This window comes from Carcharodon carcharias, chromosome 15, assembly GCF_017639515.1.
Source record: "Carcharodon carcharias isolate sCarCar2 chromosome 15, sCarCar2.pri, whole genome shotgun sequence".
Lineage (NCBI taxonomy): Eukaryota > Metazoa > Chordata > Chondrichthyes > Lamniformes > Lamnidae > Carcharodon > Carcharodon carcharias.
The window spans coordinates 101,066,998-101,139,086 of NC_054481.1; the positions used below are offsets into that span (position 1 = coordinate 101,066,998).

At 44.7% G+C, this 72,089-nt stretch overlaps 1 protein-coding gene across 1 annotated transcript; it reads left to right on the forward strand.

Moving 5' to 3' along the window:
• The first annotated feature begins 14,953 nt into the window (after positions 1–14,953).
• On the forward strand, positions 14,954–45,080 carry LOC121288564 (zinc finger protein 362-like). Its single transcript, XM_041207160.1, has 7 exons — positions 14,954–15,016; positions 17,229–17,481; positions 34,732–35,026; positions 36,866–37,090; positions 39,128–39,206; positions 42,116–42,274; positions 44,339–45,080. The coding sequence occupies exons 1-7, from the start codon at positions 14,954–14,956 to the stop codon at positions 44,453–44,455; spliced, it is 1,191 nt and encodes a 396-aa protein (XP_041063094.1). The 3' UTR covers positions 44,456–45,080.
• The last annotated feature ends 27,009 nt before the right edge of the window (positions 45,081–72,089 follow it).

Below are 72,089 nucleotides of genomic sequence, written 5' to 3' on the forward strand. Positions count from 1 at the left end.
AGTCAGGAGGTGAGTTACTCGCTGCAGAATTCCCAGCCCCTGATCTGCTCTTGTAGTCACAGTATTTAAATGGCTGATCCAATTAAATTTCTGGCCAATTGTAACTCCCAGGATGTTATAGTGGGGGATTCAACAAAGGCATGACGTTGAATATCAAGGGGAGTTGGTTTGATTCTTTCTTGTTGGAGATAGTCATTGCCTGGCAAGTAAATGAGGCACCTTATACCTCACATGCTGATGTGTTTTTGATGAGTGTCCTGATGAACAAAATGCAGTAGATCAAGGTCTGGATAGTGATAATGTGAGTGATCATGACTCACGTGAGAGAATTATCACATCCACAGGCCAATTGTCCAGAATAGGTACTCAGCTGACATATATTTCAGAGCGATCTAGTAAATGGAGAGGTGTGACAATTATGGAACATGCAGGAAAAGCTACTTGCAAGTTTAAATATTGGCTGAATGTTCAGGATGGTAACCAAGAAGCAAGGTCCATAGACTGGCAGAATGGGGTGAAAGAGTTGAAAATAAGAAAGTGCAGTACAAGCACTGATGTTGAGTACCAGAAGTGACTCTTGTGTCAAGAAAAATACTCTGATAATGCAAGATGGAGATCTTGTAATGTTAGTCCCGACAGACATAAAAGTGGAAGTAGAGTCCATGACTTGAATAGATTAGACAATGAAATAAAGGCCACAGAACAATCTCATAACAAGGCTAGTTTTGATGGCTGCCAATAAACCTGAGGATAAACTATTAAGAGCGGCAAAACAAAGGGAGTTTGATAGTTGGATAGACTTTGGAATTTATTCTAAGGTACCAGATAAGGATCTGCTAGCTTTGTTGCATAGGCGGAGTTGTATGGAAAATGTCCTTGCAGGTGAGACTTTTGAGGCTAATTGCCAGGGATTTGAATAGCAACTGGGTGATAAAAATGTTAGAGTGGACACTCCACCTCAACAGAAAAAGTAATCTTAATATTTTTCTTTTAGCTCTTGGCATACATTCATGGAAGTGCAGTCAATCTGCATAAAAGCCATATTTCTGCAGGATAATGCGATTCAGAGAGAGGTGTTTTTGAGACTGCCCAAAGAGGCACCAGATGCAGAAGGAAAACTATGGGAACTAAACAAATGCATCAGTAGTCTAAATGATGTGTCCATGGTGTTGCATTTTTTTGGTGAGATCTGTTTTGCTGAAAATAGATTGTGTTCAATTAAAAGCAGATCCCACAATGTTTTATTGGCATCATGAAGGAACACTTTAATGATGCATGTTGATGATTTCTTATAGGTTTGTATCGTGGAATTTGAGAAATGTGTTATTAATAAGATTAATGTAGAATTTAAAATTGGGAATCAGGCTTATGGAGCTTTTAAATATATTGGTTTGAATATCAAGCAAAGTAGGTCTGGAATAACTTTAAATCAACAATCCTATTTTGAGAGTGTTACTCTCATCCTGGTGAATCGTAGACAATAAGGGAATTAATTCTGGAGATATGCATACTTAATTTCCTATCCTTGGGCATTCAAAGAACATGAATCTTGTCATTTTAGTTGATGTTCACATGCTAATCTTCCTTTTAGGTATTCAGCTGCAGTTGGTTTCATAATATTTCTGATGAGTGAGAATGGGAAAAGTTGTCCTTTAGCTTGTGAAAGTAAGAAAATGAAAAGCGCTGTTAAAAGTACTCTGGCTGCCGAAACACTGGTTCTTATGGAAGCAGTAGATATGGGATTCTGTTTGTCAAATATTTTAATTGAAATTCTATACAATAGACGTACTGAAGTTAATATGCCCAATAAATGTTGTGTAGATAATTGTTCATTGTGGGATAATGTACATTAAAAAAAAGTCTGTGAGAAAAGATTTTGGATTGACCTTGCTGTGTTGAAACAAATGCTGGAGAGAAAGGAAATCTCTAAAATTAAATGGGTGGATGCAAATCTTAACTGTTGGATTATTTTAAAAAAGAAATGAGTGGAGAAATTATTAGGGTTACTAGAGGTCATAGAGTCATAGAGGTCTACAGCTCAGAAAAAGGCCCTACAGTCCATCGAGTCCGCGCCGGTCAAACAAGTACCTAACTATTCTAATCCCATTTTCCAGCACTGGGCCCATAGCCTTGTATGCCATGGCATCGCAAGTGCACATCCAAATACTTCTTAAATGTTATGAGGGTTTCTGCCTCTACCTCTCTTTCAGGAGTGAGTTCCAGTTTCCCACATCCTCTGGGTCAAAAAATTCTTCCTCACATTCCCTCTAAACCTCCTGCCCCTTACCTTAAATCTTTGTACCCTAGTTATTGATCCCTCCACCAAGGGGAAAAGTTCCTTCCTGTCTACCCTATCTATGCCCCTCATAATTTTATGCACTTCAATCATGTCCCCCCTCAATCTCCTCTGCTCCAGGCAAAATAACCCCAGTCTATCCAATCTCTTCTCATAACTAAAACTCTCCAGCCCAGGCAACATCCTGGTAAATCTCCTGTGCACTCTCTCTAGTGCAATCACATCCTTCCTATAATGCGGATTTCAGAACTGCACGCACTACTCTAGCTGTGGCCTAACCAGCGTTTTATACAGTTCGAGCATAACCTCCTTGCTCTTATGTTCTGTGCCTTGGCTATTAAAGGCAAGTATTCCATATGCCTTCTTAACCACCTTATCTACATGTCCCGCTACCTTAAGGGACCGGTGGACATGCACACCAAGGTGCCTCTGATCCTTGGTACTTCCCAGAGTCATACCGTTCATTGTGTATTCACAAGCCTTGTTTGTCCTGCCCAAGTGCATTACCTCACACTTATCCGGATTAAATTCTATTTGCCACTGATCAACCCATCTGACCAACCCATCTATATCCTGCTGTAATCTAAGGCTATCCTCCTCACTATTTACCACCTCCCCAATTTTCATGTCATTTGCGAACTTACTGATCAACCCTCTTACATTCAAGTCTAAATCATTTATATATACCACAAACAGCAAGGGACCCAACATCCCTGTGGAACCCCACTGGACACAGGCATCCAGTCACAAAAACACCCCTTGACCATCACCCTCTGCTTCCTGCCACTCAGCTAATTCTGGATCCAATTTGCCAAATTGCCTTGGATCCCATGGGCTCTTACGTTTGTTATCATTCTCCCATTGCAGGACCTTATCAAAAGCCTTGCTGAAGGCCGAGTAGACTATGTCAAATGCATTGCCCTCATCTGTACACCTGGTCACCTCTTCGAAAAATTCAATCAAATTGGTCAGACATGACCTCCCCTTAACAAAACCATGCTGACTGTCCTTGATTAATTCCTGCCCCTCCAAATGTTGATTAATTCTATCCCTCAGAACCACTTCCAATAGTTTCTCCACCACTGAGGTTAGACTGACTGGCCTGTAGTTCCCTGGTTTATCCCTTCCTCCCTCCTTGAATAACAGTACCACTTTGGCTGTCCTCCAGTCCTCTGGCATCTCTCCTGTGGCCATAGAGGTATTGAAAATTATTGCCAGCGCCCCTACTATCTCCTCCCTTGCCTCACTCAACAGTTTGGGATTCATTTCATCCGGGCCTGGAGATTTATCTATTTTTAAGCCTGTCAGACCACTTAGAACCTCCTCCCTTTCTTGGTGGGGTATCTCACAACGTAATACTTTGTACAGAATTTGGAGGCCTTTTGATTTAATTTGTTTTGAAATTTTGATTGTATGTGCAGACTTTAATTTTTTTAAAGAGAGAGTGAAATCGGTTAATTGTATAATAATTGTGTTTAATTGTATGCAGACGGTAGGCATTAACTAGGGAGCCGCTTCTGCTGCTATAAAGAGGAAGAGATTGAAACCGTGGTGGTAGGGTTAGGAGGGGCATGTGTGTGGTGTGCATTTCTAAATAAAAGCTTGTAAAGGTTCTATCATGCACTGCCTGACTATCTGTACCAAAACATAGGGTGTTAGGCAGGTCACTGCCATCCTGTGACACCTTTATGATCATTCCTGGCACTTGAAATGCTTGTTTTCCAGCATATGAGAATTCATCAATAGTTTATTGATGTCTGTTGTACTGCCACGTCACATTATAGGATAATGGAATGTGTTGCTGCTGTAAGAATTCCCTGCACTCTCTTTCATTGTCTCATATAGATCTGTTCTCTTAGATATCACTGCAATTGCAGATGGTTCAGACTGAGGCAAGCCTCACCCAGACTGAGCAAGAAGTTCTGATTCCTGGTCTATGTTCTCAGACAGAGCATCGTTGAAGACTACAGTTGTCCTTAGTACTTATGGAGAAGTGGGAGTGGGGTGCTTAGGGCTGTGGGGTGGCGGGTGAAATCATCTCTGGTTACTGTTCTTGATCTCTGTGCAGTGACTCTTTTGGAAAGTGTTTGCATGTCTGGGGTTGGATCAGTATTTACTGTAATGCAGCCTTCCTCCCAGACACACCTGTCCACCATCAACGCACAGTGGCAGCAGTGTGTACCATCTACACGGTGCACTGCAGGAACTTACCAGGGTTCCTTAGGCAGCACCTTCCAAACCCACAACTGCTGCCATCTAGAAGGACAAGGGCAGCAGATACATGGGAACACCACCACCCGCAAGTTCCCTTCCAAGCCACTCACCATCTTGACTTGGAAATATATCACCATTCCTTCACTGTTGCTGGGGAAAAATCCTGGAACTCCCTCCCTAACAGCACTGTTCGTGTACCTATACCACGTGGACTGCAGCGGTTCAAGGAGGCAGCTCACCACCACAGGGCAATTAGGTAAGGGCAATAAATGCTGATCTAACCAGTGATGCCTACATCCCATAAATGGATAGAAAAAAACACAGTCAAATACCTTGCCCACTTTATCACGTACATGATCGATGGCTGCTGGTAACAATAGCATAGTGCACAGCAACAGGAGGCGGCAAAATGGGGTGGACGCCAAAAACCTAATAACTTCTCAGCGTCTTTGGCTGTGGCTTCAGTTGGATTAAATCTGGAGGAAAACTAATTTTAACCAAGGAGTACTAGACTAAGAAATATAATGGAGATGCAAGCTAAATGTAAGATTCTCATTTGGCTCTGACATTGAAAAGAGGTTTTCCAAGTGCATGTTTTTCCCTGTTTTTTCCTCTTTGCTCTGCCCTTCCTCTGGACTTCTTCAGAAAAAATGACTAGGCAAGTCATCCACTCTCAGGCCTCTGATAATGTCACTTCTGAGCGAAGTATCAAAAGGCACCAGGAAACAATTCCTCCTGAGCCTCCCTTCTGATATTTCCTCCATGGTTCTGTTCTCCTTTCAGTGGCTTCCAAGAGCTGCACAGCTGAGATTGGGAACTCAGAAGAGTTGTGGGGAGGCACTGAGTAACTGAGCTGTACAAACAAGGAAGGTCACTGCTATGATCCCAAATCTTGGACCGAGTTAGCTAATCTCAGCTGGGTAGTAAGAGCGCCAAAATTGGGCTCAGTGCCTCAAGTTGGATTGAGGAAAATTGGTTCCCATTCCTGAATTACGCCCGGCGACAATCTGGTGGAGGTGCAGCTGCAGGAGAGGTAGATTTGTGCACCGGGTAAGGGTGGTCTGTTCTTTGTCCTCGTGGTCAAACATTGTGCCCAGCCTCACCCATTAAGAATGGTTTCTTGGCCAAGATGGTGGAGAGCACCAGTGGAATTGTTCAGGACAAATTACATCTTCATGAAAAGAGGGGAGAAAAAGCAATGACAATCGGAGGGAGGAAGCACTTGACCTACATTCCACCAAGAACATAAGGAATAGGAGCAGGAGTAGACCATGTGGCCCATCGAGCTGTGCTGCCATTCAATACGATCATGGCTGATCTTGGGCTTCAACTCCATTTCCTGTCTATTTCCTATACCCCTTGATTCCCTGAGAGACCAAAAACCTCTCTGTCCCAACCTTAAATGCATTCAATGATAGAGCATCCATAACTCTCTGGGGTAGAGAACTCCCATTCACAACCTATTGAGTGATGCAATTTCTCCTCATTTCAGACCTAAATGATCAGCCCCTTATTCTGAGACTGTGCCCCTGCATTTTAGATTCCCCGACCAGCGGACACAATCTCTCAGCTTGTCAAGCCCCTTCAGAATCTTGTACCTTTCAATGAGAATGACCCTCATTCTTCTAAACTCCAGAGAATATAGACCCAATTTGCTCAGCCTCTCATCATAGGACAACTCCCTCATCCCAGGGACCAATTTAGTCGAATCTTCACTGTACCGTCTCCAGACCAAGTATATCTTTTCTTAAATGTGGAGACCAAAGCTGTACACAGTACACTAGATGTGGTCTCACCAAAACCCTGTACAACTCTAATAAGATTTGTATATTCAATCCCCTTGTAATAAAGGCCAACATGTCTTTTATCTTCCTAATTGCTTGCGGTACCTGTTTGTTAACTTATTGTATTCCTTGTACAAGCACACCCAAGTCTCTTTGAACATCACTCAACGGATAAGATGCATCACCGACTGAGTCATAGTGGCCTGTCATTGGACTTCGAAGACTTTGTGTTTAAGCCACACTCACCATTATGAGGGAGTTGAGGTTTGAACTGAATGCCAACAGGAAGGCATAACAATAGCTTGCATAATATAATACCTTTTAACATACTAAAATATCCCAGGGCACCTCATAGGAGCATTATCAGATAAGATTTGACACCGAACCACTAAAGGCGATATTAGGAAAGGTAATCAAAATCTTGGCCAAAGAGGCAAGTTTTAAGGAGGATCTGATAGGAGGAGAGAGAGGCATAGAGGTTTGTGAAGGGAATTCCAGAAGTTAGGGCCTAGGAAGCTAAAAGCATAGAAGAGAGTGGTGAAATAGAGGAAATTGGGATTGACATGAGGCTAGAATTGAAGCAAAGCAGAGCTTTCAGAAGGTTGCCGGGCTGGAGGTACTGTACTGGAAGGCACTAAATTGGGATGCGATATGAAAAATCACATAAGAGCTGAAAGCACAATACTCCTCCTCTCTGATTTTCCCTCCTCCGTTCACTGTTTCCCATTCAGTGCCTCCACAAAGCAGTACAGCTGAGCTTGAGAATTTGGGAGAGTTCTCAGGAAGTTCATCTCATAGTTCAGCGGGTTATAAGCCAATGAGTGGTAGAAGTGATGTGGCTAAAGGCAGGTCTCTTTGCTCCACGCCTCGCGGTCTTACACTTTCCTCTTCAGTTGCTCATGGGAGCCTCGCATTTTCAATTTCAAGTTGCCTAACATTATCACCCTCTTTTTCCCTCTTGGCCTACAGCTCTCGAATCTTCCTTCAATCACCTCATCTCATGCCTTAGAATATGGCCAGTCAAAACTTGCTGTCTTTTCTGGATGATATTCATTCACGATCTTCCCTCCTTTGCCATCCTGAGAACTTATTCCTTGCTGTTGTGTTCCCTCCAACTCCACCCTTCTCCAGAAGCACATCTCACAGCTTTCTAGTCTTTGGAAGTCTGCTTTTCTCAATGTCTATGTTTCAGTCTGATACAACAAGACGCTCCAAATTGCAGCCTTGATAATTCTTAAGATCTCATCTCATTCCTATGCTGCAGAATTCTTTATGTTTGGAGAATGCATTCTTTGTCAATCTGTAGCTGTTACATTGGTTGCTCGCTCTATTGTTGTCATAAAGGCCTGAGGCATACCGTACTCTCTGTATGTTCCTTTGTGGGCCTTCCAATGTGGGCCAAAGGGATCATTTTTTAAAAATTTGTTCATGGGATGTAGGTGTCATTGGTCAGGCCAGCATTTATTGCCCATCTCTAATTGCCCTAGTTCAGAGGGCATTTAAGAGTCAACCACATTGCTGTGGATCTGGAGTCACATGTGGGCCAGACCAGGTAAGGACGGCAGATTTCTTCTCCTAAAGGACATTAGTGAACCGGATGGGTTTTTACAACAATCGACAATAATTTCATGGTCATCATTAGACCTTTTTAATTCCAGATTTTTATTCAATTCAAATTCCACCATCGGCTGTGGTGGGATTCGAACCCAGGTCCCTAAAGCATTACCCTGAGTCTCTGGATTACTAGTCCAGTGACAATGTTACTACGCCATCAGCACTTAGAGCCTATGTGCAAACTATGACCCTCAAATTTATGTAAACATGGGTTCCTCTACATAGAACCCCTAAATAGCAGTGCCATTAGGAACAGGGAAAACTGCCTCAGACACTGCTTATTGATCCACCATCTCCCTGCCCTTCCTATAGGGCAACTTCTTATAAGCTCCTTTTTTGTCATTCTGTACTAAATATCTGCAAGAGTTTTGGAGTCAGTTGCTATAATTAACATGCCAACCCTTAACCCCTCTACCCTCCCAGTACATCATGTGACATGCATCATCCTGCTACATGGTGTAACCATTTGGGTGCAAGTCACCCCATCAGTGACAATCCTCATTGACCCCAAGGATTAAGAGCAATCCTCTCTTTCTGACTGTCAAGAGTCAGTCTGCTCAAAAGGAACAGTGAAGTTGTTATCTCCTCCCTTTATTTCTCTAAGCCATGTTTATTAATTAACACCTAAAGGGGTTAAGCTCCATCTAGTGGCTGTTCATGTCATAGGATTGTTAGAGGACTTGGAAAGGAGAAACAGAGTGACAGAAAGAAAGAGGCCTGCATTTAAGTAGTGTCTGTCTTTCACAACATCACCTCCAAATGTGATTTACAGTCAATTGAGTACTTTTTTAAAAAAAAAATCATAGCACTGTTGTAATGTATGAAACACAACAGCCAATTTGTGCACAGCCATATCCCACAAACAGCAATGTGCTAATGACTGGGTAACCTGTTTTAGTGATGTTGATTGATTTATAAATATTGGCCAGAACACCGGGCAGCACTCCCCTGGTCTGCCAGCAGTCAAGGTGCTCTCCCTCTGAGTCAGAAGGTTGTGGGGTTAAGTCTGTCTCCAGAGCACAAAATGTAGTCTGACACTCCAGTGCAGTAATTGAGAGAGTGCTGCATTGTCGGAGGCCTACAGACGAGACGAAGGCTGGCAGATAAACAGAGGAGCTACCCTTCCCGCACCCTGGCACCCTGGGCAGTATTTATTCCTGAACCACCACCACCATTTGGCTGTTATTACATTGCTGTTTGCAGGAGCTTGCTGCACACAGATTGGCTGCTGCATTTCTTCATTTACAACGGTACTTTAACAAGTACTTTATTGGCTTTCAAGCACTTTGGGACATCCTGAGGTTGTGGAAGATGCGATTATAAATGCCAAACTTCTTTTTCTCTTCAAAATAGAGCCATGCAATCTTCTACCCTCCAGCTGAGAGAACAGACAGGGTCTTGGTTTAATGCTTCATTCGAAAGATGCCAACTGCAACAGCGCAGTGCTCCCTCAGTATTGCATTGGCTGTCCGGACATGATTCAAGAAAGGATTTAAATAGTTTATAACTAGAAAAGAGATACCTGGTAGTGGGTTAAAGGCTAGAAGCTAATTGAGGAGCTCAGACCTTAGGTGATTAGTTCCAGTTAATGTGAGTTGAGATAGTGTCAGCAGACTGTTAAGGGTATCACAGTTGAGCCAGATCTTGGTGTTTGTACATCGGCAGCAGGACGCCCTGAATAGTGATCAGGAGAAGAAACCAATGTTTGGTTCTCTTCTCCACAGTCCTAAGGATTGTCAGGCTGATTGGAGCAGCTTAATTGCAGCCCTCGCAGGGGCCAGGCAGCTCACAAACAACCTTGGCGTTAATTAGTCTATGATTTGCGTGTAGAGGATTAAAGCTACAAGTACAGAATCCCAAGGAGAGGAGCGGAGTATCAAGGGGACAGTTTGTCTAATTTGGCCTTCTGCCGAACAACAGGCCATTGTGGCAACCCCAAGGATTCTTATGCAATCATCATCCTTTCCATATGCCTATATGGGCCTTGGAAGCTCCTGAAGAATTGTTTGGGCGATGCCCACAACTAGAACCGTTCTAGACAGGAGCACATCAAGAGCCTGGAGCTAGAGCTAATTTTTAATCTTTCCTTTTCAGTCATTGTCAGGATGTGGGTGCCACCCATTGAGAGGCTGGGTGGACCCTTTCCTGGACTGCTGCAGTCTAAGTGGTGAAGGTGCCCCCTCAGAGCTGTTAGGCAGGGGGTTTGTACCCTGATTCAGTGCCAAGATTGCAGCAAGGTGATCCAGCTATTTTGTTCTGGTCTTTTCGAGGTACAGCTGGGTGGCTTGCTGGGTCACTTCAGACAACATTGCTGTGGGACTGGAGTCACAGAAAGGCCAAATAAGTAAGGGTTATGTTTCCTTCCCTATAAGATATTAGCGGAGCAGTTGAGTTCTTGAGACAATCGTATTAATCTATAGGATAAGAAGTTAACCAATGATCTATACACAAGAGGGTGGGTGGTTGGTCTCAGTGTTATTTGGAAGATGGTTGGTTAGTTTACTGCATCTTGTGTAGGTGCAGTGATTGTTCGGAGGGCATAAGGTCACTTCAGGGCATTGGTGCTTATGGAGATGCCCTGGTTACAGCTGGTGCTCACTCATGAAATGCAAAAAAAACATTGCTTGCTGCTCTGATCTCTACAAACTAATAACACATTGCCCCTGGGCTATAACCAGGACAAACTCAGAAAGGGCTTCCATTTCTCATTGTTGTCCAATGATGCTCCCCACAGCCCTGCTGAGTAATGGTAATGTGATCAAGGTGTTACCAGAGAATCAACGAGTCAACACCTGCAGGAGAGGAGGGAAGTAATGAAAAATTGGCATGGGATATGTAACCCTGTCTGTTTATACATTTATTTATCTGTGTGTCTTGTTACAAAAGAGGAACACTCACCTTCCACTTGGGACACCTTCCAGCAGGGCAGGACTTCTGCCTGCAATGGTAATGCACGTAACCTGCAAGGACTTGTTGGCCCTCAGTGTTGTTTATATGAGCTCCCCATTCTGTGCCGGGGAGTTGTGCCAGATGTTGGGTGGAGTCTGGTTGTGGCACGTGCCAGGGTTCGGCCACCATGGGAGGATAAAACAGTGTCTGGGACCTAATTTGTTTTTATAAATCTCCGGTGTCTGGCTGTGCTGTGAGAACACTTGCACAAGCTCAATCCAGCGACTATACCTCAGAGGCTTCTCCTTCCAACATTGATACAAGACACTGGAAACTTGCAGGGGGACCCTGCATCTACTGTTTAAACTGGGCAAATGCCAGTCAGCAATCACAAAGAAAAATGCCAATTGAGAGCCACAAATTAGCCATCATTAGTCTACCAGTGAAATGGTACGGATGCACAATCAATCAAATTGCTCAACCTCTCGTTTTGGAAAAGAAGCCTGCCTTCCATTGCTGGGTCCCATTCTCTGCCCTACATTAACAGTGAGCAATGCCACTGGGAGATCAGCCGGCACATATTTAAAATGCCTCACATTTAGCACAGATCTGTCACTTTCCAGACATCAGATTTCAAATTGCTGATGTCACAGAATCACAGTATCTTTACAGTGCAGGAGGAGGCCATTTGGCCCATCGAGTCTGCACTGGCTCTCTGAAAGAGCATTCCACCTGGTCCCACTCTCCTGCCTTATCCCCGTAACCTTGCACATTCTCTCTTTTCAGGTAGCATTCCAATTCCTCTTTGAATACGTCGATTGAACCTGTCTCCATGACCCTCTCAGAAAGTTTGTTCCAGACTCCAACCACCCTTTGGGTGAAAAGATTTTCCTCACATCACTTTTACTTCTTTTGCCAATTACTATGAATCTGTGCCCTCTAATTCTTGATGCCCTTGAATGGGAACAGTTTCTCACTATTTACCCTGTCCATACCCCTCAAGATCTTGAATACCTCTATCAAGTCTCCCCTCAGCTGCCTTTTCTCCAAGGAAAACAGTCCCAACTTCTCCGATCTATCCTCATTGCTACAGTTCTTCATCCCTGGAATTATTCTTGTGAACCTCCTCTGTACTCTCTCCAATGCCTTCACATCCTTCCTCAAGTATGGTGCCCAGAACTGGACATAGTGCTCCAGATGAGGCCTGACCAGCATCTTATACAAGATCAACATGACCTCTTTACTCTTGTACTCAATTTCCCTATTAATAAGGCCTAAGATACTGTATGCCTTATTAACTGCTCTCTTTGCTGAGCAATTTTGGAAAACAGGGAAAAGAACTCTGTCATTTCATGATAGGTTTTCTCGACCAGGAGTCAGAAATTTACAAGGTCCCCAGTGATTTGACACTCACGGTTTAAAATCGGTTCTCTAAATTTGACTATGATGCACTTCTCCAGACTAAACATTTGGAACAGGGACCTTAAAGGGACAGGCCAGATTAATAACTAATAGCACCATGCAAACCTGAGAGCAATACAATACCATGGGGGAATTCACCAATGCAAAACAATATTCTGATCCCAGAAATGTAGACTTCCTGCTCTTTCTCCACAGAAACTGCCAAGCTGGCTGATTGTTGCCAGTGGTTTCTGTCTTTGTTTCCAGGTGGATTTATAATTTAGATTTAGCATTTGTAATGAAGCTTTGATCAGTGGGCTGAATGGCCTCCTCTGTACTGTAACCATCCTATGATCCTATGACACTGCTGCATGTCACCACTGTTTTCGACAACTTTTCTGCTCTCAACAGCGACACTGAGAGGCTGTTTCGGGTACTGCGGGACACAGGCACCAACCCTTCAACATACTGTTAGAGAATGTTAACATAGTCCTCCTATGCACAGTCCAACGCCTGTTTTCAGTCTTATGTGAAGCTAGTGTGAAATTTTTCACTTATTGTAAGTGATATGTAATTGGGGTAACAGGAGCTGGGCACAGGCCCTGATCTATAGTACAAATCTGGGAACTTGCTTTCCCCCCGTGACTCAGTTGCTAAGTACACAGTGCTATATAGGCTGGTAGACCAGGATGGAATGAGGTTTCATCATGCTCAGTGCTGTTTTCACTGATTTCAGTCAACTCTGTGAGAGGGGGCTATTGCCAAGTCCAGTTGGCTTCACGCTCTCCTGAGCTGAGAAAGAGAACCAAGGTCCAGGTTTCCTTGTCCTGACTCTTGCCCAGTAATTGCTGCCTGAAGGTGTGGACATGGAGTTGGGATAGGATTAGGGTTAGTCAAATAGTTTCCTAATGCTCACTGTGTGGATTCACACGTGAAGAATAGTTGTGTGGGAGAGGCAGTGGAGGGCCACTGATGACTGCGAAATTGCAGCTTGAGTTAGAAGAAGGGAAAGAGCCATTGGTGAGGTGGAGGATACAGTTTGCTGTGTATGGTTTCAATGTGAACATCACACTGTTATCTTAACACACTAAAGGCATGTGATGCAGTCAATCTGTAATGCTGTTAGCCTGCTGAAAGCTTTACATCCATTTGACTTCACAGTGGAAGTCATCAGTCATAGGGACATTAGCTCTTCGAGCCTGTTTTACCATTCAGTTTCATTATGGCTGAACTGTGCCTCAACTCCATTTTGCAGCATTTGCTCCATATCCCTTGATACCCTTGCCCAATAAAAATCTTTCCATCTTAATATTCAAATGCCCCACATCCTGAGCCTTTCGGAGGAAAAAGTTCCACATTTCTGCTACCCTTTGCATGACACAGTGCTATCTGATTTTGCTGCTAAATGACCCAGATCTGATTTAAAGATTGTGCCCCTTTGCTCTTGATTCTCCCGCCAGAGGAAATAGTTTCGTCGTACCTACCCAATCAAATCCTTCCAACATTTTAAACACCCCCATCCAATTATCCATTAAACTCCTTGGACTCGAGGGAATACAAGTCAAGTCACAGGCTATGATCTGCACAGTGGACTTGCTTAGTCAGCTTGTCAGTAATTTCAAAGTTCTTTTCGAGCTGAGAAAACTAGGTGGGAGGGCCATGGCCCAAGTGCAGGACAACAGCTTACATTTTTTAAAAGCATATTGTTAACAAATGTGCCAGATCCCTTTAAAAGCGGAAAGAGCTGGTCACTAAATCAGAAATGAAGGCTGTCAAAGAGGCAGGTTATCAGGAAGTTTATTTAATATAGTGGGACAGATAGCAAAGCAAAGTGTCTGTAAGAGAACTCCGAATATCTGGGGCACGTAGTGCCATACAGCACTCTAACAAGCAAAAGGTGAGGTAAATGTAGCAATCGAGTATTTTGTTGATGCTAAGCTTGGGTTTTATAGGGTAAAGGGAGGTCTTGAGGGTTACATTCCAGAAAGCCAGGTGGCAAAGGATAGAACTGGAGCCAATCTTTACACACTTCTATAAGTGTTTATGGAGATGCACATTACAACATGCACCTTCTATCCCAACAACCACAGTTTCAGTCTGTTTATAGGGGCTCACGTGAATCCCCGGTTAATACAATTAAACATAATTAATATACAATTAAAATTCAGGAGTTTTGAGGTCTCAGGGCAGAATGAACTAGCAGATGGGATGTTGGATTGATTTTAATACAGTGAAAGGGGATGGAATGAGTAGGACAGGGTCTCTGACTTGGGAAAAGTCCAGAGAAAAAATTACCATAGAAGTATTGATGAAAGATGAGAAATGATTTCAGCATTAAGGTAAGGAACAGTTAGACAATAGAGCGGAGAGAGAGAGGTGGGGGGTGTGGGTTTCTTATCAGGCAACAAACACTGTGGTGCAAGGTAAAAGCAAAATACTGCGGATGCTGAAAATCCAAAACAAAAACAGAAAATTGCTGGAAAAACTCAGCAGGTCTGACAGCATTTGTAGAGAGAGAAACAGTTAACGTTTCAAGTCCGTATGACTCTTCTTCAGGTGTCTTGTGCAGGAACAGGCTAAAGGGGCTGAGTGGTCTTTTCCTGCTCCTATGAATGGTGTTAGAAGATCCTTCCTAGATCAAGGAGCAGCATTCCAGCCTTGGAAAGGGTTGGCGTTTTGGAGAGTTGAGGGGAAAAGGATCGCTTGCTGCAGAACTACTGTAACTTGAGGTTTTTGTTGCTTTTCCACAGTTGCCATGGCTGAGCCTCGATTCAACAATCCGTATTTCTGGCCTCCACCACCCACGATGTCAAGTCAGGTATGAGTGAATAGGCACTACGTTAAGAGACATTGACATACAGGGTGACACTTTGTGTTTACAGAAGTTTTATATCTGAGGGAGAAGCATGGCAAAGGAATGTACACCAACACCTACCCAGTAAATGCTGCTGCAGTTTGTTATTGATGGTTTCTTTATAGTGTTTGAGCCCATTCCTTGTTTCCAAAAGAAATTGGGGGACCTGTGTGCCCTACAGACTTAGACACTGGCCTTCCACCCATGGAAACTGGGTGCAAATCTAGCTGAGGCTGATGGAATCAGAGTCTCCTCGGTGTGGGTGGTAAGGTCCTATAACAGGTGGGAAGTCTGCAACCTAGAAACTTGCAATCTCAGCACCACTGTTCTACCTCAGCAGAAATTGGCACTAAATTTCCAATTGCTCTCAGGGATGTCTCAGGTCAGCTGGCCACAGGTAGTCACAATGGCACCTTGGCATGGTGGGAGCTCCTCTCCCAACATCGGGCTTGACGTACCCTTGTTTGTTTGGAGTATAGGGAACTCTACTGTGCTTCTACTGGGCCCTGATGCCTGAAATGGAAAGCGATACTTTCCCCAGTACTGACCTGTTCATGGTGCCTCATGTTGATGAGCACAAAATTCATACAAATAAAAGGTACAATTTTGCTCCCCATTCTTTTAGGTTCCAGCCTACCATTTGTTGAACAAGAAGACGCTCTACCAATGGCCCCCTGGAACAGCACATTAAGAGATTCAGCTCTTGGGCATTTCCGTCCATGTGTGTCAGGCCATGGAGAGCACAGCATGTGCCACCCAACTAATGTGCACCACCCAACAAATGCCAGCGAATCCTGCCACAGCATGGTTGGTCACAGAAGTGACAGAAAAAGTGAGGTGGAAGGCTCATTTCTGGTTGCACTAGTTCCCCCTAGTGGTCAACTTTATTGGTAGAAGCCATAAGGTGGTCACCTCCCCATTGGGGGCTGCAGAGGGTGCACGAAGCAGGGACACACCCCAGAGGGGAAACCAAATCACAAACGTAACCTGTTTCAAAGACAGGAGGCTCTTGCATCCCATGGAACATTCCCTCCCAACTCTGACAAACCCAGATCTGAAAGACCTTTGCTGCCAGATGATAACTGTTGTTATGATCGAAGGAAGCAAAGAAACAACTATCTTGCATTTGTTTAGTGTCTTTCATGACCTCAAGACAGCACACTTCACCACCAATGAAATAGAATTAATGGTGCAGCTTTCCCCTGTGGCTCATTTTGTAAATGCACCTGTGCAGAGTCACGATGACTCCCTGGTTCTGTCTGTATTGAGTTTGGTGATTCCGGTTGGGACAATTACTCTGGTGCTACAAGAAGCTGCAGTGCCTCTGGGCTGGGAGGGTGGGGGTGCGTGAATCATCTTGAGTACTTGCTCGTTGTGTGTCACCTCCACTACAGAGTGCATGTTGGGCCTAGGATTGAGGTTAGGGTTAGGATGGGCATCAGGTGTGATAACCCCCACTGACAACCATCTTGCCAACATTCCCTGTCTGTTTGGGGGGGGGGTGGAGGGTGGTGTTGTCACATGACCGCTTGAGCAAGGACCCATAGGCTGCTGCCCACCTGAGGACCTGTATCTCAAGATGACCCAAAGCCTTGCGGACAGGCAGGGAGAAGAAACCGGAGTCTGAACTTTGACCTTAGGACAATGTGCTTAGCTGCAGGGGGACAGTGGCATGGTGGCAATGTTGCTGGGCTAGTGACCCACATACCCAGACCAATGCGACAGAGACATGAGTTCAAATCCCACCACGGCAGCTGATAAAATTTAAATTTAATTAAATAAATCGGGAACAATATACTAGTCTCATTAATAATGATCATGAGTGTCGTTAAAAACCCACAAGGATCACTAATGTCCTTCATGGAAGGAAATCAACCATCCTAACCCAGTCTGGCCTACATGTAACAGCCATCTGGTTAACTGACCTAGCAACCCAAATAGAGGACAAATTAAGGATGGGCAGTAAATGCTGGCCTTGCCAACAATAGTCAGATCCTGTGAACAAATATAAAAGAATAACTGGTATCAATCCCATAGCATTTTCACAGGCCATTCTACTGGGGTGTTCTGTGCTTGCAAATGCCATGTGTGTAGGTTTATGATCCCAGTAAACTTGTTTAGTTATTAATGTTACGTTGTCCTATTTCTTTGGTATCTTGTTCCCCCCTTCTCCCAGCTTGATAACCTGATGCTGATAAACAAGATCAAGGAGCAACTAATGGCGGAGAAGATCCGCCCACCGCACATGCCCCCTTCATCTGTGCAATCCCAGCAGCCTTTGCTGCTGCCATCGACCTCGCAGAGTGGCCAGTCACCCTTGTCCATCCTGAAGCCACAGCAGCTGTCGGAGGTCCACGCGCAGGCCCCTCAGCCGGACGTGGCCCTCCACGCCAGACCTGCTACCAGTTCTGTAACAGGTATTTTGAACTGTAAGGACATTTTTTTTCTCGCACGCTCATTGACACTTATTAAATGTTAATTTATGTCTGACCTGTTTCCTCAGGAGGCGGAGTGGTGCTTTGAATTCGTGCGATACCCCTGGTTTCAGTCGTGTCACTGTAGGCATTTGGTAAACGGTGGCCAGGCACTTTCTTAGAGAAAGAGGGATGGGTGACGCCAATTCTTCCATTATAATAGGGCCTTTTTCCCTCTCAGTGTAGTATTACCCAGTCTCTTGACAGCATGCTCTTGCTATAGCGGGGAGGTGCAAAGAGGAAGGAACGTGATGGATCCAGCTCGAGTTAACATCGCCTGGCCTCTCAATCCAAGAAAGAGGCTGCAAAGCAAGTGAAGGATGCCAGCTGGTGACGGGGAAGAGGTGCAATGGGCCCTCAGGCCTCATTCCAAGTACCACTGAGATAAGGAGCAAAAAGAGAAATAGCTGAAAGCACTCAGCAGGTCAGTCAGCCTTTGTGGAGAGAGAGAAACATATATGTTAATGTTTCAGGCGAAGGCTCTACAAGTGGAATGTTATTTTCCCCTTCTCCATAGATGCTGACAGCCGCGCTGTCATAGTTTGATTGTTTTTTTGTACCTCTGAGACAAGTTTTGTTTGCTATGGAAGTGTTCCACTTGCAGTTGACGGCCAAAATGATGATTCTTTATATGTGAAAGCTGAGTGTGAGTGTCAACAAGCTGTTTGAACCCTGTGCCTGGCCCTCATGTGATATCCAGATTATAGGTCCCCTGCAGGGGTCATTGCAAAGAGATCAGGAATGTGAACTCGAACAGATTTTCCCTCTCACTATTGCTAGGGGATGTTGCTGCTGCTGCTGACACTGCTGCTGCTTGTGTCTACTCCTATCAGGAGATCTGCTGTCATGGTACATCACACTCGTCTGTCTTGCGCCATCCTCACACATCCACTGAATTTTGTCTGCAGCTACGCTGTGACATTCGTCATCCAACTACACCTAGGCCGACCTTACTTTCTGCTGGCCCATGACTAACTATGAGGCTTATACTGTGAGGTCCCAAACCCTTCACATGGCCTTACTGAGTGTCGTGGCTGTCTCCGTGGATGTGTCATACACCTTGCTGACCTCCACCTTCTGAGCCACTGTCCTACTAATCTTCTGCCTGTCCTTCCCAGTTTACACACACAGTAGAAGGGCTGATGTCCCTCCAGCTGAAGCTGATGGGCCCCTCACTTAGTTTTGCACAACTGTCAAGTCGACTTCCTGGGGTGTGGCGGCTGGTGTGCACAACCAGCTACTTAGAGTCATAAGTGAGAGTTGGGACACTGGCTTCCTCTACCCACAACCTTTTAACGTGGGTATGCAGTGTGGCAGGGGATCAAGGGTACTAGCCCTCACAAACATCTCCCATATACCTCTTAGGGATGTGAAGAAAGCCAAATCTTTGCAGTCAGTGAAGCATTTTTGAAGTGTAAGTCACTTGTCATGTAGAAAACTCAACAACCAATGTGCACACAGCAAGCTCCCACAAACAGCAATGTGGATAATGGCCAGATAATCTGTTTTAGTGAATGTTGGGTGAGTGATAAATATTGACCAGGATGAACTCATCTCTCCTTTGAAATAAAACCGTAGGAAGCTTTAAGTCCATCTGTGAAGCCTTGGTTTAGCATCTCATTTAAAATGACAGTGCCCCTGACAATGCAGCCCTCCCTCGGTATTGCACCGGAAGCCAACCTAGGTTAGGTGCTGATGTCGTGAGAGTGAGACTTGAACTTATCACCTTCTGGCTCAAGAGCAAGAGTGCTACACACTGAGCCACAGCTGACATCTAGACTAACTCTGACAGCTTATGCCTATCACTATGCCAGCTGTGATCAACGCAGAGGGAAAATGAAACCTGGTTCTTTATTGGGTGACTGCACCCTGCACTGGGCAGCAAACCCAACTGGGGGGACACTGCTCACGTTCTGTCTACAAGATCTACCAATTTTACCATATTTGACAGGAGACCCATGGGCGAAACCTTCCCCCTGAGAGACTTTGATACTCAATGGAGACAATTCTAGCTCCACATTCAGTAATGAAAGCCTCTGTTAAAACTCCTGTAATACTGTCTGCAGTTTGGTTTCCATATTTGAGGAAGGATGCTTGTAATGGAGGCAGTACAGTGAAGGTTCACTACATTGGTCCTATGATGAGAGGCTGAGTAAATTGGGCCTATGTTCTCAGGAGTTTAGAAGATTGAGAAATGATCTCATTGAAGCATACAAGGTTCTGAAGGGGCTTGATAGGGTGGATACTGAGAGATTGTTAACCCTGGCTGGTGAATCTAGAACACAGGAGCACAGTCTCAGGATAAGAGACTGATCATTTGGGACTGAGATGGGGACGATTCTCTTCACTCAAAGTGTTGTGAATCTTTGGAATTCTCTACCCCAGATGGTTGTGGATGCTGCATTGTTGAATAATTTTAAGGCTGAGACAGGCAGATTTTTGGTCTCTCAGGGAATAAAGGGATATGGTGAGTGGGCAGGAAAGCAGAGTTGAAGCCAAAGATTAGACATGATCATATTGAATGGTGGAACAGGCTCAATTGACTCTATAGTCTCTCCTCATCCAATTTCTTATGTTCTTTTGTTGGCCTTATAGTTTAATACAGGACTTTTCTTCTTGCTGTGGATGCTGGGACAGTTCTACCTCCATAGCTGCTACTTGCCTTCCTGACATTTCAGTCTGAGAAATCAAGGGAGAAGCGTACAGAAAGCTCACAGCCCGATGGGCTGTAAGGAGGGAAGGTGAATGTCTCTGTTTGTGACTGAAAATAGAGTTGCTGAGATCTGTTTGATGACTCATAGACATTTACAGCACAGAAGGAGGCCATTTGGCCCATCGTGTCCATGTTGGTCAACAAAGATCTGACAACACTAATCCCATTTTCCACCGCTTGGCCCATAGCCCTGGAGGTTATGGCAACACAGGTGAATATCTAAATACTTCTTAAATGTTATGAGAGTTTCTGACTCAACCACCCTTTCAGGCTGTGAGTTCCAGACTCCCACTGCCCTCTGGGTGAAAAAATTTCTCCTCAACTTCTCGTAGCCTTCTACCTCTTACCTTAAATCTATGCCCCATGGTTATTGGCCCCTCTACTAATGGTAAAAGTGCCTTCCTATCCACCCTTTCTATGCCCCTCATAGTCTTATACACCTCTATCAGGTCTCCTCTCAACCTTTGTTGCTCCAAGGCAAACAACCCCAGCCAATCCAATCTTTCCTCTTAGCTCAGGCCCTCCAGCCCAGGTAGCATCTTGGTAAATCTTCTCTGCACCCTCTCCAGTGCAATCACATCCTTCCTGTAATGTGGTGACCAGAACTGCACACAGTACTCCGGAACAGAAACAGTATTACCTGGAAAAACTCAGCAGGTCTGGCAGCATCGGCGGAGAAGAAAAGAGTTGACGATTCGAGTCCTCATGACCGTTCAACAGAACTGAGTGAATATTAGGAGAGGGGTGAAATATAAGCTGGTTTAAGGTTGGGGGGGGTGGTGGTTGTAGGGACAAGCAAGCAGTGATAGGAGCAGATAATCAAAAGATGTCACAGACAAAAGAACAAAAGAACACAGAGGTGTTGAAGGTGGTGATATTATCTAAACGAATATGCTACTTAAGAATGGATGGCAGGACACACAAGGTACAGCTCTAGTGGGGGTGGGGTGGAAAGACTAGCAGGGCATACCAGTTTTAAAAATAATGGAAATAGGTGGGAAAAGAAAAATATATAAATTATTGGAAAAAACAAAAGGAAGGGGGAAGAAATGGAAAGGGGGTGGGGATGGAGGAGAGAGTTCAAGATCTAAAGTTGTTGAATTCAATATTCAGTCCAGAAGGCTGTAAAGTGCCTAGTCATAAGATGAGGTGTTGTTCCTCCAGTTTGCGTAGGGCTTCACTAGAACAATGCAGCAAGCCAAGGACAGACATGTGGGCAAGAGAGCAGGGTGGAGTGTTAAAATGGCAAGCGACAGGGAGGTTTGGGTCTTTCTTGCGGACAGACCGCAGGAGTTCTGCAAAGCGATCGCCCAGTTTACGTTTGGTCTCTCCAATGTAGAGGCATTGGGAGCAACAAGTGCAGTAGACTAAGTTGCTGCTTCACTTGAAAGGAGATTTTGGGACCTTGGACAGTGAGGAGAGAGGAAGTGAAGGGGCAGGTGTTGCATCTTTTGCGTGGGCCTGGGGAGGTGCCATAGATAGGGGTTGAGGAGTAAGGCGTGATGGAGGAGTGGACCAGGGTGTCCCGGAGGGAACGATCCCTACGGAATGCCGACAGGGGGGTGAAGGGAAGATGTGTTTGGTGGTGGCATCATGCTGGAGTTGGCGGAAATGGCTGAGGATGATCCTTTGAATGCAGAGGCTGGTGGGGTGATAAGTGAGGTCAAGGGGGACCCTATCATGTTTCTGGGAGGGAGGAGAAGGCGTGAGGGCAGATGCGCGGGAGATGGGCCGGACACGGTTGAGGGCCCTGTCAATGACCGTGGGTGGAAAACCTTGGTTAAGGAAGAAGGAGGACATGTCAGAGGAACTGTTTTTGAAGGTAGCATCATCAGAACAGATACGACAGAGGCAAAGGAACTGAGAGAATGGGATGGAGTCCTTACAGGAGGGGGTGTATGGGGAGCTGTAGTCGAGGTAGCTGTGGTAGTCGGTAGGCTTGTAATGGATATTGGTGGACAGTCTATCACCAGAAATTGAGACAGAGAGGTCAAGGAAGGGAAGGGAAGTGTCATTGATGGATGATGTGAAAATGATGGAGGGGTGGAGATTGGAAGCAAAATTAATAAATTTTTCCCAAGTCCCGACGAGAGCATGAAGCAGCACCGAAGTAATCATCGATGTACTGGAGAAAGAGTTGTGGGAGGGGGCCGGAGTAGGACTGGAACAAGGAATGTTCCACATACCCATAAAAAGACAGGCATAGCTGGGGCCCATGCAGGTACCCATAGCCGCACCTTTTATTTGGTGGAAGTGAGAGGAGTTGAAGGAGAAATTGTTCAGTGTGAGAACAAGTTCAGCCAGACGGAGGAGAGTAGTGGTGGAAGGGGATTGTTCGGGCCTCTGTTTGAGGAAGGAGCTAAGGGCCCTCAGACCATCCTGGTGGGGGATGGAGGTGTAGAGTGATTGGACGTCCATGGTAAAGTGGAAGCGATTGGGGCCAGGGAACTGGAAATTGTTGATGTGACGTAAGGTGTCAGAGGAATCACGGATGTAGGTGGGAAGCGACTGGACAAGGGGAGAGAGAAGGGAGTCAAGATAAAGAGAAATGAGTTCTGTGGGGCAGGAGCAAGCGGACACGATCGGTCTACCGGGACAGTTCTGTTTGTGGATTTTGGGTAGGAGGTAGAAGCGGGCCGTCCGAGGTTGGGCGACTATCAGGTTGGAAGCTGTGGGAGGAAGATCTCCAGAGGAGATGAGGTCAGTGACAGTCCTGAAAACAATGGCTTGATGTTCAGTGGTGGGGTCATGGTCAGGGAGAGGTAGGAGGAAGTGTCTGCGAGTTGACACTCAGCCTCCGTGAGGTAGAGGTCAATGCACCAGACAACAACAGCACCACCCTTGTCAGCGGGTTTGATGACAATGTTGAGGTTGGACCTTAGAGAACGGAGTGCAGTAAGTTCAGAGAGAGACAGATTAGAATGGGTGAGAGGAGCAGAGAAATTGAGACGACTAATGTCACGCCAACAGTTCTCAATGAAAAGATCAAGAGAAGGTAAGAATCCAGAGGGAGGGGTCCAGGTGGAGGGAGAATATTGGAGGTGGGTAAAAGGATCCGTTGAACGGGGAGAGGACTCCTGCCCAAGAAGTGAGCATGGAGACAAAGACGGCGGAAGAAGAGTTCAGCATTGTGCCGAACCCGTAATTCATTGAGATGAGGGCGTAAGGGTATGAAACTAAGTCCTTTGCTGAGCACTGAAAGTTCAGGAGAGGGGAAGGTAAGGGGGTATAGTGAATACACGGCCGGGGCTGGGATTGGAAGATGGGATGGGAACAGAGGGACAGATAGGGCTGGAGGGTCCTAGATGGGTGTTGGTGTCGATGAGTTGTTGGAGCTTGCGTTCCTTAGCACTTCAGAGAAAGAGACAAAGTTTCTTGTTGAGGCGTCGGATGAGACGAAGAATAAAATGAAACTGGGGGCACGCCCAGCTTTGAAAAAGGGTGCGGCGGTGCTGCTGCAGGGAGAGGTCGAGTGTGTTCATATGGCGGCGCATGGCACTGAGTGTGGATTTCAGAATGTGACGGGAACAGCTGTTCGAGAAACGTTTTATGTCCCGGAGATACCTGTAATCCTGGGTGGGTTTGAAACATGAGGGATGGAATTTCAGTTGAAATCCACGTGGGGTAAGTCGGAGACGGAGACAATCACTGAGAAAGGAGATATGGCTGTGAAAGCGGGCATTTCTCTCCTGGTGCTTGACAAGGTGTTTACTAAAACCCGCTTTCACAGCCATATCTCCTTTCTCAGTGACTGTCTCCGTCTCCGACTTACCCCACGTGGATTTCAACTGAAATTCCTTACCTCTTGTTTCGAACCCACCCAGGATTACAGGTATCTCCTGGACATAAAACGTTTCTCGGACTGCTGTTCCCGTCACATTCTGAAATCCACGCTCAGTGCCATGCGCCGCCATATGAACACACTTGACCTCTCCCTCCAGCAGCACCGCCGTACCCTTTTTCAAAGCTGCGCATGCCCCCAGTTTCATTTTATTCTTAGTCTCATCCGATGCCTCAACAAGAAACTTTGTCTCTTTCTCTCAAGTGCTAAGGAACGCAAGCTCCAACAACTCATCGACACCAACACCCACCCAGGACCCTCCACCCCTGCCTGTCCCTCCGTCCCCACCCCATCTTCCAATCCCAGCCCCAGCCGTGTATTCACTATACCCCCTGACCTTCCCCTCTCCGATCTGAACGTTCAGTGCTCAGCAAAGGACTTAGTTTCATACCCTTACGCCCTCATCTCAATGAATTTCGGGCTCGGCATGATGCTGAACTCTTCTTCCGCCGTCTTCGTCTCCGGGCTCACTTCTTTGGGCAGGAGTCCCCTCCCCGTTCAATGGATCCTTTTACCCACCTCCAATATTCTCCCTCCACCTGAACCTCTCCCTCTGGATTCTTACATTCTCTTGCTCTTTTCATTGAGAACTGTTGGCATGACATTAGTCCTCTCAATTTCTCTGCTCCTCTCACCCATTCTAATCTGTCTCTCTCTGAACTTACTGCACTCCGTTCTCTAAGGTCCAACCTCAACATTGTCATCAAACCCGCTGACAAGGGTGGTGCTGTAGTTGTCTGGTGCACTGACCTCTACCTTGCGGAGGCTGAGTGTCAACTCACAGACACTTCCTCCTACCTCTCCCTGGACCATGAATCCACCACTGAACATCAAGCCATTGTTTTCAGGACTGTCACTGACCTCATCTCCTCTGGAGATCTTCCTCCCACAGCTTCCAACCTGATAGTCGCCCAACCTCGGACGGCCCGCTTCTACCTCCTACCCAAAATCCACAAACAGAACTGTCCCGGTAGACCGATCATGTCAGCCTGTTCCTGCCCCACGGAACTCATTTCTCGTTATCTTGACTCCCTTCTCTCTCCCCTTGTCCAATCGCTTCCCACCTACATCCATGATTCCTCTGACACCTTACGTCACATCAACAATTTCCAGTTCCCTGCCCCAATCGCTTCCTCTTCACCATGGACGTCCAATCCCTCTACACCTCCATCCCCCACCAGGATGGTCTGAGGGCCCTTAGCTTCTTCCTCGAACAGAGGCCCGAACAATCCCCATCCACCTCTACTCTCCTCCGTCTGGCTGAACTTGTTCTCACACTGAACAACTTCTCCTTTAACTCCTCTCACTTCCACCAAATAAAATGTGTGGCTATGGGTACCCGCATGGGCCCCAGCTATGCCTGTCTTTTTATGGGGTATGTGGAACATTCCTTGTTCCAGTCCCACTCCGGCCCCCTCCCACAACTCTTTCTCCAGTACATCGATGATTACTTCAGTGCTGCTTCATGCTCTCGTCGGGATTTGGAAAAAATTATTAATTTTGCTTCCAATCTCCACCCCTCCATCATTTTCACATTGTCCATCTCTGACACTTCCCTTCCCTTCCTTGACCTCTCTGTCTCAATTTCTGGTGATCGACTGTCCACCAATATCCATTACAAGCCTACCGACTCCCACAGCTCCTCACACCCCACTTCCTGTAAGGACTCCATCCCATTCTCTCAGTTCCTTCGCCTCCGTCGCATCTGTTCTAATGATGCTACCTTCAAAAACAGTTCCTCTGACATGTCCTCCTTCTTCCTTAACCGAGGTTTTCCACCCCTGGTCATTGACAGGGCCCTCAACCGTGTCCGGCCCATCTCCCGCGCATCTGCCCTCACGCCTTTTCCTCCCTCCCAGAAACATGATAGGGTCCCCCTTGTCCTCACATCACCCCACCAGCCTCCGCATTCAAAGGATCATCCTCAGCCATTTCCGCCAACTCCAGCATGATGCCACCACCAAACACATCTTCCCTTCACCCCCCTTGGCGGCATTCCGTAGGGATTGTTCCCTCCGGGGCACCCTGGTCCACTCCTCCATCACCCCCTGCCTATGGCACCTCCCCATGCCCACGCAAAAGATGCAACACCTGCCCCTTCACTTCCTCTATCCTCACCGTCCAAGGTCCCAAACACTCCTTTCAAGTGAAGCAGCATTTCACTTGCATTTCCCCCAACTTAGTCTACTGCATTCGTTGCTCCCAATGCGGTCTCCTCTACATTGGAGAGACCAAACGTTAACTGGGCGACCACTTTGCAGAACACCTGCGGTCTGTCCGCAAGAAAGACCCAAACCTCCCTGTTGCTTGCCATTTTAACACTCCACCCTGCTCTCTTGCCCACATGTCTGTCCTTGGCTTGCTGCATTGTTCCAGTGAAGCCCAACGCAAACTGGAGGAACAACACCTCATCTTCCAACTAGGCATTTTACAGCCTTCTGGACTGAATATTGAATTCAACAACTTTAGATCTTGAACTCTCTCCTCCATCCCCACCCCCTTTCCGTTTCTTCCCCCTTCCTATTCTTTTTTCCAATAATTTATATAGATTTTTCTTTTCCCACCTATTTCCATTATTTTTAAATCTTGTATGCCCTGCTAGTCTTTCTACTCCACCCCCACTAGAGCTGTACCTTGCGTGTCCTGCCATCCATTCTTAATTAGCACATTTGTTTAGATAATATCACCACCTTCAACACCTCTTTGTTCCTTTGTGACATCTTTTGATTATCTGCTCCTATCACTGCTTGCTTGTCCCTATAACCACACCACCCCCCTCCCACTTCAACCCCCCCCCCCCCCCCCCCCCCCCCACCTTAAACCAGCTTATATTTCACCCCTCTCCCAATATTCACTCAGTTCTGTTGAAGGGTCATGAGGACTCGAAATGTCAACTCTTTCCTTCTTCGCTGATGCTGCCAGACCTGCTGAGATTTTCCAGGTAATTTTGTTTTTGTTTTGGATTTCCAGCATCCGCAGTTTTTTGTTTTTATGCAGTGCTCTGGATGCTGTCATATACCGGAAGAGGCAAGTCTGCTCATCAGTGAATGTATGGATGAGTCTGTCATCATGGTCCAGTGTTGCTAGAGTCAAAAAGCTGCCAGGGCTGCTGATGGTTGACTGAGGGCTGGAAGAAGTCAAATGGAATATAGTTTTGTTATGTATCTGCAGTTTATCATCCTCGACACCAGGTGGCTCTGTTAGTCAAAAGTTAAAGAGAAAATACTGTTAACACTCAGCAGATTAAGTCATCAGCGGTAAAGAGAACAGAATAGTTAATGTTTCAGATTTAGGCCCTTCATCAGAATTGTTCAACAGTTAGACATGTCTGACCCTGTTGTGCCTGTCTTCAGCCATGGGATGATTCTCCAGATCACCCTGCTCAGTATCCAAATCGCTGAACTTCACACATACTTTTCTTTATTTTTTTCCAGTGACCATTCTTCATGCACTGGGTTACAAAGTCACACAGATCTGAGCACAATAGCACCAGCCTGATCCCTGGTGTGTGCTGAATGAGACTGTTTCTGCCGAGCGGCAGTAAGCAGCTTCACAATCTGCCCAGGCATCTTAGACTCGAGGGGGCAAAGCTTAGCCACTGTCCAGTGCTCCTGATCACTATTCAATGACCCCGCTCGAAAGCGCCTGTGTGTGTGTGTGTGTGTGGGCTCAGCTAATTCCCCACCCAGTTGAATACCCTGTGAACATTCGCTGGCCCCGCACCATAAATGATAATCACTTCAGTGAGGGCTCCTGTGGACTGGTGCCTCAGAATATCGACATGGGGCCAGGAATAGATCCGCTATTCAGTGCAACCAATTGCCCTGTGCCTCACAACACTCTATCCAATACCCAGGCCTGGGAGAGGCAAAAACGATAGATACAAACCCAGAAATAAAAACAGAAAATGCTGAAAAAACTCAGCAGCTCTGGCAGTATCTGTGGAACGAGGAAATAGAGTTAACGTTTTTAGTCGAACATGACTCTTCTTCGAGTTAATGAAGAGTACTCCAAAGGAGAGTCATATTGGACTTGAAATATTAACTCTGTTTCACCCTTCACTGCTGAGTTTTCCCAGCACTTTCTGTTTTTATTTCAGAGTTCAGCATCTGCAGTATTTTTCTTTTAGATTAAAAACCCAGGGTGCGGATCAGGGGGAGGGAATATCTGGAATATTGCTCTCCGATCCCACCTGTCTTTCCGAGTCATACAGCGCTAACCTCTTGCATAAGGTGATCTCTGTCCCAGCCAGGAACAGGGCTAGCTCCCGCCTGAAGGAATTCAGCAGATCAGCAGCCTGTTTTAGAAGTTCACTAGTCTCTGGGAAAAGAACCACCTTCTGACATCGAATCCAGATCTGGCCTTGCACAACTTAACCTTTAAACAAACTGTCTAACTTGTGACCACATCTCGAATATTGTGTGCAGTTTTGGCCTCCTTATTTAAGGAAGGGCGTAAATGTGTTGGAGGTGGCTTAAAGGAGGTTTACCAGATTGATACCTGGAAGGAGTGGGTTGTGATATGAGGAAAGGTTGGACATGCTGAGATTGTTTCCATTGGAGTTTGGCAGAGTTCAGGGTGACTTGATTGAAGTGTATAAGATCCTGAACCGTCTGGACAAGGTGGATGTGGGAAGGATGTTTCTTCTTAAGGGTGAGTCCAGAACTAGGGAGCACTGTTGTAAAATTAGGGGTTGCCCTTTTAGGACAGAGATGAGAAGAATTTTTTTCTCTCAGAGGGTTGTGCGACTTTGGAACTCTCTGCCTCAGAAGGTAGTGGAGGCGGGGTCCTTGAATATTTTTAAGGCAGAGGTAGATAGATTCTTATTAGGCAAGGGAGTCAAAGGTTAACGGGGGTAGATGGGAATGTGGAATTCGAAACACAAGATGATCAGCCATGATCTTATTGAACAGTGGAACAGGTTCAAGGGGCCAAATGGCCAACACCTGCTCCTATTTAATATGTTTGTATCAACACAGTCTTCACAATCTCAGAAACCACACCCCCTAAGTCAACATCTCAGTAAAATGTTGAATCCCAGCTCTTTTAGTAACTAGAATAATTTAAACTTAGGAATTAATGAGGCCACTAACAAAGCCTTACTTTAATGGGCCTGGAGTGTAGGATAGAAGCAGGCAAAATAGAAGTCACACATTTTTGCTGTGGTATCTAGTCTGAGAAGCCTTGTGGCACAGTGGGTAGTGTCCCTGCCTCTGAATCAGAAGCTCTGGGCTTGAGTCCAACCCCAGGACTGATGGCCACAGAAAGTGCATTCATAATGCAGCCACACAGGTTGAGTATCAACTTGCAAACGCTGCCAACACATGGTAAGAGCGGGAGAGATTCCTGGTCAGCCATGTGATGGAAAGAACGTCAGAGCCTTTACCATCACTGTCCATGGCTCCAGACTACAACCTGCATAGGATCACAGAATCACAGTGTAGAAGAGGCCCTTCGGCCCATTGAGTCTGCATGTAAAAGTCTATGTTGCCACAGCAACTCGGACTCCCTGAGTGAACTGTAACACACCTCGACCATCCAGTCTGAGACTGGAGAATTTCTATAGTGAAATACCAGACATGCTGTAGTGCCTGAAGTTTTGTCACAGAGCGGTGCTCTGCTACAACACTGCCTCAAATTAAATATACCAAATTCTAATAAAACAGCAGGGTTGTAAAGAACAATGAGCAGCTTGATGCTTCCTGTTCTCCGAGCTTTCTCCCTTCTCCAGTAGATGTTAAATCCTGCTGGGATGCTGGTGATGTGCAATCTTGGCATCTCACCCAAGCGGCCACTGTTCATGTGCCCACTAATCCTGATCGTGTTTCCATCCAGAATTCATGCACATGCACTTTCCGACAGCTGAGAAAGAAATGGTGTTCCGCTTGATATTCACACCGCCCCCCCCCACCCCGCCCACCTCCCCGATGCCTGGGTTGAGATCAGCAAACACACACACGTGGGGTGGAGGAGGGTTGGGGGGAGCATGTGATGGGACTTTTCTACCTTCCTGACCTGGGGCAGTCCAGTTCATGGACTTAGCGATGGAGTTACTTCAGCTCTCCCAATCACGTACCTACATTAAGTGTAAAGGCATTGCCCCCTCTCCCACTACTGGACTCAGTAATTCCTCCAAGCTGTTGTCACCAATTTTCTCCATTTAAATTAATACATTGATTGAAAATGTACAATAATGTAGGGCATTCATTCAAGTTATTTTTAAAGGGTCATTAATGCAGAAAATTGTTCTTTAAACTAAATCAACTCAATTTCCCATAATAACTTTTTAAGTATTTTATTTATAACCGCTGGACTAGAGTTAAAGTAAGAAAAACAGGCTAGATTAGTGCCGTTAGGAACAAAGTTAATATATTACCTCACACAACTCACACAATCATCCTGTGTGTGGCTTTCCTCTCTTTCTCTTCCCCTTTTGCCTTTTCTCACTCTCTTTATAAAACATTTTCACTGTGACAGATGTTAAACTAACTGGCCGGTAGTTTCTCTCTCCTTCCCTTTTTGAATAAAGGAATTACATTGCTATTTTCCAACCTAATGGCACTTTTTCCGAATCCAGGGAATTTTGGAAAAAATAAAACCAACACACCAACTAACTCACTAGCCAGTTCTTTTAAGACCCTAGGATGAAGTCCGTCAGGTCTCAGGGATTTGACAGCCGACAGCTCCAACAATTTGTTAACTACCACTTTCCTGGTGTTTGTAATCTTCCTGAGTTCCCCCCTCCCTTCCAGTTCTTGATTTACAGCTATTTCCGGGATGTTACTTGTATACTACTTGGTGAAGACAGATGCAAGATACCTGTTCAATTCATCTCTCATCTCTATATTTTCCATTATTAAATCCCCTGACTATTTTTCTATAGGACCAATGCTCACTTTATTAACTAATGTTTTATTTAAGTATCTATAGAAACTCTTACTATCCATCTTTATATTTCTAGCTCTCTCATACTCTGATTTTTTCCCCTATATTAATCTTTTTTTCATTCTTTGCTGTTCTTTATATTCTGTCCAATCTTTGACCTGCCACCTGTCTTTACTCAATTATATGCTTTTTTTACCTTTGATGCTATTTTTAATTTTTTTAGCTAGTCATGGATGGAGGGTCATCACCATGGAATTTTTCTTTTTCATTTGAATGTACCTATTCTGTGTATTTTGAAATATCCCTTTAAATGTCTGCCTCTGCATCTCTATTGACCTGTCCCTTAACTTCATTTCCCAGTTCACTTTAGCTAGCTCTGCTTTCATCTCACATAATTGCCCTTATTTATGTTTAAAATACTAGTCTTCGACCCACTCTTCTCTCCCTCAAACTGAATGTGAAATTCAATCATATTGTGATCACTGCCACCCAGGGGTCCCTTCACAAAGAGGTTATTAATTAATCCTATCTTGTTGCACAATACCATGTCTAGTATTGCCTGCTCCCTGGTTGGCTCCAGAACGTGTTGTTCTAAGAAGCTATCCCAAAAACATTCTATGAAGTCCTCATCTAGGCTGCCTATGCCCATCTGATTTTTCCAGTCTAAAGTCCCCCATGATTATTATCGTACCTTTCTGACAAGCTCCCATTATCTCTTTTTATTCTGCCCTACCGTGCAGTTACAATTAGGGGGCCTGTACACCCTTCCCTAGCTTCCTGTCCTTCCTAAAAGTCATGTACCCTTCAATATTCAGAACCAAATCTATGTCGTCCTGCAGCCATGTCTCTGTAATAGCTTTCAGAGTGTACTTATTTATTTCTATTGTGCTATCAGTTCATATGTTTTGTTTCAAATGCTATATGTATTTAGATACAGAGCCTTTAGTTTTGTCCTTTTATTATTTTTGAACCTTTAGCTTTGACTGCTTTTTTACTCTTAGATTTGTATTCACCTTCTCTTTCTGTCATGTTCTGTTTATCATTTCCCATATTAATATTTTTCTCTCCTGCCTTGTCTGTACTCTTTGGTTTGCCACATCTTCCCAAATTTGATCTCTTGCCTCCACTATTCAGTTTAAAACCCTCCCTACTTCCCTAGTTATGCAGCTCGTGAGGACACCAGCCCCAGCACAGTTCAGGTGTAAACTGTCCCAAAGGTACAGATCCCACTCTCCCCAATACTGATGCTAGTGCCCCACAAACCGGAACCCACTTCCCCCACACCAGTCTTTGAGCCACACATTTATTTCTCTAATATTATTTGCCCTATGCCAATTCACACATGGCTTAGATAATAACCTAGAGATTATTACCTTTGAGGTTCTGCTTTTTAATTTAGTGCCTAGCTCCTCTTCCTGACTATGCAGAAGCTCTTTCCTAGTTCTACCTATTCAGTGGTACCTACATGGACTATGACAACTGGATCCTCTTCCTCCAAATTCCTCTCCAGCCCTAAGCAAATGTCCTGAATCCTGGCACCAGGCAGGCAACACAGCCGTCTGCTCCTTGTTACAGAGAACAGTGTCAATCCCCCTCACTATCACTACATTCCTTTTTCCTCCCCGACTTGAATGGCTTCCTGTATCTCGGTGCCATGGTCAGTTTGCTCATCCACCCTGCAGCCCCTGCTCTCATCCAAACAAGCTGAGAGAACCTCAAACCTATTTGACAATTGCAAAGGCTGAGGCTCCTGCACTCCTGCCCTCTGGATCCCCTTACCTGCCTCAGGTGTAGTCACACCCTCCTGCCCCTGACCATTGACCAAATCAGAAGACCCTATCCCAAGTGACGTGACTGCTTCCTGGTATAAAGCATCCAGGTAGCTTTCCCCATCCTTGATGCTTCATAGTGTCTGCAGCTCAGCCTCCAGTTCAATGACTCTGAGCCGAAGCTTCTCAAGCTGCAAACACTTACTGCAAATGTGTTTGTCCTAGATCACAGTCGCATTCAGGAACTCCCACCTGCTGCAGCCTTGACAAATCACCTGTCCTGTCATCCTTGACATGTTTTAATTAATTACTTAATTATATTATTTAGTCACTTATTTTCCTTTTTTATAAGTATTTTATTAACCGCACCACCGGTTTGGATTCTTTTTAAACCTTAGGAATAGGATGCAGCTTAACCACTTACCAGATACTCACCAGTTAACTTTTACCCCACTAGTTGAGCAAAAACCAATTCCTACAGGTTGGAAAAGTTAGTCAAGGCTAAAGCAAAGGAGCAGCTGCTCCCCCCCTCACCTAACTCCCTAATCACCCAACTCCCAGCACTCTGTTCAAAGATGCACTCCGTGCAAAGTCGCACTGAAGTGGCTGTTTATATATCCTGCACTGAAACCAAGCGCTTGGCTGACCCGAGTTACAGAAAATGGAACATCTCACCTCCCACTTTCAGAGCATGTCATCCGCGACTATACCTTTCAGTTCTGCTGCCAAATGGCTTTTTAATAAAGAAATATTGTGTGTCAAGGCTCAGTGATGTTGTGACATTTCATAAAGCAACAAAAGCTTCATCCTTGTGGATTATTGTGCATGAAGAATTGACTGAATTGGGTGCTGTGCATCTCACTCCGGTCACCCTGATGTTGTTACATGGAGTTATTGTCCTTTTGGATTTAAGGTTTGCAAGGCAGGACTGATATATGGGATGGAGAAAAGGGACAAAGCAATCATGGGTATCTAAACTGGCAGACTGTGCTCTCTATCTCATTGCAGGTGGCACACCTCATCATGAGCATTTCCCAGAGGAGAACATGCATGAGTATATATTTTTCAGGAACGTTTTCAGCTCTTCTTACCCATTAGATTAAATAGATGGAAAATCATGGTCAGGGAATTCCCAGCTTCCTGATATGATCTGCTCCCATGCTGTTCATCCTATATTTAGTAGTAGACTGTGGATGTACCTAATTAAGATCATCGCTCCATCGGAAATACCTGAACAGGCCAGGTCAAGTATAACTCAATCATAGCAGCTAAACATTAGAATTGTACTCCAGAATACTATCCACAAGCAGCACCAGGTAGAACAATTAGTTTGTATGTCTGTGAGAGTGTGTGTTTCTGTGTGTTTCTTTGTGTGTGTGTGTGTGTGTTTCTGTGTCTGTGAGTGTGTGTATGTGTTTCTGTGTGTCTGTGAGCATGTGTGTGTGTGGGTTTCTGTGTGTCTGTGAGCGTGTGTGTGTATTGTTTTCTGTGTGTCTGTGAGCGTGTGTGTGTATGGGTTTCTGTGTGTTTGTGAGCGTGTGTGTGTATGGGTTTCTGTGTGTCTGTGAGCGTGTGTGTGTATGGGGTTCTGTGTGTCTGAGCGAGTATGTGTTTCTGTGTCTGTGAATGTGTGTATGGTTTTCTGTGTGTCTGTGAGTGTGTGTTTGTGTGTGTGAGTGTATGTTTCTGTGTCTGTGAGTGTGTATGTGTTTCTGTGCATGGGTTTCTGTGTGCCTGTGAGTGAGCGTGTGTTTGTGTGTGTTTCTGTGTATGTGTATGTGTATGTGTGTGTGTGTGTATGGGTTCCTGTGTATGCTTGAGTTTCGTGTTGGCAAAATAGAAATCCGTAGTGGCTGTGTCTCTTTAAAGAAATAAATTTTGAATTCAAACCATGCACACTTCGGTAGCTGAAATTATAGAGTTAACAAAGCTCTAAGCCTGATTTTCTAAAATGCCATTCTGTTTCTTCCCCCCCCACCACTCATCCTCCACTCCAGGGCTTAGCTTATCTTCCCCCACTGCCACTTGTGACTCCATCAGTGTGACAACCCCCACCTTAGCCAGCCAGGGTCGCGCTGAGGTCTCTTCTCCCACCCTGATCTCCGGGCTGATCACCCATCATGGCATGGACCCTGCACACTCCAGCAAGAATGGCCTAGCCAGCACCCTGAAGATCGAACGAGGCAGGAAGAAGATAAAGGGCGAAAACTGCATCGGGCCGCCTGTTCTTGTGGTGCCATATCCGATACTGGCTTCAGGCAACGAATCCTCCAAGGATGGGAAAACATACAGGTTGGAAAATAAGTGGTAGAATACCAATTTAAAAACTGAGCCCTTCAAAACCCCAGAGATGTGGGATGTCCCGATGAGGAGCAGTGAGGCTGGGGTGTGGACGCACTCAGTGGCTGCTCCAGTCGATCATTGTCCTTGATGCAGTTTCTGGGACCAAGGGCAGAGAGCGGGGAGAAAGCTAGAGCTCAACAAAGTCTGCCTGCAAACCACTAACGGCACAAAAACAATGTCTCAGCCAGTACTGAGTTTAGAGCCAGGGCCTGGTTAAAGGTTTGCTTGTTTGAAAATCATTCCGAATATGTCCCTTTCAGCACAGTTGGCCAAAAGCTGTCTTATATTTCAGATGGTTGAATTGCATATGATGCGATTCCTTCCCATTGAAGCAATGGGTTGTAGCAATAAGTGAGACCAACATGTCCTCTCCAGAGCAAGATCTATTTTTCCTAACCTGACATTTCTACTGATGACTAACAGGATTCATAGAATTGTACAGCACAGAAGGAGGCCATTTGGCCCATCATGCCTGTGCAGGCTCTATGAGAGACTTACCAGTTAATCCTTGCCTCTTTCCCCATAGCCCAGCAAAGGTTTCATTTCCAAGCGTATATCCAGTTCCCTATTGAAAGTAACTATTCAACCTGCTTCTACTAGCCTTTCAAGCAACACGTTCCAGATCCTAATTATTCTCTGTGTTTAAGAAAAGAAAATCTTCCCCTTCTGGTTTTTTTGACAATTTATTTAACTCCATGCCTCTGATTCCTGACCTTCACATCAGTGGGAACTGCATCCCCTTGTTAACTACATTGAAATCCCTCAGGAGTTGCAGGAATATGCTACAGTACTACGATGGGAGCAGGCAGTAGGGTCAAGGCACAGGATAAACACATGGGAAGCTACTCCCTCTTCCAGAGTGCAGCTCATTCTCGAAGAACAAAGCTCTTTGTTCCAGAAAAACACCCCAGAACATAGTCCAGCACTAGCACATTGCTCAACATTCCATAATGAAGTCCACCATTCTGTGGGGTGGCTTTCTGTTCAAGAATAAAGATCCCTATTATGGGATGGAGCACATTTTAGAATAAGCACCTCCTCCCCCCCCACCCCATTCCAGAGTGAAGCTTGCAATTCTAGCCCAGCTCACCTTCAGAGAACATCGCTTTCCATTCAAATGTTGATCCACTTCTCTGGAACAAGAAGAGCACACTATTCTGACAGAGACCTCCACCCCAGAGCTGAGCTCCCCTGTTCTAGTGCTTTGCTCAATCTCAAAGAGGACTCCTTATTTTCTTGGCACTATGCAAAGTCTCCCAGTTGACAAGAGAGTTGACCTATGACCTATGGTTGTGTGACCTGCTATGGGAAGAGCAGATTAGGGCCTTGGGCACCCGTTGCTCTATCCAGATGGCCTATCTTTATGTACGAGCTTCATGGCCATTCTCTCTGTGTAACGACTCTGAGTGTTAGCAGCCCATTTGACTCCAGTGGCTATTAGAACTCAGCCCGGTCCTGTCTTACTGTAGTGTGCACAAATGCCCGCTTTTCAGCAGGGTCACTGGATAAGAGTCAGGAAATGGAAGGTTGGTTGATTTTGTTCTCAGTCGGATGCTGAGACTAATTGCAGCTTCCTTTTTGGCTCAAGTAACACACAGACCAGGGTCACAGACTGGGAAAGGCTGTTTAAGTGAGGGACAAGAGGACAGCTGGCATTTTTGGAGCCTGTCACCAAACTAAAGTCAGTGTCTTCAAGAGAGTACTCAGACTCCAGAAAGCTAGTTGATATATTTTGACTTGCAAGAATTTTTTTTCTAATGAAGCCCTGTTTTTGCCTCTCCCACCTAGGTGTAAAATCTGCCCTTTGACCTTCTTCTCCAAGTCCGAAATGCAAATTCATTCCAAGTCGCACACGGAAGCGAAACCTCACAAGTGTCCGCATTGTTCCAAATCGTTTGCTAATGCTTCGTACCTGGCTCAGCATTTACGTATCCATTTAGGAGTTAAGCCCTATCACTGCTCCTATTGCGAGAAATCCTTCCGCCAACTCTCTCACTTGCAGCAGCACACAAGGTGGGGACTATATTCTTTGTTGAACTGAGATTAATGAATCTTTCAGCATGGCTACATTTTAATTCCATGTATGTCCTCCCACCCCCTTTTTTCCCCAGGTGGCCATGCCTCCTTTCCAATACTGGCTGTGACCATTAACCCTCATTTAGGAGGGGCGGAGACAGGGAATCAATGGTGTAACTGCAGATTTCATGGCTAAAATCAACATTGACCTAAGTTAGTCTGCTGGATAAATAGCCCTATGAGAAAGGTGGGAAGATCAGGTTTGCAAAGGAGCTTGGTTAATTGGAAATAGGGTTCCTTGGGCCCAATTAACATCAAGCTATTGACCCTTTAGTTTTTGTTTTTGTCTTTTTCTGTGCAGAAGCTCTGGTCTCTACTTGGCAACAACCGACAGTGAGAAGATTGGAATCAGGAGCTCAGTATGTGGGAAATTGCAGGCTTAGACTTGGTGCACCTATGTTGGAACATTGTTGAGAACAGCCCTGTTTCAGATGGGAGAGAGATAGTGGGATAACTTGTCCCTTTTTCTCCTCACCTCTCAGTCGTTTGCAACAAGATGTGTTTCTTTTATTAATTCATGGGATGTGGGCATCACTGGCTAGGCTAGCATTTATTCCCCATCCCTAATTGCCCTCAAGAAAGTGGTGGTGAACTGTGTTTAGAGGGAGCGTTCTAAACTTTTTAAGTGTTGTGACTTTTAGTAATAGGGACAAAGCAGACCTTTGGGTAATAAGAGCAGAAAATGCTGATAACACTCAGTAGGTCTGGCAGCATCTGTGCAGAGAGAAACAGAGTTAACATTTCGAGTCCTTAAGGCTCTCTGAAGAAGAGTCGTACGGACTTGAAACGTTAACACTGCTTCTCTCTCTACAGATGCTGCCAGACTTGCTGAGTATTACCAGCATCTTATGTTTTTATTTCAGATTTCCAGTATCCGCACTATTTTGCTTTTAGACCTTTGAGTAAGTTTAAATCCGAAAAAAAGATGACGTTTATTCACAAAACACCCCAAAATGTAAATGCAACAAAAAAACTTAATCCTTCACGCGCACAAACACACACACAAGTAAAGACAGATTCTAGACACAAAACATACAGAAATACAAGAAGCAAATCATGTATTTAAATTTGGTCTTTTAAGATGCATGTGTTGCAGGCCTGGTTGGGTTCCCTCTCATGGTTCTTTGGATCAATGGAAGTTGGAAGCTTGTGGATCTCCAGGCAGAGTCATGGATGACTTTCTGTTGAGATGAATCTTTGCAGGTGAAAACAAGTTAGCCCCTTTCTCACTACTTGGGTTGACTGGTTGTTCAGGCAGGGTTCTATTCTTCTTGCTGAAGGAATGATCCCTTATGTCCTGTTGGTTTCCAGACTGCTCTGTCTCTGGACGGTTCTTGGAGGAATAAGAATTGTTATCTGAAATCAGTTTCAATCATGTGGCCACATGATCAGTGTTTTTATTGTCCATGCAAAGGGTTCGAAGCCATTGCTACACAATGGTGGGGTGGGGGGTAGGTGGTGAGCGGTGGCTGTTCACACCTGTTTGTGATAAACTGGTTTCTCTGCAACTCTCAAAGTGCCAGCTCGCAGACACCAAATCTGGGGGCGGGGGCTATTGATTTTGAGTTTCGGTAAATACGCAGTCAATAGGAAGTGTAAATTCACAAGTGGTTTCACATTTTGAATGCCTATTCAAGGGAAGACATTCCACCCACGGTCTTTTACATTCTTGGAGCTGCCCAGAGACCTGAGTTAATACTATGCCCGTGCAGAAATTGGAAAAGGTAATTTCTGATCCTCGGCAGTCATCTTTGCAGCACATTGTCTACTTTTTAAAGTTAATTTCAAAAATTTCACATTGCATAAAGTTTGTATTTTGAAAGCTAGGATTAGGATATCTTTATTGGGCATGACAAGCCTCCATAGGAGACATGGATTGAGTTTGGCATCCTCGACAGATATTGAGTATCAATACCACAATTTGGAGCACAGATATTCCTATAAAAATGACTGAATGTGTTTTCTCTAATGCAGGATCCACACTGGGGACAGACCATACAAATGTGCACATCCAGGTTGTGAGAAGGCTTTTACCCAGTTATCGAACCTGCAGGTCAGTGAATACGTACGCACTTAGCTTAGATGCTGCTAGTGGATCGTTAACTCACTCGAACAAGGCAGGATGTCAGAAACCTATTCTCTTGCAGTTGTCAAATGGATCATCTATCCAAATAGACAAGGTTTGGGGTGAGCTAGCTGAAGTCAGTTCAAGGGGCAATGTGAATGGCAACATTTGGCTTCATTGTGGACTTGAGAGAAAAGTAACCCAGAATAGCAGATGGCATGATGAGTCAACACAGGGAGGAGGGAGAATGTGTAGGATTTTCTGTTTGAAGTTTTAGGAAGAACAAGACAGAAAGCTTTAGTAGAGCAGTCACCCTAATACCATTGGAACATAGAATGAGGGGAAAGGTTATAATGCAAAGCAAGAGTTTTGTGTTGGAAGAGCGAGAGAGAAATCAATTACCAGACAAGCTTTTTAACTCTAGGACATGAAAACTATACAGCTCCTCCTCCAGTCTGCAGGCTTTTCAAATCAAGTAGGCCTAAACTCAAACCCGACTTCTTGCTTTATCTCAACTTCTCTCCTACTCTCGGAGCCTTGCAAAGGTCCTTCTCCAAGGGCCTACTCCTTGGCTTCACAATAAGGTTAACTCAGGAAGAGTCTTTGGTTAAATAGAAATCCCGGGAACTAAAGCTGAGACCATGTACTTCTCCAAAACGTGGGGGATTATGGGCAGTACATCATGGTAAGCTGTTTATACCAGGACTCAACAGATGCCCACTTGCTCTCTGACCTGATGAACAATGAGAAGCACAGAAAGTGAAGGACCACAAAAAACAGGTGAAGAGGAAGGAGAGATTTGCACTAATGGAAGGACCTAAATGTATCTAGAGGCAGTTAGGCCATATTATCCTGGTACAGGCCTCGCTAAGATCTGAGGTTTGCTCGTTCTGTTTGTACGAAGTGTTAAACAGGTAGAATATTGGATTGATTCATTTTCTGGACAAGTAACAGGTGGAATCATTCTCTAACCTAGCTAAAGGACTCAAATTATTCCTGAAGGATTAAAAAGCCTCAGGCGAGTCTGTAGATCAGAAGAAATATTTTCCACCACAGAAATACAGATGTTGGGCATGATCTGAACCAAAGCACTTGGAGAAGAGTTAACTAATTCTGACATAAAGAACTTTTATATCTAGTTGGGAATGGTGTCAAGAAGATATAATAATTCTCAAAATGTTGTTGGAATGTATTGTAAAATAGAGTACCAGTGGGGTAAGGGTGTGCGTGTGTGCGTTTGTATGTACGCATGCGTGCATTTTAAGTGCATTACAGGCCACAGGCCTGGGTACTGTCATCTATGAAGAGAGGGTAGGTTGGAGGTGTTAATTAGATAAACATGGGGAAGTTTAGAAACATAGGTGTCAAGGGAACATTTGCATTTTGAAATAAACCAGACAAGATTGTTTTCAAGGGTGCGGTGAAATAGTTCAGTGCTATGAAAGAGTTTTATTATCAGGCAGATAAAGTCCAAAGACATAGTGAAACAAAGGGTATTTGCATTCAAAGAGGAAGATATGTATAAAGGAGCAAAGGCTGTGTGTGAGGGAAGGCATTTTTAAGATCTTACAAGTATGTGAAAAGCCTTCAGCATCTATGCCTCAAGTTGCTGTCTTCAAAGGACTGAAGTTAAGAAAACTCACTTGGAAGTTGACTGGTTCAAGTTATCATGTTACTTTACCTGGGTCTTTTAAAATCTATGTGTCTTACTGTTGCTTTAACAAAAGTGTAACTGGGAGTTAGATTGAGTGGGAGAATTGGAAATCATCGTAGTAGTAATTTGTAGATCTGTGTATGTATTTAAAATCATTTCACTTATTAATAAATGTTTAATCTAGTTTTATAAAAAACCTATAAGACTTGGTGGTCTTATTACTACTGAATTCAAGGCATGAACCTCGAAATTTATATAAATTGGAAATTAGTTGTGACAGTTGTTTTAAGTTTCCCTCTGGGATTTGAACAGCCTGGCATTTACCATCTGCTGTGTCATAACAGTGGAAATTGTGGGGTTAGATATAGACAGGTGCAGCAATACTGCTGCATGGAGGGGAGAGAGGGTGAATAGTGTATGTGAATGTAAGAAGCCAGAGGTGAGGATGGATGAATATTCCATCCTCGCCTCCAAAAGTATTTATGTATAGAAGCAAGAGCAAAAGTGCTGGATGTGCATGGCTGGTCAATAAGCATCTGAAAGAGAGAAGACATGTCCATGTTCCAGGTAGGAATCAATCAACAGAACTTTCCCGAAGAAAGTGAACCAGATTGGGCAGGGAGTATGATGTGAAGACTTATGAATGGAAGTGGATTGACGGGCTAATTAGTCTTTACTCAAATGTCAGATTGGCTCGGCTGGTGGAACTCTCATCTCAATGAAACTTGAGTCGAGGGGCACTCCAGAACTTGGGTGTATAATCTCAGGAGGACATTTTAGTGCACTATTGAGCTGCCTGAGAGAAGTCTCCTGGGTCTGAACCTTAAATTGCCTGGGCACAGTGAACATCAGAGAGTCAGGCACGTCGGAGTGCAGACTCTGAAGGAACTTGTCAGATTTGACAACATTTGTTCAGCCTCAAAAAATCTAGTGCACTGCTCACAGACCCAAGAAAATCTTCCACCATTGAACCAAATCCTGGTCTGCCTATGTAGGTGTGGAAGGTTCCAGGGGATGGGGGAATCACCCAGTGCCTAGGCCAACATTCCTCCAAAGCATGCTAATTCATTTCATTTGCCTTTTGTAAGACCTGGTTCCTCACAAAACTGACTGCAATGCCTGGTGACTTAACACAGGTAGCAAATCTTCAAAAATTTACTCACTGGAAGTGAAGAGCTTTTGGAGTCTCTTAGGATGTGAAATGTAAGTCCTGTCATATATTTTTCATTTTTTTTTATTACAGTCTCATCAACGGCAGCACAACAAAGACAAGCCATACAAATGTCCGAATTGCTACAGAGCGTACTCAGACTCTGCCTCACTTCAGATCCACCTCTCCACGCATACGGTTAAACACACTAAGGCTTACTGCTGCAGCATGTGTGGACGAGCTTACACCTCAGTACGTATCAGTAACTCTCTTCCCAATGAAAACCCCTTCATTAACCGTATGATACAAAGGAGATCTCTTTTGAAAATATATCAACTTCTTTTCAAACTTTTCTCTTGAAAACGCAGACTCATGCTGAAATATGAAACATTGACTGGCGCTCTCTACAGTACACTGAGCTGGAGTATGGGATATCGATTAGTGCTGGGGTATGGGATATTGATTAGTGTGGGGATATGGTATATTGATTAGTGCTGGAATGTGGGATATTGATCAGTGCAGGAATATGAGAAATTGATTAGTGCTGGAATATGGGATATAGATTAGTGCTTGAATATTGGATATTGATTAGTGTGGAAGTATGGGATATTGATCAGCCCTGGGATATGGATATTGATTAGCACTGGGGTATGGTATACTGATTAGCGCGGGGATATGAGATATTGATTACTGGTGGGATATGGGATATTGATCAGTGCAGGGATATGGGATATTAATTAGCGCTGGTATGGGATATTGATCGGTGCAATGGTATGGGACATGCATTAGTGCTGGGATGAGATATTGAATAGTGCAGGGTTATGGGGTATTGATTAGCTCTGTGGTATGGGATATTGATTAGCCCTGGGGTATGGGATATTGATTAGCCCTGGGGTATGGGATATTGATTAGCCCTGGGGTATGGGATATTGATTAGTGCTGGGTTATGGGATATTGATAAGCACTGGGGTATGGGATACTGATTAATGCTGGGATATGGGATATTGATTAGCCCTGGGGTATGGGATATTGTTTAGTGCAGGGGTATGGGATATTGATTAGCGCTAGGTTATGGGATATTGATGAGCACTGGGGTATGGGATATTGATTGGTGCTTGGATATGGGATATTGATTAGCTGTGGGGTATGGGATATTGATAAGCGCTGGGGTATGGGATACTGATTAATGCTGGGATATGGGATATTGATTAGCTCTGGCATATGGGGTATCGATGAGTGCTGGGGTATGGGGTATTGATGAGTGCTGGGGTATGGGGTATTGATGAGTGCTGGGGTATGGGGTATTGATGAGTGCTGGGGTATGGGGTATCGATGAGTGCTGGGGTATGGGGTATCGATGAGTGCTGGGGTATGGGGTATCGATGAGTGCTGGAGTATGGGGTATCGATGAGTGCTGGGGTATGGGGTATCGATGAGTGCTGGGGTATGGGGTATCGATGAGTGCTGGGGTATGGGGTATTGATGAGTGCTAGGATATTGGGTATTGATGAGTGCTGGGGTACGGGGTATCATTGAGTGCTGGGGTATGGGGTATTGCTTTTCTTAATTCGTTCACGGGATGTGGACTTCACTGGCTGGGCCAGCATTTATTGCCCATCTCTAGTTGCCTTTGAGAAGGTGATGGTGAGTTGCCTACTTGAACCGCTGTAGTCCATGTGGTGTAGGTACACCCACAGTACTGTAGGGAGCGAGTTCCAGGGTTTTGACCCAGCGACAGTGAATGTACAGTGATATATTTCCAAGTCAGGATGGTGTGTAGCTTAGAGGGGAACTTGCAGGCGGTGGTGTTCCCATCTATCTGCTGCCCTTGTTGGTGGCCAAGGTTGCAGTTTGGAAGGTGCTATTGAAGGAGTCTTAGTGACTTGCTACAGTGTATTTGTATATGGTATGCACAGCTGTCACAGGAAAATGAAGAATGCATGTGAGGGGGCACCTGAGTAACTAGCATGCATTTCTGGATGGCTCTTTGTAATTGAACCTCACAGTGGTGTTCACTGAATCCATTGCATGGAGAACCCAGTGTTGAAATTAAAACAAAAATAGCTGGAAAAACACAGCAGGTCTGACAGCATCTGCGGAGAGGAATACAGTTAACGTTTCGAGGCCGTATGACTCTTCAACAGAACTCATGAAGAGTCATATGGACTCGGAACGTTAACTGTTCTCCTCTCCGCAGATACTGTCAGACCTGCTGAGTTTTTCCAGCTATTTTTGTTTTTGTTTCAGATTTCCAGTATCCACAATATTTTGTTTTTATCCCAGTGTTGAAATTGTTGACTTTTCTATCCTTTACAGGAAACATACCTCATCAAACATATGGCAAAGCATACGGCAGTGGAACATGCAATCGACACCCACTCCCCTCAGAGAACGGAATCCCCCAGTTGCCCTGTTCGGATTTCCCTCCTTTAATCGGCGCCTGTGTTCGAACTCCAGAAAGTGGACGCTCTGGAGCAAAGGTCAGGCGCTTTCCGCAGATGGATGAGGAGTTTTCCTTTCCCATTTGTCTCCTCCCGCTATTTATTCAGTCTCTGAGAAGAGGCCCAACTGCAGCAGTAACATTAGCGCCAAGCTCTTGCGAGTGCAGAGACTCCCAAAGACTACGATGACGCATTTTGAGCCGAGTGTCGTCCGTTGCCGAGGAGGTGAGTGCCTATATTCCTCGGATGAACGCCTTCCGTTGCTGGGCAACGGCACTGGAAGCAACGACGTAACCTACAGACTGGTAACTTCCTCAGTAAGGGCATTGGATCCGTACTGTCTGAGACTTAATAAGCTGTGTCTGAGAGCACCACTTTTATTAATGTTTAATATGTCTACTATTACACAGGAAGACTAAGGAGGAAAAAAAGATAAGAGAATCAACTAGATATAGAATTATTAAACATTTTGTTGTTCTGTGATAGTGCGACAATTCTAGTTTTCAATTATCGGTTATTAGCTAATATGAATTATTATACTAAGTGTATGGTCAATTTTCATGTGTTTAATTGACGTCTTTGCCCAACCTTTTACAGGCTCTGTATACAGGCCCAGACACAACTCATTTTTAATATGCATCTTAACCAGTTCAATACAGAATACCCACGTCCACCCTCACAGAACATGTCTATGATGACATAGACTGCTTTAATGTCAACTAAACTGCCTATGTGTGCTTGAGACAAGTTGCCATGAACAGCAGAAAAGAAGTTTGAGTGTGCCTTTTATTGCAGCGTAAAAGCGCCTAGTGCAAACATAATCAGCAAAGAGAAAGGACTTATACCAGTTTAATCGAATCTCAATGGCTCAAAGGTTGTAGGCCTGAAATCCCAGGAAAATGATTCTGAGGCACGTTGCAATCAAACTGACTCTGACTTCAGGTAGATGCGCCCCCAGTGTTCAAAAGTTGTCAGTGCTAATTGGGCAGTGATCAAATCTGGCCTTACATGAATGCCCGCTGTTTGTCATATTTTGCCAAAAGACATATACACACCTTATCATGTTGCATCACCAATTTGTGAGTGTTTCTCTGCTGGAGTTGAGTCAATGCATCATCCACATCCAACATGAGCTGAATCTTAAAAGGGTCATTGCAAAAATGTCTGGCAAATCTCTTTTTTCACAAACGCATAATGTAAATCCTGCTGAAATACATCTCCATGATGTCTTTGTGACAAAGGTGCTACACATTCCTGGAAACAAAAAGGTTTGCCGAGTATTCTGGCATGAAGTTAGTCTCCTTCAGTAGGATATAGATTGGGATGACAGACCGGAATCAAGTCAAGGGTTCAGAAGGTTTCTATACAGAATGGATACACAATAGCTACCCGAGAATGAATTATAGGCTGGAACTTAATCAAGAGACTAAGACAGTTTATATATGGACCAATGAAAACATAGGAGCGAGTTAAAGACTGCAATCTATTCAGCAGTTCCAGATGACTTAAGTTAGTTTACATTGTAGATGTGTTTACTCATGATTCATATCTAGACCTGGGGGTGATTTAGAAGAACGCAATCTAAGTGAGTTCATAGTGTAAATCAGAATGGTGAAGCACGAGTTGTCCAGAACGGTAATCTGAACCCTGAGCTTAAATACTGTTTTTTCACTTCTTAAAAACCCAGAGTTGAAAAGTGGGGCAAACTGATGGGATGGACATGCCAAATGTCTCTGTGCTGTAAGGGGCCACCTATGTCAAATGGATTTGACCATCACAGCACAATTCAGCCATAAACTGGCAGTCTCACTTAAGAGATTATTTGGGCCCAAGGAAGAAAAATGCCGCAGTGGTGCAATAGGAGATGCTCATCTAGGTTTGGACTGAAGCACACTGCTGGAGCAGAGCAGATGGAGCTTTACTCTGTATCTCCATGTGCTCTCCTTGGCATGGGAGTGCTTGATGATGACAATGGACAATAGATAAAGATGAAGTCAAATACTGGTGGCTCTGGACTCCAGCAGAGAGAGACTCAACAACATAAAGTTGCACAATAATTGGTCTATAATGAATGGTATAGTGCAGCACAGGACACTGCAATCTTAGGGTTGGCTGAACAATTCTTAAACATTCAGTGCCCAACTCTGCTGCTCCTGGTATTTCATGTCCCCTTTTTTTAATTAAGATTCATATGTCACGTACACTTTTCATACTGTTATTTCAAAGAGATTTATACAATAGAGTCAATGATAGTAATCTTTTCTTTAATTTTTTATATATTATATATATTATATATATAAATATGTATAATTCAGTTATGTCTGAGGGAGTGTCCCTCTCAGCCTGCAGATATAGAGTAGATATGGCCTGCACTGTCACTAATCTGATGTTCTTGTGGAACAGTATATTTGTTAAACCGTTTGGAAGAAATGTTTGTGGGGCGGGGGTGGGTTTGTAATAGAACTAGCTTTAAAGTTGGTTTCTCTTAAGGGCCCCTATCTGGGTGGATTAGAACACTGACCTTTCAACTGTGGGACCTGGGATTGAAATTGGGTGAAAATCTCCCTCCATTGGTTGGGTGTGAGGGTGCTGTGTGCGAGCAGCTTTATACTGTCGCATTGTGGTTCCGTCAGCCTACAACAACAAGCTGCCTGCAATTCAGCACTAAATCGGGACTCTCATTTAGAGGGAAGTAGGAAAATAGCACAGTGGCTTCTCACCTAAGGCCAAGGCAGATGCCTTCTGGGGAATTATTTCCTCTAGTGGCGATGTGTTAGCAACATGCTAAACTCAGTAGGAAGATTTCCATTAGTCACCATCCCTAATAAGACAGCAACAGCTTTTAAAAAGAAAGCATTTAGGATTGCCTTGTATCTTTCTGTCACGTTTATGATGTTGCTAATTAGATTAAAGGGTTTTACTGCCTCAAAAGAGTTATTAACACATGGCTACCAAAAGTGCCCCCTGCCCCATGTGAATTATCAACATGGTAAATGTGATGGGGATGCATCTCCAGTTGCATTTGTGGCATTGCTAACATATAGTGACTCAAGGGCATGGTTGGCAGTTGAAGGAGACAGGGATCTTTGCTCTGCAGCTGGCTCTGCTGTGCCTGGCCCAAGAGTGCTTGATGCTGACAATGATTTGGAAAAAGCTTTTAACAGTTCTATAAAAAAATGTAAACAGGAAAAACATTTTGGTTGGATTTCACGTTTCAGGGATAGGGAGGCACATCATTTGGCTGGGTGAACAGGGGCCCTTGCATCACCTATAGCGTTGTAACCTGAGAAAAGAAAGGACTTTTCCTCTTGGTTTTGGGAGCGCTGTGGGGGTTGGGCATTAGGGAGGAAACTTTATCATTGGTGCTTAAGTTACTCCCATTAAGACCTAGGGAAGAAATGTAAAAGTGACTCCTATGGGTCCAGTTTTGTATTCACACTATCCCACAGACTGTATCTATCACCTAGAGACACACATTTCTGTGTTCGAAGATTCACTGTGGATTCCTGTGCTGTAGAGAAGATGCTGGAGGAATATTTTATCTACGTGGGGGTCAGGGAGGTTCTTTCCCTGCAGCTTTACACTTTTTGTAACTTCTATCTCCTCCCCGCATGTCTCACCTCGCTCTCCTGAAGTTACTGACTCCAATACCTCACCTAAGCGGCCATTCTTTATGTGATCCCCGGTGGACAGCCTGCTATTCAAACATGTGGGGAATCAGAGCCTGGCCCAGCCCTGTCCTCAGCTGACCTCTACACACATACTCCCCAGCAGGGATCTCTGGGCAGTGACCGGCAGTGAGAACTCTGGATAGTTTTCTTCTCTCCTCCCTAGGCGAAGGTCACTGAGATCATTTGCACAAACACTTCTGATATACTGAAAATTTCCTGTACGAGATGAAAGCCAGGGATGCTTTATTATTGCTCAGCCCAGCTCTTAAAGACATTTCCTCCAGATCAGCTGCAGGAAACTGAATTGTTGTCAAAAGGTTTTAAGTCAAATCGTGTCAAAGAAGAAAATAAAACCAGAAATGAGATTGACACAACAAAGCCTATGGAACCAAAGGAGGTAAATGGAGATAAGATACAGATCAACCCTGATCTAATTGAATGGCCGAAGTGGTTTGAGGGGCTGAATGCCCTACTCCTCTTTCTATGCTCCTAAGACAACAGAGCTCTTTCTATATACTGGGCTTAGAAGAATTTCAGGCATTGGGACCATTTCTGGAGTCCTGACCCAGCTCGTGTCTCCGGTCTGCATGCCCGTGCGACCTTCCTGGAGGTAGTCAGTAAACAGGCCACCTCCGCCTTAGCTGTCCAATTAGGGAGGGTGGATGCATTGCGCAGGCAGGAGGGCCAATTGGATTGGCCGGGGTGAAGAGCAGACACCAGCCTCACTGTGAAGGCAGTTGGGCTGCTGATCTACACAGAGCAGGAGAGGGCAGCACGCGATGGAGGCGGGATTCTCATTAGGTGACCAGCAGCCTGTCCCTCCTCTCCAGCACTCTCCACTGGCTCCATCTACAGGTTAGGCCAATCCACTTGAACACCTTTGCTGGTGGAAAGATTTCCAGTTTGTTCCCTCAAGATTAAAATCTGTTGATTTCATGGTGCCTGGACCTCCCACCTCCTGTGAACGGATGAGCTGCCGACAATGTAGGTGTCCCATGTGTCCATAGCAGAACCTCAGACTCATCAATAAATGGCCACAAGTTATTCAATTGATGCCTCAGCCATCTGCTTGCTGCTGGGCATGTTGCTGCTGTCATTTTGACCCCACCTCTGGCAATCAGAGGCCAGAACACATTGGGGAGCTGCCCTGACACACAACATCCTCCGTTTGATCCTGGCCCCACCTCTGCAGGGCTGGGAAGATTCTGTTTATTGTTTTTTTTTCATGAGATGTGGGCATCGCTGGCAGGGCCAGCATTTGTTACCTATCCCTAATTGCCCTTGAACTGAGTGGCTTACTTGCCGTTTCAGGGCAGTTAAGAGTCAACCCCATTTTAGCGGGTCTGGGTCTGGAATCACATGTAGGTCAGACCAAGTAAGGATGGCAGATTTCCTTCCCTAAAGGGGCCACATGGGTTTTTACAACAATCAATGATGGTTGTTATGGTCACCATTACTAACATTAGCCTTCAATTCCAGATTTTAAATTCGGGCAAAAGCCAGCAGTCAGGGCGGGATTTGAACCCGTGACCCCCAGAGACTGTGCATCTGGTTTACTAGTCCCACAACATTACCACCCTGCCACCATCTCCCCCAAGAATCTGTCTTTGCGTCAGCACCAAGGCTTTCGAAGCTGAGCTGAACCTGCCGCTACCTCCAGATGAGTCAGGCTCCTACTTTCACAGCATCAGTTATCTCACAACAGATGAGATTTGCCCACGTCGGGGCTTTGATAACGTTATTAAACATGTTGAAGCTTGAGAGGCTTATGCCTGTCACCTAAACCCCGAATATAGAACTCCTGTATCGGACCCAATGACTGCAGTTGTCACTGTGTATAACATAACTATTTGCTTTGCTTTTTGTTCGTGGCACCCTGGAACTTGAAAATTACAAATAATCTGAGGTCTAACCATGTTCTGAGTTTGCTTGACTTTCTAGAAGGGCTTGAATAGAGGCATGGAGTTGTATAAGGAGTGTGAAGTCTATTCCCTTCAGTTAATTGTGGATTTTGGAGAACTGGTGATGAGGACCTCAAACGTTTCATTCCTGTCCTTGCCCAGGCCCCTTACGTTTGCACCTGGCAGCAAAGTGATAAGAAATCCAGGCTGATGGAAAGTCCCTCAATCTCAACAGCATCAGCAACACTCCAGGGCAGAATGGTTACCCCCCCCATTCAATCTGTGGCCTGTGCTGAGTTAGATGAGATTGCAGCGGTGGGGTGGGGGGGTGGGTATGGGGGGGGGGGGGGGGGGGGGGGGGGGGGGGGCCGGGGGCACGGGGGGGCGGTGGGTTGTGGGGGGTGAGGGAGCACAGCGATCGGCTTCAACATTCCTAGGCTAGAGAAGGAGAAAATCAGCCAGAGCTCCTGGCGCTAACATGACCCCAGGATCTGGTTGATCTACGATGCTTCCCACAGTTATATGGCCTGCTGACATTCACAGTCTGGCTTCACACATGAAGAATGGTTACCTGGCGAGATGCCAGAACTCCCTGCTCAGCAATTTTTCATTGTCCTCAGGAGAAGAGTGAAGGAAATTGAGGGGAAGAAGCTAATATTTTTTGACTACATAATATGCAGATAACAACGGCAAGGTTAAAGTGTCTGTCATGTGACCTTTGACCCATGCAAGATGTGTGCCTGAAAACAGTACACTGGATTATCATGGATTTACCTTGAAATGCTGTTCTGTGAGAGTCAGATAAACAGAATGGTAGCAGTTAACTGGCTGCAGCCTAAAATAAGAACAATTACGCACAGTATGTAAGATGCGGAAATGCCACAACCAGCATTCTCAAAATACATTTTATTCCTTTCTCATCGTAAAGTTATTTCTTTCCCTTTTCCACAACGACTGAGGTGCAGGGCAAGGAAATCATCCCTATACCTTTTCCAATCCTCTGTCAACTTTGCCATCGAAACGCTCTTGGGGATAGGCTGCATTCGAGCTCCCTGCTTCCTTATTGGGCCTAGGCTTCATCTGCTTGGATGAAATTAGAAATTCAGCCAATGAAGCTAAGATCCAATGCTCATTTGCAACACGATCTAATGGTGAACTATTAGAAAGTGAACATTCATCTGGTTAATTTGTTAAAGGTAATGGCTAAACAATAGGATGATTTTTTGCAGTTTCAAAGACCGCTAGCTGCATCTACTATCGTTAGTTAAAAGGCGGCATCATTGACTGATCTAAAACCTGGGGATTCCAGGCCCAATGTTCAGATAATCCAAAATTGGAATCAAAATAGAATGAATATTGGCACAGTAATGTTCCCCTTCTAGGTGGCTTCAGCAAATCTTGTAAATATGATTGGATGCAGCATATATTGCTAGTGTCACCTTGTGGTAAGGCAGCAGTAGTGCACTATTTGTAGTCCATCAGCTTTCAATTTAGACATCTTGCACCTGTTCCATGATGTTTCATTGGGAGGTCAGCCATGTGTTTGAGATAAGACCAGATTGAACACTCTGTACAATACTTCCCCAGACCAACATAGCAACACCATTTACAGCCAATCCACTTCCTTGGTGCCATGAAATATACAGACCATGCCAAATGAAATTATCTGCACCTGTCTCATGGGATCACAATTTTAGGAATGTGCCATTGCAGTGACATCTGTCCCATTGGAAAGCAGAACCATGCCAGGTACCATTTCAGACTGTAGATTTGTGTCCTGTAATTGAATAGTCAGATCAACATTACAGCCAACATTGACTGAGCAAACTGACAATGAATCTCACCTTCTGATGATCCATGTGCAAACCTGTTGGTGTGTTCTTCACTATGTCTGTATTTTTAAGGTGTAATTTTTCTGAGATACAGCATAAGAGGTTTTTGATCGTTCCACTTAATTTTCACCCTCCAGCCTATCGAAGATGCTCTCTCAGGCTGGGTACAATAGGTGGTCTTTGCGATCTCATTTTGTAGGATTGCAATCACTGACTATTTGACTGTCAAAGACATCGCAGCTTAGCACTATCCTATCCCCAGCTGACATGCACGAACTTTTCAATCAGGGCTGCAGGGCGGTGCTTAGGGTTTGGGTTAGTCATTTAAGGGGAGATTTATTTCATCCTAACGGGTTACTAACTTGTGAAAACATTGCCCGAAAGTCCCTTCCATCTCTTCTGCACATTACAATCCTCATTTTCACAGCTTTAGGAAAAGACATGCCATGGGCACAAGCCTCCATCCTATCCCTCTGTGCAACACAGCTGGTAGCAGCACCCTCTGCACCCTCTGCCACTGAACTGCTTGGTTTGCTTTAATTAGTGAGAATAATTTGGATAATGAAACATAAGAAAAGATTTGGGCACCCTGGTAGCTGCCAGTCAGGAGGGATTAGTCACAACAGCAAGACCTTATTAAACTACAGCTCTTCTAAACTAGAATGTTATAGGGGAATTATGGTTAGCCTCAGTAACCTCAGGCAAGAGAAAGGAAAAACAACAGGGTTTCCTGCTCCTTTCTGTATTCCATACGCCCTTCCTGGAAAATGCATTTTTAAAAATTCATTCACGGAATGTGAGTGTCACTGGCTGGGCCAGCATTTATTGCCCATTGCTAATTGCTCTTAAGAAGGTGGTGGTGAGCTGCCTTCTTGAATCGTTAAAGTCCACACGATGTAGGTACATCCACAATACTGTTAGGGAGGGAGTTCAAGGATTTTGACCCAATAATAGTGAAGGAACGGTGATATATTTCCAAGTCAGGATAATGAGTGGCTTGGAGGGGAACTTCCAGGTGGTGGTGTTCCCATGTATCTGCTGCCCTTGTCTTTCTAGATGGTAGTTTTTGTGAATTTGGAAGGTGCTGCCTAAGGAGCCATGGTGAATTTCTGCAGTGCATCTTGTAGATGGTACACACTGCTGCTACTGTTTGTCAGTGGTGGAGGGAGTGAATGTTTATGGACGGGGTGCCAATCAAGTAGGCTGCTTTGTCCTGGATGGTGTTAAGCTTCTTGAGTGTTGTTTGAGCTGCACTTATCCAGTCAAGTGGAGAGTATTCCATCACACTCCTGACTTGTGCCTTATAGATGGTAGACAGGCTTTGGGGAGTCAGGAGGTGAGTTACACAGCGCAGGATTCCTTTCTCTGACCTGTTCTTGTAGCCACAGTAGTTATATGACTCGTCCAGTTCAGTTTCTGATCAATAGTAACCTCCAGGATGTTGATAGTCGAGGATTCAGTGATGGTAATGCCATTGAATGTCAAGGGGCCATGGTTAGATTCTCTCTTGTTGGAGATGGTCATTGCCTGGCACTTGTGTGATGCGAATGTTACTTGCCACTTGTCAGCCCAATCCTGGACATTGTACATGCATTTGGACATGGACTGCTTCAGTATCTGAGGAGTCACGAATGGTGCTGAACATTGTGCAATCACCAGCGAACATCCCCACTTCTGACCTTATGATAGAAGCAAGGTCATTGATAAAGCAGCTGAAGATGGTTGCGCTGAGGACACTACCCTGAGGAACCCCTGCAGTAATGCCTTGGAACTGAGATGACTGACCTCCAGCCACCATGATCATCTCCCTTTGTGCTAGGTATGACTCCAACCAGCAGAGAGTTCTTCCCCTGATTCCCATTGACTCCAGTTTTGCTAGGGCTCCTTGATGCAATCCTGTTAAGCTGATAGGCACAGTTGTGATGCTGCTCATGATCAAATGACCCACTTACACATGAGCCACACAAGATGGTACCCACCTTTGATATCCATTATCCAGCATGTTTGACCTCTTTAAAAATTGGAGACGCAGGCCTCTTTCCTCAATGAATAAGGTTAAGATCCTGTGCCAGTGCAGCTGTCATTCACAAAACCAGGTCCTGTACTGATTGGCAAATTATCTGCAACTTGCAAAGCAAAATAAAGATCAGTTTGAGTTTGAGTTGCAGCTTATATATGAATTCCTAATGTTTTTCTCCTGGGGAGAGATCAAGTTCAGGTTACAGCCTATACATGTGTCAGTAAAATATTTCAAGGCTGGGTTTGAATTGAATATTAAGACCCAGAAACAAAGAGTGTATGTGGAAGCATTAGTATAATAATGGGACCGGGCCAGTAAGGGTGTTTAACATAAGGGACACACCAGTCTGATAGCTATTGCTGAAAAGTTATTTTGTTACATGGATTAATACTGCAGTTTCACTCTCTAAGAAATGCCATTAGTTTTGCAATGCTATGTGTGACCTTGGGAGCCTCAGTGTTATCAGGAATTCTACACTCGTAAGTAACCAATATCCAATAAGCAACATTCACATTGATAGATCCCATTATGAGCCTACGCCCTCAAGAGAAAATTATGGGGGTGTCAGCGAGATGGACAATCTTTCTGCCACAGTAGTTACAACAGGCTCCTTCATAATCAATCTTACCCTGCCAATTCAAGTTTATTGTTCGCAAGCGATAAGTTGTTGATGACAATTGGGTAATTGAAGTCGACTTTTTTTTTAACCGGTACTGTCCTGACATTTGAGCATTTTGGCAAAATAGTTGGAAATCTTTTGTTTTATCTTTTTATAATAGTTTTAAAACTGTACAATTATCGCAGGAGAAATTTTTAAGACAACCTCATGCCTTCTGCAGTGAATCCAGTCCAGTGTACTGTAAAGAGTAGATTTTTGGTTTGCTGCTTCTGGCATGGAACCTGCCCTACCGGGAACATATGTTTGGAACTCTCATGTCCATCACACAATGGACATTGTAACAGTGAGAAAATTGTGTGCTGCCCAAGCCTGATTTCCCGATAGGTGGCTCTCAATGGCTGAACTGTGGGCCTGGAGCGGGCAGTTGGAGAATTGACCCATCAATGCCAGAGCACCAAAGGCAAGTCATAGGAAGGCATGATATTTACTGGCTGATGAAGGTGACCCATTAAAACTCCTCGAGAAACATAACGAAAGGGAGCAGGGGACAGAACATGAGCATGACGAGAGGAGTCAATGTTCTGTTGCTGCCCATCACAAAAAATTCACCAAAAATGAACGCCTTTGCATCGCAACTCTTTAGCTCTAACGAGGTTCTATTTCAAAAGCCAACCTCCAGAGATTAGAAATTCTGATTGTCAGAATTTGTGTCTGAATGCTTACACACTGGGACTCACACTCGCTTGTGCAAATGTTTTTTTTATTGCAGATGTGAACCCTGCACCAAAGCAGCACACTCATGCATGTAGTATGTACATTCAGTGCACAGCATGTGTGAACTTTTGCTGACCAGAATTTCTACCCTTTGAAATCTGCATTGCATTTATAAAAAAAACTCCACTCCAAGATCAGTCAAGGCTTTTTCACAACCCCCCCCACCCCACCAATCACTCTGCATTGCTCCTCCTGCCCCCTGGTGCATAGTATGTTCAAAACGGGAAGTTTTGCTCTATGCACCAGCTGCAACAACATTGTTAAACCTGGTTTATAATTTGAAATAACCCCATGAAACACTGTGGACACTAACTACCCAGGCTCCAAAACCAGCTGAGAGGCCATCCCATGCATATTTTCCACAGAACACACACCCTTTAACTCTATATAATCTTACCCAAAAATCAACTATAGGATTAAACTGTAACCAAAGTACTGATAACACTGAAACCATGGAATAGTTGCTGCTTAACCAAAGATCTAACTGTAGTAGTGAGCAATTCTGAACTCATTGTTCTTAAATTGATTGAAAGAAAAGCAAGATCTTAATAAATTGGTCAAGTATATTTCTCAGGTACAGCTATCATTACCTTTTTGAGGCTGTGCTTATGGAGAGTGAACAATGTCAGGCAAGTTAATGCTATCAATTCTGCAACATTCATAGGTCAGGGACTACAGAGTTCTGCATGTATGTATTCACCCAAAGACCAGTTAAATTTTATTTAGCCAATTGGTCTATTAATTTTCATCCAACATGAAAACGATTCAAAGTGAAGTTTAAATAGCTGCCAGCAGGGCTGATACAAGCCATTTTGATGAGAGACTTCAAGGTGACCTTATTTACTTTGGAGGTGGGCGACTTTATGCCTGAGTTACACTACAGTTTGCAACAATGAAATCGCTTTACATCAATTTGTCTTGTGTCATCCAACTGGCCTTTTAACGCCTCATTTGTTTAAAAAATTTATTCTTTTGGCCTGTGATCAATTGTGAAGGTGCTTCACTCTTGGGCATCAAGGTGATCAGGAGTTGTGTTGACTCGAGTCAAAAGCTGTCTGAGAGTGACGATCTCCTTTACCACTCTGTGCTGAATTCTACCCCAGCTACTAATCGAATGGCCCCTCTTGAAAATGCACTGAAACCCTTAATAACGAATGTTGCCACATCTAAGATGGAGAAATGAGAAGGAACATGGATTTGTAGTTTTTAAAAAATGCAGGGCCACTTAAATTTTTGGAATTTCTGAAACAGCCCCCTCAGAAACTGAGTGTCCAATCCTAACTGGCATTTGTACACTCAGTGGACCCATCCTTTGCTTTCCTTCTCAATGAGTTTTAAAAGGTATCACCTGTAAACCAGTAAATTGAGCCGTTTTCTTTCAGACTAAAGGATAAATATTCTGACTGCACACTTTTTCTTTGCATCTTGCTGTCAGGAGTGCATATTGTGGGATCATTGATAGCGTACGCAGAATTTTCCTAGTTGTGCTCTGGTGGAGGGCAAATTGTGCACCAGAGCCATGTGATTTGCCAATATGCTCTTCAGGTGGGAAAGTTCCTCACCGAGAACTTGAAGTTGGAAAAAGCACCTTTAAACATGATCGCATTAAGCACCCTTCAGCAGCCACAAAGATGGAACTGAATTTTAGTGTTACTCCTTAACCCTGTGTACATATGAGTAAATGTTTTAAAATGTTTCTATTTCGATGACTACATCTACCACATACTAATTTCATTTGAAACTTTTGAGATAAAATGCCTGTTATTTTTATACACATTTAAAAGCCTTAAAATATATAAAATTCCTTTTTTTTCTTCTCCAGTTTATTTTTAAGATATCTGTTGTACTCATTACTGGGTTTTGAAGCTACCATTTTTTTTGAAGTGAGTGTTGAATTTAATATTTTCCCCCTCTTCGTTAGCATGAGGTTAATGTGGGTGAAATAATACGAAATGAAAAAAGATGTTTCGTCTGGTGCAACGTTAAGTACGAATCAATCGTAACCCGGTATATTGTAGTTTTAAAAAAAGAAAAAAATTCTCTTTTTTAAATTTTTTTTGCATCTGTCTGGAGTGTGGTATCTAAACATTGCCTGGAATGGTTGTGTACTTCATGGGCCAACACAGTTTAAAAGAAAAGTTTGCTTTGTATTGTAATAATAATAAAAAAAATTTGTATCTTTCTGTTATTGAATAAAATATAAACATATGCAGCAACGTGTGTTAATTTGTGACTAACGACAGCTTGCATTTATATAGTGCCTTTAACGTAATGACAGATGACCAAAAGCTTGGTCAAGGCAGTAGGCTTTAAGGGGAATCTTAAACAAGACAAAGGTGAGGAGACAAAGTTCAGAGCTTTGGCCCCAGTTGGCTGAAGCCGTGGCAGAAAATGGTGAAGCAAAGGAAATTGGGGATGGAAAAGAGGCCAGAGTTGGAGGAACGCAGAGTTGTCCCAGGTTTGTGCAACTGGAAAAGGTTACAGAAATAGGGAAGGATGAAGCCATGGAAGGATTTGAACACACAGATGAAAATTTTAAACTCGGAAGTGTTGTTGGACCTTGCTGTGTACGTTATAATAGTTTGTGTTCTGTAATGATTGTTATGAAGCTTTCCTGACAATCAGTAAATGCGCTGCATACTTTGCAACATCAGCTGGTGCTCATCTAGACTCTTTAACTTCAATAGATAAGAGAATAAACGTTAAGTCATGAAAATGGGGTGATCAGCAAGGTGAATGTTAAGTAGGCTTTTCTGAAAGTGGAAAGAAAAGTAGAGGAGATAAGGAAGGGTGTTCGAAATGATTAGGACTTAAATAGCTGACAGCTTGGTCACTAATGGTGAGCTAAAGAAAGAAAGGTTGCTTGTGACTTGGAGGGGAATGTTGATGACATTGCTGCTTTTGCCCTACTTGGTGGTAGAGGTTGCAGGAGAGGGAGAGACAGTTGAAGTAACCTTATTGAATTGCTCAAGCATCCTTGAAATTTACTCACTGTTGTATGGAAAGAAAAACAATCGACTGCATTCAGATCCCCATCGCAACACACGGTCAACTATGTCAGCCACAAGGGCTTCCTTTCGCTGAATGTGCAGCTGGTGTGCGACCACCACAAATGCATCCTGCAGGTCTGAACATGGTTTCCAGGGAGTGTGCATGACTCCTACATTCTCACTTAGTCACTGATGCCTGATGTGTTCCAGGGTCTGCAGGGGCTGCAGGGATGGTTCCTTGGGGCCAAGGGCTACCCTCAGAGTCTGTAGCTGATGACACCCATCTGGCGGTCTCTGATTGCAGCAGAGCTCATGCTGCAACTCGCAACTTGGTGGAACAAACCATAGTGATGTGGAAAATGAGATGCCGGTGCCTGGACCAGTCTGGTGGAGTCCTGCAATACAGTCCACAGAGGGTGTCTCGCATCATCGTCGTTTGCTGCACCCTTTACAACCTGTGCTGCAACGGGGAGATGGACGAGCTTGAGGTGCCCTCCGATAAGGAGGATGTTGATGACGATGAGGGTGAGGAGGTCCTCGAAGGTGACGATGATGGTGATAAGACCCCCGAACTGGCCAGGTGAGGCAGGCGTGCTCTGGAGGCCCTCATAGGTGCTAAATTTGTGGAGGATGATTACAACATGCTGTGAGGAGATACCATAAGATCCTTACATTGCATCTATGAATGTTTGACTCCAGTCTGGCTAATCACAATGCACATACCCTCTGTGATAATGCTCCTGTCATGGAGACGCAGTGGAGGCCCTAATTGTCACTTGATTGCAGGAGGATGATGACAATATACAGTGAGGACAATCCATAAATCTTTACATAGCCTCTGAGAATGTCTGACCCCTGTCTGGCCCAGGGCAACTCGCTTGCACTCTGTGATCAGTGTCATATCATAGAGATGCAGCCATGAAACTTTAAAAGCACCTGATCCTTTGTCCGCCTTCAGCACCTAAGCCCTTCAGGAGCACAGCATCAGTGGTCACAGATGCTAAAGAGATGAGGGCCAGCCCCACCTTAAATGTGCTGAGAGCACACAGAGAGAATGATGGGACTTGGTGATGCCTGCCCACAACATTCTGGCAGCAATGACCAGCACCATTGAGGTGCGGGCATCAGTAATGTTTTCAGGGACTGTGAGGCTGGACCATCACTTTGGTCTGAAGGCTGCACAAAGCACAGGGCAGAGGCCCTGGACTAAGACACCTGCCTTTAGCTTGTGCAGAAAGGTTTTACATCTGAGTGACAAAAGCGTTGCTCATCAGAACAAGGATCCGTAGGTAGGGACAGACATCCTTGCGAATTTATTTGTAATAATGAACATTAAATACAAGTGATTAACATCTGTACCCAGGCTGTACAACTACATCTTCTTAACTTTCCTAACCCTGCCACTACATCTTGGTGCTCCTCGGACATCCACAACTGAGGTGGAGGCAGCCTGCTGACTGTTACGCCCTGTCTGTGATGACCTTGACGGGCGTCCTCTGGAAGTCCGAGACCGGGAGGGCCCCGGCCTGCTTCCAGAGTCCTGTTGTGTGGCAATGGGACCCTCCTCAGCCTGTGGAACTGCTGGGGTCACAGGAAGAGGGGATTTGGATGGGCCGGACACTCCCGGAGTCACCTGGATGGATGGCCCCGGGGTGTGCACTTGCTGATCCTCCTCCCTATGGGTGCCTGAGGGCCCCTGGCTGAATCCTTGAGGAGACAGGGAAGCTAGAGTGAGATCGAGCTGCCATGCACCCCTCTTGCGTCCACACTGTTGGAGGCCATCTATAGCATCAGCAATGGAGTTCAGCCTGCGCAGCATTGCAGGAGCGATGTCCTGGACCAAGGTCTCCATGGTGGCCGCCATCCTACTAGTGTTGACCTTGGTGCATTGGCATGCTGATGCTATCACTTCAGAGTGAAGGTGGACAGACTCCTCCATTGTGCCTTGCAACCTGAGGAGCACTGTGACGGGACTTCAGGGAGGGTGCCTCCAGATTCTACTTCAGAGATTTTATCGGGGCTTGATTGGAGCCCCAGTGTCATGGACTCCATTGGCTGTTTCCCAGATGTGCCTCTGAAAGCAAGGAGAGATAATTAATGCATAGCAGTGGCCTATGAAACAGGACACATCACTCACAGCATGGTTGTCTGACGGATGTTGCGCAGATGGAGCCTTACTTGGTAGAAAACCGCCAACCTCACCATCAGCACAGGAACAGTCCAGATCCTCGCTGGCCAGCTGGATGATTCTGTTTTCAAATTCTGTGAGGAGCTTGATCTCAGACATTTCTCCACTGGTCTGCGACCCCCTCCCTCTTGTGTAGCAGCTTGTCCTGCATAAATAGAGATGGAGAGAGTGTAAGCAGGACACCTGCCAGTCCAGTTAATAAGTAGGCCTGGCATGTGTGGGTGGTGAGTGGTCCCATGGATGGGCTGAGGACAATGAAGGTGTGTGTGAGAGAGTGAATGGTGATGTCCCTTGAACTGACAGTGAGTGAGGGCCCTATGGGTGTGTGATAGGCTTGTGAGTGTGTGAGTTGAGACTGATGAGAAGAGTGACTTACCTTGGCAGAATGGAGAGCATTCATCCTGTTGCGGCACTGGGTCCTCTTTTGCAGGGCATTGGCACTGACCACCGCTGCCACTGCCTCCCAAGCCGGATTAGCGATGTTGCTGCCCATCATGCGGCCAGAGCGGGGTTAGAGGACATCACTGCGAGCCTCCACTGCATCCAAAAGGCATTCAAAGGACACGTCATTGAACCTCAGGTCTGCAGACTTCTTGCCTTTTGGGGCCATGTCTTCTGTGTAGCAGTCATGGGCTGGAAGCACTGAGAGATTGGACTTTCAATATGGTGCCCAGCATGATGAAGCACCGAGGTGATGGCATGGCAGGCGAATGAGAGCCTACTCGCCATGGAAACGGCCTGTTTCCCAGGAATGCATAATTAATGTGGCGGGTTTGGGATGATACGGCGTGAAAAGCTGCCATTGTAGCTGGTGGATAAAGCATCGTTTTACCCAACTGCTGCTGCACTTAGTGTAAATCTGGGACAATTCCGCCCTCTGTCTCATTGGTGTTAGAAATTGGAATTTCTATTTTGCAAATCTAAGTAATTAGCATTGATCTTTATTTAACTGCCAACAAAATACAGGTAAGATCGTTAGTTGGTTTCAAAATTTAATTTTTAAAAAAATAAATGAAGCAACATTAAATAAAGACAAACCAGCCTTGCATTTCCCTGGTTTGAAGATGACAAGAAATTTGATTTCCACTCGGACATCTGCTCGCTGTTAAAAGGATTTAGACTTCCTGAACTCATTGAATGCATGTGGAAACCAGGCAACAGGCAGAACAGACTGCTATCTTATTGTCCTACGCTGGATTTGAAGGGTCTGTGTTTAATCCACCTAGCTCCACAAGAAAATTGTTTTTTTGATGGACTTTCCAGAAATACATGCATTTATGGAGCACCTAATCATGGCAAAGCACCTCAAAGAATCATTTGCAGAGTACGGTTGCTGTTTGTGGCAGGAAGTCTGTTTTAACATCAAACCTGTTCTACAGCATGATGTCAACTAGAAGCCAGATACGGAGCTAATTTTAATGCTCTCAACTCCATTATTTCCTTCTGTATGAAAATAAATCGATACCATAATGGAATATAAAACCCATTTATATGTTTGTGAGATTTGGATAAAATGCAAGATTAAGTGAGTAATCCATTTGAACTGAGGAAACAGAGAAATCACTTTGGTCCTTTCATCTGGGAAAAACAAAATAACAGTTATTTCCCTTAGGCAAAGTGCCATTATGCACACTTCTCTGATTTTGTGAAAAACGATCACCAATTTCATGAAGGCTTTCTCAATTTTTTTGTTTTGATGGTCCTGGAGAGTCATTACATTAAAATATAGAGAGACCTTTGGCTATGATGTACAGCATTTGAATTGTGTGTCTAATTAAACTGAAAAGGTCCTGCCTGATACCTTTTAATAAAGTTGGCTCCCTCTTCTGCTTCAGTTTGCTTATTTCTTCTTCAGGATATGTTGATTTTGGCTGAAGTGTATTCTTATGCAAGTACCTTTTCTTAAGCCTGGGCCATAAGGGTTGCTGGGGATATAAGACCATGGGTAGTAATCAGGAGCAGGAACACTGGCTACGTTTTTCTCCTCCTTATCAGAAATCGGGGCTGAGTCCAATTGTGGCATCTTAACTGCTGCCCTGCAGAGACATGGAATTGAGCCTGGGACCTTTTTGCTCTGTAGGGTCGAGCTCTAAGCTAATTTGATAAAGCGAGACATGATCCCACGATCGAGCGCGTGTTTATGTGAGATGAGATTGAACAGATTGGGAAGAGGGGCCGGAATTTTCCAGCCCCTCAGGTCGGCGGGATCTTCCGGTGACGTGAATGGAGATTCCAATGGCTCACCGGCCCCACCGTGGGGGAGCCTGCCGTGGGCGAGGGGGTGGGGGAACTGGAAAACTCTGGCCGGGGTTACTAATTTACACCATGCCCTACATTGCGCAAATTTCTTTCATTCTTCAATTTGATCTGTTCATGCCACAGTATTGCTTCAATAGATGGCCGCACCATAAACAGTACCCGTTTAACTTGAGTTGTTAAATGCTAAGCAGAGTAGGTTAGTGCAAAACTGAAAAAAGGAACACTTTTTCAGAAGGACAATGTCTGATAGTAGGAATATCTTTTTAAAAATAATTGGTTCATGGGATTCGGCCATATTTGTTGCCCCTCCAAATTTACCTCGAGAACGCGGTGATGGACCTTCTCCTTAAATGGCTGAAGTCTCTGTGAATACAGGGGATGATAAGACAAAAATCCTGCCTAACATTGGTGCGAGAATGGCAGCACACATCAAAGGTGTGTGACAGGTGAGAATCTGGAGGTGCTGGTGTTCCTGTGACATTTCTTATTTTACCCTTCTCTTGGTGTCCTTGTTGGAGAAGGTGGGCCTTGAATCTAGTGGCAGGGGCATCAATAAAGCAAACCACTTTGTCCTGGATGGTGTCGAGCTTCTTCAGTATTGTTGGAGCTGTGTCAATCTGTAGAAGTGGTGGGTATTACTGCACATGCATGATCTGATCCTTGTGAATCAATTTTAAGAGGTCAGGAGGTGAGCCAGTCATTGCAAACTACTTGGAATCTGCTCTGCTCTTGTAGCCACAATGTTAATACACCTGGTCCAGTTATGATTTTGGTCAGAGGTGATTCCCAAGATACTGATCCTGGGAGCCTCGGCAATGGCGTTGCCATTGACAGTCAAGGGAGATGGCAAGGTTTTTTCTTGTTTGAGATGATCATTATGTAGAATTATTAGGCCACTACTCATCCCAAATGTGGGCAATCTCCAGGTCCTGCTTTCAATGCCATAGATTGCTTCATTATCAAAGGAGCTGTGAATGGAGATAAACACTATGTAATCATTATCAAACAGCCCCACTCTGATTTTATTACAGAGGTGTCATTGACAGTGCTATCAAGCAGCACTTACTCACCAATAACCTGCTCACCAAAGCTCAGTTTGGGTTCTGCCAAGACCACTTGACTCCAAACCTCATTGTAGTCTTGGTCCAAACATGGACCAAAGAGCTGAATTCAAAAGTTGAGGTGAGAGCGATGGTCCTTGACACCAAGGCAGCATTTGACTGAGTGTGGCATTGAGGACCCCTGGCAAAATTGAATTCAATGGAAATTGGACCAATCAACTTCAGCTTCTTTACCAATGAACTTTCCCCTACTTCCTTTTTCCCCTACTTCCCATTGTCCTGGACCAACTGGTCAATGGATACTTCTTTGAAGACCTCCTATTGAAGCGTCCTGGTGAAATAGTGACTGGATTCTATTAACTATAACAGCCTTGCTTTGTGTTAGATATGATTTCAGCCATTGGAAGGATTTCTCTTTGACACCTATAAATATTGGCTTTTCCGGGGCTCTATTGTACTAAACTCAGTTAAGCACTGTTTTTGACGTTGAGAGCAGCTACTCTCATTTCTTTCCTAGTGGTTAACTCTTGCATCCATGTCAGGGTCAAGGCTGTGATGCAACCTGGAGATCGATGAAACCTGAGCTGAGCATCGGTGAACAGGTTATTGGTAGGTAGGTGTCACTCTATGCACCTTGGCAGCAGGCGGGAGCCCATTCTGGAAGTTAATGGCCAATGGGTGGGTTGGCGGCCAACAGCTTCTGTGGAAGGTGGGCTGTGCGCCCGATTGGCCAATGAGGGCGGGTCATCTGGGCACGGAGGTCACATGCCATGACCCAGGAGGAGGTCACAACCACTCATTTAAAGGGATCGCAGGCACGGGTCTGTGTCAGCTGCACAGAAATCATCATTTGGAGAGATTCAGAAAGTCCTGTTGGTGAATTAGAATTCATTTGGACCATTACAAGAGGTGAGCATACATTTTTAAATATGTATGGATGTTCTTATAGCTGGGAAGCTTTCAGAACCTCTGCCACGGAACAAATAGTATTGGAATGCAACTGACCCATAACCCTAAGGAATATCAAGTGAATATGGAAAGATGAACATCAGGCTGTTAACTCTCTGTGTCTCTCCACAGATGGCTGAGAGGAGGGAGCCAGGAGATGGGGTGGGCAAAAGGTCAAGGGCAGCCCCAAGGTTAGACTGTGACTCCCTGCGAGCCCTCCTCCAGGCTGTAGGTGACAGGCAGGAGGTCCTCATGCGTGCTGATGGCAAGAGGAGACCTCCTAGCCTGACCAAAGCAGCCTGGATGGAGGCCACATTGAAGGTAAGCAGCTTTGGGGTAGTCCAGTGAAACTGGATTCAGTGCCACAAATGCCTTAATGACCTTCTGAGCTCTCCAAGGGTGAGTGTGTCACTATTCTGGTGATGTACATGCATGAAAGGTAATGCGAAGGTTCCATTCGGGGATTGTCTTATGTGTTGCCCAAACATGTGAGGAGGCATGATGGCCACACGTCATTCTGCATGGCACCAGGGCCTATAAGGAGTTAAGGAGTTGGTGGGGTGGTGGGGTGGTGTGAGGAGGACAGTTGTAGATGGCACATCGGTTGGTTGGGGCAAAACATTGTGAAAGCTGTGCTGCTGATGGAGTTCTCGCTGGCTGTACATGCAAAAGAATGATTGTACAAGAGAATCAAAATCATTATAATGTCACATGTTAATTGCAGAAGAAGAAGGCGCACAACTTCAGAGACCGGAGATGACGTGCCAAACCTGGCCACACTAACGCTCATTGAGGAGGAGGTGCTGCTGGCTGCAAATGAATGAAGCCGGTTCATTGGTTGAGGCGAGTTAGGAGGAAGGCCCTGGGGTGGTGAGATTGCAAAGGGGCATCCTTATATTTGAAAATAAGTTGTGTTAAGAGGGGTGGGGAGGGGAGGGTGCATGATGGTTTCTATGCTGCCATGAATGAGGCATTGAAGGTTTGTGAGTATTGAGTCTCTAATGCTTCAGGGAAGAAAGTGTGACTGCATGCTGAAAGTTGTAAAATGCACACACTGAGTTACATCTCACAATGCTCGCAGTGCTGGCAGTGAGGAGGCTTGTGTCAACGTAATCACCTTAAAGGTAGAAGATGGCCTTAACTATCTCTGATTTTGCTCCGTACACACCTAAAATACCAAATGCTCTACCGCAAGCCCTGAGGGTCCCACAGTGACCACTGAGGAGGGAGAGGGTGCAGCGTCATATCCTTTCTTTGTACCCAGCACCAGCACAGATATGCGTATTTCGGTGGGCATGTGCGCGCCTCAGAAGGGAAACACAAACTGGTGAAGGCACAGCACAGTTGCATGCACAGCTGCCGCGGGCTGAGATAGTGCAGGCATCTGGAGGAGTGCTGGGGGCAACCAAGTTGCTGGACCCCAGCCTGATGATGAACTTTTGGAGTCATCCGTAAGGTGGCAGATGCTGCACAAGCTGCATGAAGATTTTGCAGAGATGCCAGGGGGGCTGTACATTTTGGCATGGACTTTGGAGGAGTGCATCCAGGCCATGAGTACTACAATGACCCACTTGACAGAACATATAGCCTCCTCCGTTGATCGGCTGGTGACTGTCATGGAGGGCCAAACCAGCAGATCACTGAGGCAATAGTGGGTTTGCATTCTGACATGCACTCTATTGCCTCGTGTTTGAGCTCTGGCACCTAGAACCAGTTCCTGGTTCCTCTCAGGAAAGCAGGAAGGGCCAAACAGACCTTATGGCAGTGGATGGGCAACTGCTAATGCTATCATGGGCACCTCTCAGGGCATTTCTGATGGAGTCAGCCTCTCCTCTGCCTCACTACCATTGGCACAGATACTTTGGAGTGCATGCTGACAGATGGGCCTCCTGTTCCTGTGCAGGAGACTTCCACCACACCAGGGCCTTCACGGCCTCAGGTATCTAGAGGACAGCCAGCAAAGTCATCACAGACTATGGAGCACACGGATCAGCAGCCTATCTCCATAGCAACTGGCAGCAAGCGGGGGCCATCATGCTGCAGCAGCCAAGAAAGTTTCCAGAAAAACCCCACAGTAGTCACACTTTAGTGCACATAGGCGTATTTATCATTGGTATTGTTAGCACATGTTAATAACTTTCTGCGTGTATAAATGATTTCTTGTTTCAACAAGTTGCAAAACTTCACTAGTTTATTCACTGTGTATGTGAATGTATGAAGAATAATTCTAGTGATGGTCCTATTTGAGTATGTAGACATGTGCACACAAACAATTGACGTTGTTTGGGTATTTGAAATTATCCAAGGTGATGAATTGATTTTCATGTGACATGGGGCGCTGGCCATGAAGCTGATATAAACTGGGAGGGCTCATCCATTGGAATCTTCCCAGGATAAGAGATTCCCGTGTCTCACGGCCATCAAGGCACTCCCTGGGAGGCCCTTGCACGTCTGGCTGCTGAGGACAAGAATCCTCTTCCTCTAACTCCTCATTAGAGGAACGATTTGTCTCCTGTGCCTCCATATCCAAGAGGGCTCCCCCTCTCCACAGTGCCAGACTACAACCATCAGGGACACTCCTGACAGCGCATTCTGGAGAGATCCACCTGATCTGCCGAGGTATCTAAACCTCGTCTTGAGTCAACGAAGAACCTGGTGGTGCTGTGGCTCTAGTTAAATGGCACTCAGGTCCCAGCCTAGCAATTCTAACAGGTGTCATGAGCCACTTCTTCAGAGCAGCCAGTTTCCCAATGCATCTGATTCAGAAAGCATCCCTAGCACCTGTGAGTGACTGAGGATGGCTGCTCCCCGGGTACATTGCATGCCCCGGTATGATTCATTGTTGGTGGTCACACACGATCATGGAGTGGTACCCTTTTTTGTTTATAACCACCCCTGGCTGCCCTGCTGATGCTTTGATGGCAACAAATGTGTAATCATTGATTCCTGGCGCCCTTGGGAAACCAGCCATGGCCACAAAACTCTGCCTCTTTCCAGTTAACTACTGTTGTCTGTAGTGAAGGAAATATATTGATGGGCATGGCGAAATATGGCATCTGTAAAAAACACTTTATGCAGTGATCTGCTGTAGGCTGGGCTATCCCATTCATAAGATCATAAGACATAGGAGAGAAGTAGCCCATTCAGCCCATCGAGTCTGCTCCACCATTCAATGAGATCATGGCTGATCTGATAATCCTCAATTCCACTTTCCTGCCCTTTCCCCATAACCTTTGATTCTATTACTGATTAAAAATCTATCTCAGCCTTGAATATACTTAAAGACCCAGCCCCTAATGTCCTCTGTGATAAAGAATTTCACAGATTCACTATCCTCTGAGAGAAGAAATTCTTCCTCATTTCTGTTTTAAATGGGTGACCCTGAAATTATGCTCTCTGGTCCTAGACTCACCCACAAGGGGAAACAACCTCTCAGCATCTACCTTGTCGAGCCCCCTAAGAACCTTATATGTTTTAATAAGGTCACATCTCATTCTTCTAAACCCCAGCCTACTCAACCTCTCCTCATAAGAAAATCCCTCCATACCCGGGATCAACCTAGTGAACTTTCTTTGGACTGCCTACAATGCCAGTATATCTTTCCTTAGATAAGGGGACTAAAACTGTTCGCAGTATTCTAGGTATGGTCTAATTAGTGCCCTGTATAGTTTTAGCAAGACTTCCTTATTTTTATACTCCATTCCCTTTGAAATAAAAGTCAACATTCCATTTGTCTTTCCTATTACCTGCTGAAATTGTATGCTGGCTTTTTGTGATTCATGCACGAGGACCCCCAAATCTCTTTGTGCTACAACTTTCTGCAGTCCTTCTCCATTTAAATAATATTCAGCTCCTCTATTCTTCCTGCCAAAGTGCAGAACCACACATTTTCCAACATTATATTCCATCTGCCAAGTTTTTGCCCACTCACTTAACCTGTCTATATCCCTCCGTAGACTCTTTGTGTCATCCTCATCACTTGCCTTCCCACCTATCTTTGTGTCTTCCACAAACTTGGCGATAGTACATTGTCATGACTCACTGGGGATAGTGTGCTGCAATATCAAGCTCCACTGCTCCCCAAGCCGCAGCAAGTATGAAAAAGTTTGATCAATCTACCTATTTGTTTAATTTAGGTTAACAGAATACGAGCACCAGGTTTGTAAACTTAATAACTATTTATTGAACAAATTGTTTTTAATCAGTGGCAAAAGACAGACATATGAACTGCTAATTTCTAACTCTATAACCTAAATTCTACCCCTTCTTAAATCCCTTTACAGAAACGTACAAGACACATAAGACACATAAAAGCGTAAATTTTAAGGGTGGGATAAAATAGTTCAATAGCACCAATTCTGGAGTACAGGATTCAATGGGTTAATTTTGAATGATGTCTTCCAAATGCCTTTCAATTCTTTGCTGATTACACAAGGTGGTCTTCCCAGCACTTTCAGTCTTTAATTCACTGGTTGCACACTTGGCTTTCAATGTCTCCGACAGCGATTTTCCCCTTTCCCTCTTGACAGGGGTTTTCAGAGAGAGCAGGTTATAGAGATATGAGGGGAAAAAGCCAGCTAGCTATTGTTGTAGAATTACTGGAATCTTACACACAAAGGAGACAGAGTTTTAGAGGAGCTATTCTGCTGCACTGCTCTCATACAAACCCTGGTCACCCGGTCAGGAGCCAATTAAAACGTTTTTGCCAGGTAGTTTGCCTTAGAACAGACTCCTCCTTGGCACCATCCTGTCTTCCATGGTACACTCTGTTCCAGGACAGCAACATTATATATATCCTTCACACTGTTCCAGTCGTCATGCCCTTCAAACTGCAGCCATTGTAATTTTAATTCACAGTCCAACAGAAATAAAAAGATATGTTCTTTACAACAGTCCAACAGGAATAAAAAGATATGTTCTTTACTAGGTTCATTTCCCTCATCTAAGTCATTAATATATATTGTAAATAATTGGGGCCCTAGCACTGATCCCTGTGGCACTCCACTAGTTACAGGTTGCCAATCTGAAAATGCTCCCCTTATCCCAACTCTCTGTCTTCTATTAGTTAGCCAATCCTCTATCCACGTTAATATACTACCCCCAACACCATGGGCTCTTATCTCATTAAGTAGCCTTAGGGATACCTTATCAAACATCTTTTGGAAATCCAAATATATTTCATCTACTGGTTCCCCTTTATCTATCCTGCTTGTTACCTCCTCAAAGATTTCTAATGAATTTGTCAGGCACGATGTCCCCTTCATGCAGCCATGCTGATTCTGCTTGAGTATATTTTGCATTTCTAAGTGCTCTGCTATTTCATCCTTGATAATAGACTCTAACACTTTCCCAATGATGGATGTTAAGCAACTGGCCTATAGCTACCTGTTTTTTGTCTCCCTCCCCTTTTGAATAAGGGTGTTACATTGGCAGTTTTCTAATCCTCTGGGGCCTTTTCAGAATCTAAGGATTCTTGGAAGATTGCTATCAGTGCATCCACTATCTCTGTAGCTACTTCCTTTCATATCCTAGGATGCAACCCATCAGGTCCAGGGGACCTACCGGCCTTTAGTCCTATTAGTTTCCCTTGTACTTCTTCTCTAGTGATAGTTATTATATTTATTTTCTCCCTCCCCCACAACCCCCAACCTTAACCCCTTGATTATTTAGTATTTTTGAAATGCTATTAGTGTCTTCTGCCATGAAGACTGATACAAATTATATATTCAACTCCTCTGCCATTTTCTAGTTCCCCATTATTATTTCCCCAGCCTCATTCACTAAGAGGCCTATATTCCCTTTCGCTTCTCCCTTCCTTTTTATATATTTAAAGAAGCTCTTACTGTTCATTTTCATATTACTTGCTAGATCACCCTCAAAGTTTATTTTCTCCCTCTTTATTTATTTTGGTCATCTTTTGTTGATTTTTAAAACTTTCCCAATCCTCTGTCTTACCACTAATCTTTGCCAAATTATAAGTTTTTTGTTTCAATGTTATACTTTCCTTAACTTCCTTGGTTAACCTTTGTCCTCTTCCTAGAATCCTTCTTTCTCACTGGAATATATCTTTGTTATGAGTCATTAAATATTTTCTCAAATGTCTACCATTGTTCAGCAACTGTCTTTTCTGCTAAACTCCTTTCCCAGTCCATTCCAGCAACTCTGCCCTCATTCCTTTGTAATTACCGTTATTTAAATTCAGTACAGTTGTTTCCGACCCAAGTTTTTCACCCTCAAACTGAATGCTAAATTCTACTATGTTATGGTCAATGTTTCCTAGGGGATCTTTTAGTCTGAGATCATTTATTAAACCTACCTCATTACACATTACCAGATCCAAAGTAGCCTGATGCTTGGTTGGATCCACAACATATTGTTCTAGGAAACTGTCCTGAATACACTTTGAATCCTTGCTCATGGCTACCGCTGCCAATTTGATTTTCCCAATCTACATGAAGATTAAAGTCACCTATATTTAATGTACTGCCTCTTTTACATGCCCTCATTATCTCCTGATTTATTCTCTGTCCTACAGAATAGCTACTGTTAGGGGGCCTATAGACTACTCCCACCAGGGCCTTCTTCCCCTTGTTATTTCTTGCCTCCACCCATATAGATTCTACATCTTCCGATCCAAGATTATTTCTTGCTATTGTTCTTATTCCATCTTGTACTAACAAAGCTCCCTGCCACCCTTTCCTTCCTGCCTGTTGTTTCGGAAAGTCACATACCCATGAATATTTAGTTCCTAGCTTTGACCTCCTTGTAACCGTGTCTCCGTAATGGCTATCAGGTCACACCCATTAACCTCCATTTGTGCCTTTAATTCATTTATCTTGTTCTGAATACTATGTGCATTTAAGTAAAGAGCCATTAATTTTGCCTTTTTACTGTATTTTTTCCCCTTTGACCCTATTTGCTGTTTTTTTTTATTCTATGTCCCTTTCTGACACACTCCTGGGGCAGAATTTTCTGGATGATGTGTAGGTGGCGGGCCCCACACGTCAGTGCTTAAAATGGAGCATCCCGACATCACCGCCCGCCATTGCGATATTTAGCTGGCGGGTGTGCGATGAAGTGCAACGCGCACCCGCCATTAATTAAAGGGCTTGTTAAGGCCCCTAACTCGGCAATCGACGCCGATTTTGAGGAGCCCATGCGATCTTGGCCTCCGCGCGTGGGTGCAACGGGCAGGCGGGTAAGTGACTTTTTAACAAGCCTCATCCATGTGTGGGATATGTGGGCTCAGAGGGGTTGTTAATGTTTCATGTGAAGTATTTATTGCAGCAAGTGTTTTAAACTTGCCTGTGTGATCGGTAGCAATTCAGATCGATTCCCAGCAGCTTTCTCTGTACTTTGAAGC

Coding starts and splice junctions, on each gene's coding strand:
- LOC121288564 (XM_041207160.1), top strand. CDS start 14,954: ATGGCTGAGCCTCGATTCAACAATCCGTATTTCTGGCCTCCACCACCC. Junction 15,017..17,228: donor CACCCACGATGTCAAGTCAG/GTATGAGTGAAT, acceptor CCCTTCTCCCAG/CTTGATAACCTGATGCTGAT. Junction 35,027..36,865: donor AAGGATGGGAAAACATACAG/GTTGGAAAATAA, acceptor TCTCCCACCTAG/GTGTAAAATCTGCCCTTTGA.